Source organism: Oreochromis aureus, linkage group 9 (assembly GCF_013358895.1).
Source record: "Oreochromis aureus strain Israel breed Guangdong linkage group 9, ZZ_aureus, whole genome shotgun sequence".
Taxonomy (NCBI): domain Eukaryota; kingdom Metazoa; phylum Chordata; class Actinopteri; order Cichliformes; family Cichlidae; genus Oreochromis; species Oreochromis aureus.
In genome coordinates this window covers 35,404,060-35,476,148 of record NC_052950.1, presented here as the reverse complement: position 1 = coordinate 35,476,148, position 72,089 = coordinate 35,404,060, and the positions used below count along the sequence as shown (strand labels likewise).

Here is a 72,089-nt window from a genome sequence, read left to right as displayed (position 1 = left end):
TCCACAGTCACCACATACAAATTGTTTAGCACCACTGTGGATGAGCTGATGTCTTTTTAAGTGACTAACGTAAGCAAAAGACTTTCCACACTGATCGCAGCTGAAAGATTTCTCTCCACTGTGGATGAGCTGATGTGTTTTTAAATTGCCCATCTGAGTAAAAGACTTTCCACACTGATCACAGCTGAATGGTTTCTCTCCACTGTGGATGAGCTGATGTCTTTTTAACCTATCAATCCCGATAAAAGAATTTCCACACTGATCACAGGTAAAAGGTTTAACTTCACTGTGGACGCCCTGATGTTTCTCTAAGTGATATCTATCCTGAAAAGACTTTCCACACTGATCACAGACAAATGATTTACCTCCAACATGGATCATATAATGTCTCTTTAAGTGACCTTTCTGAGTAAAAGACTTTCCACACTGATCACAGTTGAAAGCTTTAAATTTCGTGTGGACGACCTGATGTGTTTTTAAGCTGAATCTCTGAGTAAAGGTCTTCCCACACTGATCACAGCTCAAGCTTCTGTCCTCCCTGTTGGCGCGCTTGCGTCTTCTGGGCTGCTTCATAGCAGGAAAAGTCTTTTCCACAGGGATCGCCGCTGGCTCATCTTTACTTGCTGGTGCTGGATGTTTTTGGCTGATATTATCCATGTGCTGAGGTTTCGGCCTGCTTTCACTTCTTTCTCCTATAATGACAAAGAACCCAAACAGTGACATCAGGTCTATACCTTCAGCTCATCCACAAGTTCCCCCTCTTACCTCACAAAGATAAACAGTTTCACCATCTGCCAAACGTCTCAGGTGCCTGGGGACGCTATGCTGTGGTAAATATTTGAAGTGAGCTCATTTTGGGGATAAAAGTAGTAAAAGTTCAACTTGTGAATAAAATATTGGCTTGTGTGACTTCAAAGGTTTTTAGTTTTAACTTTGTTCAAATTTGAAGAACATCAAACTTACAATGTGCAGTTCAGGTTGTATGTGTGAGAGCTGTACAACCAAATCCACACTGACTCAGATTTCCCTCTGATTAACCACGAGGGTGTCACACAGTTATCAAAGTCTGCAGACACTGTCAGCTGCAATCAACACCTTTTATTATAATGCACAGGTGAGTTATAATGCATCTCCACTAGAAGATGGTCCCCTGTTATCTACTTTTTCACAGGCAAGCGTGGGCGAGAGTCTACAGCATTCTACCCCCCAAGGACACGTAGTCTAATGCCTTCATTTTTCAGGGCCATGTCCACTTAATACTACACTATACGGTTATATGGCATTTTAGTTAATATAAAGCATAGAATTGAGGCACTTCGAATAATTTCACCTCAACACCTCCTCCCTGGAGATAAGGAGAAGGAGTCTCACTATCTGCCTAATGTCTCATGGTGCCTGGAAGTGTCAGTCCAACTCACTCACAATACCCATCTGTGTGTGTGGAATAACCTGTGAAATACATATTTGATGTTTTCCTGTATGTAGAACAAAGTTGCACAAAATGGTAAATGTATTTATATAGCGCTTTATTAGCCCCTAAGGACCCCAAAGAGCTTTAGATATCCAGTCATTCACCCATTCACACACACATTCACACACTGGTAATGGCAAGCTACGTTGTAGCCACAGCCACCCTGGGGCGCACCGACAGAGGCAAGGCTGCCGAACACTGGTGCCACCGGGCCCTCCGACCACCACCAGTAGGCAACGGATGAAGTGTCTTGCCCAAAGACACAACGACCGAGACTGTCCAAGCCAGGGCTCGAACCGGCAACCTTCCGATTAAAAGGCGAACTCCCAACTCTTGAGCCCCACGATCGCCCCCAAAATGTACTATAGATATTACTAAAATGATATTGTCAAAACATATGATCAACACATAAAATAAAGAAATCTCCATCACAACAGTTAACAGCTTACACAAGAAAAGACGTCAGAAAGAAAATGAAAGAAGAGAAGTGGAAAAGGAAAACAGAGCATTTTTAATGAGGTCATGCTGAGCCTCTTGTCCCGATTGTTTTATGTTGGGCTGAGAACAAACAACCGATACTCACATCAGGTCCAGTCAACAACAATTATGTATTAAGCACATATGTGGGAGACGTACACGATACCACCCTCAGTGTAGTCCAGTAGATCTCAAAGAGGAAGGACGAGAACGTCTTTATTTAAAGGGTTGTACACGCCCAAGATGCGTGAGCAAGTTACATATCATGCATCAGCGACAGTTAGCTGCATCTCATTTTTACAACACTTAGAATGCTGTTTCGAGACCCTTTCACCCCCAGCTGTTTCCTGTTGTTCGTTATGAGGCCCGTGATCATGTACGCCACATCCTGAGTACATCCTGTTCTAACCGCCCCTGTGCAGGCACGTATGCAGTTACAAGCAAAACACTTCTTTTAATGTGTTTTAGTTTAAATATTCTTTTGCTTCTTGACTGACTGACACTTATTGAAATACTGCTACATGTATATTTCCCACAATCTCCACATAGATCACTCCACAGACATCACCTTCATATGAAGGGAAACAGAGAGTTTATCTCAAATGATAAAACATTGACGTACTGAGGCAGACAAACAGAGAGGCTAAACAGAAGGCAGAAATCAAACCAAAATGAGCTAAGACAGAGAGAGACCCTGTAGAAAATGATAAAGTTAAGCAACCAATGTAGTTATAACTGACTTACTCTGGATCTCCTCTCAGACTCAGGAGGGGCGAGCGGGCCGGCTTTGTAGTTGAGTCGGACCAGCAGAGACAATGGGCTCACTGACCTCCACTCCCCAAGTCAGTCACCACGAGGACAAGTTCTTTGTTTAGAGATGATTTAATCCAAGCTCACGAACAACATCACTCAGTTGTCCTCGTCAGAACTAATAAAATAAAAGCAGTTACATTTAGAGACGTCAGTTTACTAAACATAAAAATATTGCTCTTTTAGCCTCGCTCACATATTCTGTAAAGATTAAATGACTTAAATCATCACGTGGTTTACAAAAACACATTGTTACCAAACTCAGCAAACAATTGCGCATCCAGAAATAACTGTTTTATCTCGTTTGACATGGAAAATTAAAATTACAAAGACACACTGAACGCACCTTCCTACCAGCTGTAACCTAACAGGAGAACGTACGTTCGTCTTCGCAGCTGCAATACATACCTGACAAAAAGCAACGACCATGCCATGCACCTACTGCTTCATAAATTGGATTTAACACAATACTTTGATGTGGGTTCTTCAAAAAGTGCCAATTTTTAAAACTGCGATAAGACACAGAAAAGTCCAAGGTACTAAGACATTCTTCTTCTTCTTCTTTTTAAGTTTTATTGGTGGTTTGCAAAAAGTAAAATGGTGCGTTACCGCCACCAACTGGTATGGAGTGTCGATCCTCAAGCCCTCCCCAAATGTTTACTCTGTTTTAAAAACTGGAATAGGGCCTGATAAGACTCACGTCTTGAGTCCTTTTGCAGTAAATCAATAAGATCCAGTTTCATTTTTATGTTACTGAGGTTTTGGATCAGTTACCTTCTCTCCACCTGATATTTCTGACAGTGTAATCTAACATGTTCTATAGTTCACCCTTCTCTGCAGTAATCATGTTTCCCTGTCATGAATAGTTTTGTGTTCAAACCAGTATGTCCAAACCTTATTCTAGACATGACCACCTCCTCGCTCCTACTCCAAACTGTGCTTCTCATTTCTCCTGCTCTCCTTTGAATGTTATTACAAGCATGGTCCCCTCCTTTCTTTATCCATTGTATTCCTCCCTCTTCTGAAACCACTTTAATGTTTAGATATTTATCCTTTATTTTCCATGTAATACATTAATTTGTCATTTATTATTCGCTCTGTGATTTTAAAGATGTCAGATGTTAAAGCTATGAGTCTGTAATTTCCTGGATTTGTATCATCCTTTCCTGGTTCATGTATGGGCACAACCACAACCTCAGTTTTAAGGTGATTTGATAAATCATCCGTATCTTCTATCTGTTTCAGTAAATCCCTATTCTCTATGATGGCATTTCTCTTCCTCTTCGCCCTGCTTCTCTAATATTGCCTGAACTGTGGATTTTAACAAACGTTTTGCCAACACATTTGCCTTCTCCTTATTTTTCACTGCTCTTGCCTCTCCGTTCCTCAAGATTGGATATCCATACTCCTCTTTCATTCCATCCATCCTAAACTGTGATTCCTCTTTAATATTTTAAAAGCTTTATTTCCAATACTTAATTAGTTTATCACATTCCTTTGTCCACAAAGGTAGGACCTTCTTTTTTTTTTTACCTTCACTTTTCTTTATACCATACCATACCATACCATACCAGCTTTATTTATAAATCACTTTAACATAAAACCAGGGGTTACAAGTGCTGTATATATACAAATAGATTTTAAAAAACTAAATAAATAAAATAAAATAAAACATGTTTGAAAGAAAGTTGAGTCAACCCCTTAAAAGAGTCTCAAAGGCTTCAGCAGATAAATATGTTTTCAGATAGTTTTTAAACTCAGAAAGAAAAAAGATCTGCGTTACGTGTTACTGCCCATGGCATTACTGTGTTATTAAAACCGTGACTTTTTTTTTTGAGAGTGTGACGTTCTTGGCAACAACTATGTGCAGATCAACAGTGGATAATATATCGAGCGTGGGAGAGTGTACGACCATGCAGCGTTAAAAGCGTGGAAGTATTTACTTTACTTTGAGTTTGATTACGTAAAAAGTGACAAAAACATTAGCGTCCGCTGTTCAAAGAAAACTTATTTTAACAGCGAAAAATCCCCCTAAGCTTCTGCACAAGCACTGATTAGGCTACACTGCCATGGGAATGTGAAATTCACAGAGAAACTCAGGATTCCTCCACTGACATGACGGCTGCAGCACACCTGCACCAGGGCAAACCTCCGCCTACCCCACTCCCGCTGAACAGGTGAAAATAGAGCAACAGGACCACTGATTCTTTGATTTTATTTAATTTCTGCTGTGTTTTACTTGCATCTATTGGAAAGAGTGAGTGTAAACAAAACTAACAATTTTATTTTATATGCTGGAGTTGTACAGAAAATTTGTTTAAATGTTAAACAAATTTCTTCCAGTCAGAGTGTCACGCCGGGGTGCGCCGGTGTGTGGAAAGAGGTAGACCCAGATGCAGACACGGTGGAGACAAAAACGTAGTTTCAAAAAATAAGCGAGCCTTTATTGGCAGATGGCAAAAGAAAGACCAGCCACTCGGGAAACTAAGGTGGCTATTGAAGTCTGTATCTAAACGGCTGAGATACTCAGTGAAAAACTATGACAAACTATGAACACTGAGTAAACTAGAAAACACAGAGAAACAATAAAGCAAACCTAAGTAAACTGTGGTGAGGTTAACAGACGATCCGACACTGACTGAGGGGAAACACACAGACTAAATACACATGAGGAATAATCAAGGGGAGTCGGATCACATGGGAAACACGGCTGACAACAATTAACATAATGACAGGACACGTGAAACTAAATACAATAAACACAACACACCAAGCTCTTTCAAAATAAAACAGGAAACATAAGAAGACACGGCCATGACTTGAATCTTACAACCAAGGAAAACTTGGACACAAAACATGGCAGAATGAAACTAAATAAGCTGAAATGAAAACTAGACTAAAAAGAATAACAAAACACCAGAAAACTCAACATACTGGGTCACATGACCCAGGGCCGTGACACAGAGAATGTTGCATATAATTTAATTTGTGCTTGATGCATAAAGTTAAAAGATTAAAACTAATAAAACAAGTTTTGAAAAGAGACTTTTTCATTTGATGACATTTTATATGATGGATTATGCAGAAATAGTTGAATTAGGATTGAAGCGACTGAAGATCTATCGTTCATTACCTGTTCAGGGTGTAAATCGTGTTTTTAAAAAGTAACTAAGTAACTAATTACTTTCAAAAATAAGCAATCAGTAAAGTAACTGTATTACTGTTTGGGGGAAGTAATTGGTAATTAGTTACTGGTAATTGGTAATTAACATGCTCCACCTCCACCCTCCGACCCAGGTTGCTCATCTGCTCGGGCAGCCGGTAGATTCACAGCCTGGCAAGTCAGAATCATCGTCTATACGCGCCACTCCTCACCTCACCCGGATTACCAGACATCTCAAAAGCCCGGTGTGGTGAGTAATAAGGACAAATTTTCTTTACCCACTCTGTCTGTTTGTTTGATAACAGTGGACAGTGAGACTGCAAATGCTGAGGTGGCGCAGCCTGTAGCTAGTTGTCTGCGTGCTGGAGGGGCCCGCTCGGCCTGAGCTGGAGGTTTGCGCACCAGGGGGTCTGGATGCTGGAGCGGCCCACTCAGCCTTAGCTGGAGCTTTAAGCGCTGGATAGGTCAGCTCAGCCTAAATCGGAGGTTTGAGCACCAGGGGTCTGCGAGCTGTCCATATCTACTACGCCTGCTCGCCTGCGTCCTCATCCAGCACGGCCTGCACCCCTGCTTCCAGGTCCAGCAGCGAAACACCAGCCATCAGCCAAGGAAAAGGATAAAACAATCCAGCTCTTAGAAAGGAGAGTGGAGGATTTAGAACAGCATGCATGACTGGAGGACGTGATTATTCCGTGATTATGAGTTTTTTGCGACTTCCCCTGCATAGCAACAACATCACGGCATGTTATACCCTCCCCAGAAAGAATGCCAGGGCACCTCCAGCAATAGTAGTAAAATGTGTGAATCGAAAACACAAAATTGAGCTACTGAGGCAGTCTAGACAACTGAAAGGGAGTGGAGTATATGTGAATGAACATCTCACAAAAAAGAACGCTGATATTACCAGACAAGCCCGTATCATGCGTAAAGAAAAAAAAATCCAAGCAACATAGACAAGAAATTGCAAAGTGATGATAAAGCTCAATGGAACACCAGAAGAGGCCAAGGTTGTAATGATCAGGGATCTTCATGATTTGGACAACTACGGGGGATGATTACACTGTTGTGGTCGGACGGCAGAAGGTCTGTTATGATTTGTTTGCTAACAACTAGCCGAACTTATTCAATGAAAGACACTATTTCCGACTGTTGGAGGGGGAAATGGCAAGTTATGAGTCAGTAGACTGGAAGAGTATTAGTGTGAAGCTGCAGGTGGATATGGAACTGGGATCGACGGTGTCACTGTTAGCAGAGACGGGTCTTCCAGCTGCATGAATATTGAAGATACTTATTATTTAGACGGAGGAATTATCACACGTGGGGCATCGGCTTTTACCGGAACATTCACACCAAAAGTTGTCCTTGTTTATTGAACTCTCGGTATACTCCGCAGCATAACAGGAAGCATCCTTTCAAAATAAAAATCACAATAGATGACAACGAGGGCATACTTAATAACCAGCTCAACACCCCACTTGCACTCACGTTGTCAGCTTTACACGCATTCCAAAAAAACAGTTTTTCTTTACTATTTGTTTACGCTTCAAAAATATATTTCTCAAACTTCAGTAACTTCCCTTTGTTGCTGGGTTTGTCATAACATCGCCACCATCAGACCTGTCGAACAATATTCCAATATCAAATTTCCAGCATTAACTGTTGATCTTACAAAATGATACTTGATATCGATATGCTTACACCTCTGTCTGTTAACAGGATTCTTTGCCAATGCGATAGTCCCTTGATTGTCCTCAAAAATCTTTGGTGGTCCCTTTTGATGCTCATACATGCTTTGCAACAGTTGTGTCAAGTACAAACATTCTTGTGTTGTTGCTGCCAAAGCTATGTACTCTGCTTCACAAGTTGACAAGGCAACAGTTGGCTGCTTCTTTGTTCGCCATGACACCAAAGTACCTTCTTCATTCAGGCTTATGCAGTAACCTGTAGTACTCCTCCGGTCAGTCACATCTGCAGCCCAGTCTGAGTCACTGTGACCTTGTACTCTCAAATCTTTGTCACTTTTCCTGTAGCACAATGTCTTGTCTTTTGATTGTTTCAAATACCTTAGAACGTTTCACAGTAGTCCAATGTTCCACAGCTGGTTCTTTAAAGTGCTGTGACAGCTTACTTACAACAAAACTCAAATCTGGTCGTGTGCAAGAGGTCAAGTTAATGAGGCTACCTACTGCCTCTCTGTACATTCTGACATTGTTCATTTTCTCAGCATCATCATTGTAGTTCAACTTTTGTTCACAAGGTGTTGATCTTGGTTTACAGTCTTGCATTTGAAATCTTTCCAGTATGTTTTCTACATATCTCTCTTGTGACATTTTACACAATCTCTGGTTTGCTCAAAATCAATACCAAGAAAATGTTTGAGTTTCCCCATATCTTTCATTTTGAACCTTGCAGTTAGCATTCCCTTCACAGATTTCAAAACACTTTCATCACTGGCTGCAATAATAATATCATCAACCCATATGATCATGATCACTTTGTCTTTTCTTGTGTTCCTTGTGTAAACACAATGATCTACAGGACTCTGCATGAAACCGTTCTCTATCAAATAGTCATGTAATGTCCTGTTCCAGTTTCGCCTGACTGTTTAAGCCCATTAAGTGACTTTTCCAGCTTATAGACCAGTTTCTCATCTGTTTTCCTTTTACTTCATAGCCTTCTGGCTGCTCAACATAAACTTCAAAATCTATTGGTGCATGCAAGTATGCAGTTTTACATCCATCTGATGCAAAATCAGGTTTTCTTGTATCGCACACTGCATCAATACTCTTATACTAGTCAGGTTAGCAGTCGGAGAAAAGTTTCATCATAGTCTATCCCAAAACACTGGTTGTAACCTTTAGCAACGCACCGTGCTTTATATTTTTCTGATCCATCACCACCATTGTTTTTCTTCACATATACCATCTACCCCCCACTGCTTAACAGGTAAGCTTGTTAGAGTAAAGGTGTTGTTCTCTTTTAAGGATTGCATTTCATCATCCATAGCTGCTTTCCACTCTTTAGAGTTGGGTGACTTTACAGCTTCACTGAATGTCACGGGTGAGTTACTTATCAGTCTGTAACAGTCTATGTTAGTCAGCATTTGATCAACAATGTTGAAGATATGCGTAGCTTATTTGTGATTTTAAAAATGTGTAGGTAGAATGTAGAATTATTGTAGAGACACTGACACTGCCCTGGATATAAATAAAGGCCTGACTGTGTCATGAACTTAGGAGTAGATTTTAGGAGACCCTCCCCAGTTTGAACTGTGAAAGTAAGACAAAGAGGAGTTAATGCTGAGTGGAAATTCCCCAGAGGATACCTGGGTGGGGGTCTCAACATTTGTAACTGGATAACTGTGGTTTGGAAGGGAGATGGACCCGCAGGAAGGCACGTACATAGAGATATTCGCACATAGTGCTTTAACTGTTACGCACACACATCCACACGCACACTCACTCACGTGCACTCACACATAAACACAGGTATGCGCACACACAGGCACTCATGTGCTCGTGCACATAGACACAGACACACAGAGTTTGCAGCACACCATAGGGGATTTATGCTGGGGTCGCTTCTATAAAGCTGGCTGTAACTAACAAAGGGGTGAAGATTTTTGCAGAGGGACACTGGCCTCGTCTTCCCTTCTAGAAGAATGTACGCTTAAATAAAGATGAATAAAGTTTTTGTAAAAATGACTACTGGGTCCGGTGCCATCTCTGGATGCCCGATGAATAAAAAAGAACCGGGGTAAAACTGATTTCCCAACAATATCGTCTCCTGACTCATATTCATTTATATAATCTGGTTTCTTTCTTGTTCTAGAAGGATACCTACTGGAGTTTTCAGTCTCATCACTAAGTGGCATCTGACTGTTCGCTTCTGGTTGGTTGTCAGTACCTGGTTCCTGTGAACTGGTACTGGGGCTTTCCCTGTTCATGTTTGGTCTCTCCCTCACCTGTATGTCCTCATCCTCAGATGTCGTATCAGTTTGTGTTTGCTTTTCCTCATTGTGTTTGGTTACAAACTTAACCAGCCTAAACTTTTGCACTTTAGCACTGTCTGGGAAATAAACCTTGTATGCTGGACTGTTTTTGTCATAGCCTACAAAAATCCCTTTTGTACACCTAGAATCCAGCTTACCCTTGTCTTGCTTGTAAACATAACACTCACACCCAAACTTGAGCATTCTGGATAGATTGGGCTTCCGCCCAGTCAGCAAAAAGTAAGGCGTCTGTCCTGTCCGGTTGTTAAAGCACCTGTTTCTGTCAATAGCCGCTGTTTGAACTGCATACGTCCATAATTCCTTTGGTACGGAACTCTCAATAAGCATGCACCTTCCCATATCAAAAAGTGTTCTCCAGCCACGTTCTGCTGTACCATTCTGGTGAGGGGAATATGGGGCTGAAGTTTCATATCTTATTCCATGTTTGTTTAACAATGCCTGGTAACGCTTTGCCATGAACTCTGTGCCGTTGTCTGACCTGATACACTTTACCTTCCAGTGTGGGGCTGTATCGGCCAAAAAGATTTCAGTTGCGTGCATTGTTTCACTTTTGTTTTTGAGAAAATATACAAATACTGCACCGGAAAAGTCATCGGTAAACAATAATGCATATCTGTGTCCATCTCGTGATTCTGGATCTATCGGCCCTGCTAGATCCGTATGTACCAGCTCAAGAGGTTTCTCAGCTCTTCTGTCAGGGTTTCTATTCCTAGTCTGGACAAATTTTCCCTGGATACACACCTCACAGTTCAAACTTTGGTTGTCTGTTTTCCCCTTGATTTTCATACCTTCAACCACATTTTGTAACTTCAGAATGTCACTATGATTGCAATGTCCCAAAATTTCGTGCCATGTCTGCACATCAAAACAATTATTACACTTATCATCATAGTCACTTACAGTTTCAAGGTAATAAAGTCTGTTGTGCTCATGGATGTAGAACTTTGTACCGTCTCTGTGTTGAAGGCCGTTCCTTCCTTTCTTAAAGATGATAGTAGCTCCATTCGCGGTGGCCGCGCTCTCACAGAGAAGATATTCTATGGAAATGAGGGAATGTACAGAGCGTCTTTCAGTGTTGTTTTACACTGTCTCCCTCTGCTGTCAATCAAGCACACCTCTGCATCTCCTCTGCCTTCGGCCACTCCTTTACACCTGGTGCCATCAGCTAATTCCACACAGTGTGTTCCCGGCTGGAAGTCGTCATTAAATTTTTTGAACGCTGTTTTATCATTCAGGATGTGTGATGTTGCGCCAGTATCCACCATCAGGCCTTTGGTCCTGATGTCCTGCCGCTGTTGAGGTTCCGCGTAGTCATCGCTCATCCGGAAGACATAGGTGTCGTCGCGCTCTGCGTTGCCGCCCTCCTCCGAGGCTGTGCGCGCTTCATCATTCCGTTGTCGTCTCCTGCAAGTCGACTCTCTCGATGTGGTGTTGCTTCTACAGTGACCGCACCACTGTTTGTAGCGGCATGCTCTGGCCTTGTGTCCCCGCTGGCCACACTTAAAACAGACTATGTCTGAACATGTCTGTCCTGTGGTCACTAGCAGCTGCTGCGGGTCTCGCGCTAGGTTGCACTCTCGCCTTCATGATGTTATCCTCTTGTTCCACTAAGCGCATTTTCTCAGTGTCCTCATAGCTGCGCAGTTTTGTTTTAAATTCCGCAAACTTGATTTCTGATTCACTTTGCGTAATGTGAACAGAAAAAGTTTTAAATGCTTCTGGTAAACTTTTTAACACCATCGCTACAAGCAGACCATCACTAAGTGTCTCTCCAGCATTTCTCAGGGCTGTAATAAATGTCTCTGCGCGTATGATGTACTCCGTGACACTCTCACTGCTTGCCTTCTTCAGAGAAGTCAGTTCAGTATAAAGGCTGATAATTCTTGGTTTACCTTTTCCCGCATAATAGTCTCTTAAAATTTTCAGTGCCGCGCGTCCATCATCGGCAGCTTCTCTCATCACGAGCGATAAACTCTTATCATCCAGGAACTGTATTAACTCTGCATAGGCCTGGGCATTCTTATCTTCGTCATCCACATCTTTGTCATCACCTTTCAATATTGTGTCTTTTAGACCTTGTAATCTAAGATGTCCCAAAATTTTGTCTCCCACAGTTCATAATTCTTCTCATCTCCATCAAAAACCAACCTTGCCCATCGGCCACTGGGTTCACCAGCACGCTTACTCATGGTGCTAACTTAGCATGCTAGTCCTCACCGAACACGCTGTACTTTGCGACTTTTCTGGTGGTAAACTTTCCCCTGGCGTAGCTTCAATATTTTCCTGGGCCCATAACCTGTTAGCAGAGACGGGTCTTAAAGCAGAATCTGCATGAATATTGAAGATACTTATTATTTAGACGGAGGAATAATCACACGTGGGGCATCGGCTTTTACCGGAACATTCACACCAAAAGGTGTCCTTGTTTATTGAACTCTCGGGTATACTCCGCAGCATAACAGGAAGCATCCTTTCAAAATAAAATCACAATAGATGACAATTAGGGCATACTTAATAACTAGCTCAACAGTCACCATTATGCTGGAGACAAGATATAGATCTTAGCCTCAGTTATTTATGGATCAGAAAGAACTATAGGTATGAGTGGTTTCTCCAAATATGTTGTGTAATACTTGTACGGATGTTAATGGGTATGTCATAAGGATAACAGACATTTAAAGAATACTCAATCACAATGACTGAAGATTCGGATTACAGATTACCTGTTTTTGAAAATATAATCGATCCAGAACGGAATGTGCGTATTGCAATGAATGTTACATGCGAGTATTATACTGAGAATCAATTTAGGGATAATGTTGACTTAGGCAATATATTTTCATTAATTCATTTCAACTGTAGAAGCCTCTATAAAAATTTTGTTCTGATCAATGATTTTTGAATAATCTGAAAGGCAATTTTAAAGTGATAGCACTATCAGAAACATGGGTAGATGAGGAAAGGGGTTGGGACTTTCACATTGATGGGTATGAATTATATCATTTAAATAGATCTAATAAGAAGGCAGGATGTGTGGCACTTTTGGTTGATAGTGATTTGAAATGTAAACAGGTTGAATATATGTCTGTGGCTATTGATGATTTAATGGAGTGTGTGACAGCAGAAATAGAAATGGAAAGAAAGAGTAATATTATTGTTACTTGTATGTATAGGGAGGCCTGGGACACTGATAGAAGCATTCACAGATGTAGTAGAAGATTTATTGAGCAAGGTAAAGGGAAATAAGACATTCTGTATTTGCAGTGATTATAATATTGATTTTTTAAAATGTCCAATCATAAGGCATCATCAGATTTTTTTGAGTTATTATTTGGAAGAGGGTTCTACCCTCTGATTACTAAACCTAGTAGAATAACTGAAAAGTCAGCTACTTCAATTGATCACATTTTCAATAATTGCTTGGAAAGCAACATTATAAGTGGTCGTCATAAATGACAAGTGATCATTTACCTGTTTTTGTTACTTTAGATTATAAAATGACACGAAAGGAGGAAGTGTGTGTGGACAGATATAAGATAAGTTTATAAAAATAAGTTAGTATTAATTATCAGAAAGGGTAAGAAAGAGTATTATAATAAATTATTTTACAAACACAAAAATAATGTTAAGGGTACGTGGAATATCTTAAAAAAACTTATTGGTTAATAAATATACATCTTTAAATTTACCTACTTACTTTAATAAGAAAAATAAGGTCGTAAGTGATATGAATGAAGTGGTAAATTACTTTAATTCTTTTTTCTTTTTTTTTTGTAAATATTGGGCCTAACCTGGCAAAACTTAAACAGGATGATTCAGAATGGAATGATGAATGGAAAGGAGATAGCAGAGTGGTAAAGTCTATGTTTTTAGGGGAAATCACTGAAAAAGAAATCATAGATATTGTAGCAAAATCTAAAAATAAGACATCCACTGATTGTGATGGGCAGCACGGTGGCACGGTGGTTAGCACTGTTGCCGCACAGCAAGAAGGTCCTGAGTTCAATTCCACCATCAGGCCGGGGTCTTTCTGTGTGGAGTTTGCATGTTCTCCCCGTGTTTGCGTGGGTTCTCTCCGGGTACTCTGGCTTCCTCCCACCATCCAAAGACATGCAGCTTGTGGGGATAGGTTAATTGGATAATCCAAATTGCCACTAGGTGTAAATGTGCGAGTGAGTGCGAATGGTTGTCTGTCCCTGTATGTTAGCCCTGCGACAGACTGGCGACCTGTCCAGGGTGTACCCCGCCTCTCGCCCTATGACAGCTGGGATAGGCTCCAGTGCCCCCCGCGACCCTGAAAAGGATAAGCGGAAGCGAATGGATGGATGGATGGATGGATAGATATGGTCATCGTTAAAAAGACTTTGGATTGTATAATCAAACCTCTCTGTTATATTTTTAATCTCTCATTTTATACGGGTGTATTTCCTGACCGAATGAAAGTGGCAAAAGTTTATAAATCTTTATAAATCAGGAGACAGACATAGTTTTAATAATTATAGACCAGTATAAGTGCTATCACAGTTTTCTAAAGTGCTTGAAAAACTCTTAGCACAAAGATTTGATAGTTTCATTGAAAAAGACCAACTGTTAAGTGAAAGTCAGTACGGATTTAGATGGAACAGATCAACAGCAATAGCATTAATGAATACTATTGAAGACATTTCATCAGCAACACATAATAATAAATATACTATAGGGGTCTTCATTGATTTAAAAAAAAAAAGCTTTTGACACTCTGCAACACTCCATCTTGATTTCTAAGTTAAGTACTTATGGTGTGAGAGGAATAGTATTGAACTGGTTAAGCAGTTATTTAGATAATAGGTTTCAGTATGTGCAGTATTTAGGCAGTTTATCTGATAGAATGGAAATATAATGTGAGGTCCCTCAAGGTTCTGTTTTAGGACCAAAACTTTTTAATTTATATATAAACGACATTTTTGATCATTAGGAGTTGGTGGCGTTTCTCTGGTGTGGTGTCATGGGGTTTGCTTCTGTTTTCAGCACAGGTAGGCGGGGCCGTGTGTCACGGGATGTTGGCACACCGGGGTACATCAGACGTCATTTGATGGAGTGTTATTTAGGAGCAGCACGACAGACGTCTGGTGTCGGAGTATTGCCACCTCCCCGAGTGGTAACGTGTAATTTTCCGCGGTGTGCATTACGGCCAACCTATGTCTTGGATTTTGTTTGCTTACCTGTTGTCCTGTATCCTCAGCCGGATCCATCACCCGCTTGCCTGTCAGCTGTTCGTGAAGCCGCATTTCTGGAATCACTACAGAGATCAATCTCAGCTTTTCTCTCACATCCCGTGAGCTCTCCAACTCTCCCCATATTTATTGCCGTTTCTTACCGGTTGTTTGGTATCTTTCCCTAAAGTTTTTTTTTCCTTTTTCTCATAGATCCACCCTGCGTGTGCGGGTTACCCCTTTCCCTCTGAATGCATGTCAGCCCCCTTCCCTGGTTTCCCTCTGTTTATTTATCAGCGTACATATCCCATCCTGTTTAAATAAGTTTGACACTGTAAATAAAGAGCACTTCCTGCATTTTCTGCACTTCTGTGTGTTCTGACATAGAGTGTGTGTGTGTGTGTGGGGGGGGAGTTGATTCAGGTATCTTTGCTTTTTCAGCGTTCTCCCCATGCATTTGCCGACAACGCCTCTAAAATTCATAGTTCAATGGGTCAGGGGGCCGACCACTTGGAAGGTGGCAGTGGTGAAGCAGGTATGGCTGCCCACACTTGGGCCGCTTGGCTGGCGGCCGGCGGCGACGTGGACGAGACCCGTCGGGCGGCTTGGCAGGCGGTCGATGGTAGTGTGGATGTGGACGTGACCCCTCAAGTGGTTTGGTGGGTCTCCGTAGACAGGCTGTTTTGACAGGCCCCGGAAACAGCCATGCTGGACGTGGACGTGGCTTGGCAGGCAAGACGAGCAGAGGCGTGGCGTTGACCTCTGGCTGCATCATGGCAGGCGAGACGAGCAGAGGCGTGGCGTCGACCTCTGGCTGGGTCGTGGCAGGCGAGACGAGCAGAGGCGTGGCGGTGACCTCTGGCTGGGTCAAACCGGGACCAGGCGTGGTGGCGACCTCTGGCTGGGCCGAGCCGGGACCAGGCGTGGCGGCGACCTCTGGCTGGGCCGAGCCGGGACCAGGCGAGGCCCTCCAGCTGACGTGGCATGGTGCTAGACGGGCTCCTCAGGCCCTCCAGCTGACGTGGCATGGTGCTGGACGTGCTCCTCGGGCCCTCTAGCTGACGTGGCATGAGGCTGGACAGGCTTCTTGGGCTCTCCAGCAATGAAAGAAAACTGCTCCGCTGCTCGGGATCGCTGACGGCGTGAACGCCGTTTTCTCCGGGAAGGAGGAGGAGACGTGACAGCCCGCGAATCCTCCAGCGGACCGGGCTGAACCTCCTCCAGTCTTCATACTGTAGAGGCAGATCCGGGCGGACGTAAGGTGGAAACGAGGAAGTCCTGGATGAGAGGGTTTAGCGCGCCAAATAGCCAGGGAAGTCCAGAAACCATCCTCTGCAGACGGATGGCTAACTCCTCCTGGTATTCTTCAAATGGCAGCGCAAACTATTCCTGGCATAGAAACTCCACCGCATAGATCATGTCCTCCCGGAGCTCAGCGGAGGGATTATGAGCTGCTGGGTCCATTGTCTGGTCAGGTCGTTCTGTCACAGTCTGGCGAGGGCAGACTGCATGAATTCACGAGAGGACCCAAAACGCAGACTCCAAGGAACAGGGAACAGAACTTGAATGTTAACAAAAAGCGAGCTGTTTAATAAGGCTGGTAAAAGGTGCAAAGAAAAGGCAAGGCAAACTGACGTAAACTAACATCAACCTAAACTGGGGAATCTAAAACAACAATATGAAAAACCTGGACAAGGGAAGTGAAACTAAATACAATGAACAAAAGAACACACGACTCCTTCAAAATAAAACAGGAAACATGAGACAGACATGATTATACAAACTTGATAACATAAGACAGGCAGCATATAAAGGGTGAGGGAACTTAAATACAGGGGTAGAAAAACACAAAGAGAAACTAATAAACAAATAAACTTAGATACCCTAATGAACTTAAAACATCTAAATAAACTAAAACTCAAAACACTGGGTCAATAGACCCAGGAACATGACAGAGAGAGAGAGGGAGAAGGAGGCCAGGGTCGCACGACCTCGGGGGAAGGTGCCTCGACGCGTACGGTCACTCAACCTTCATTCCCTCCCGCTCCAGTCCAAGCGTTTTCAATAATACTGAGGAACCGATGCAGCCCCGCGCACAAGACTTACCCCGGAAGAGCATCAGAAGCGTTTTTAAGGCGGCTGTGTTTGTATTGTGGTCAGTCAGGCCACTTTATATCTACTTGCCAGCTTCGGTTAGTGGGGGGCCCACCAGTAACTGCGAGGGTACTGGTGGGTGGCACCTTTCTCGGTCTCAGGTTCCCCGCATGCAGCTCTCCGCTGTCTTATCTAATAACACCAAGACCTACCCTACTCAAGCTCTTCTAGATTCTGGGGCTGAACAGAATTTAATTGACAGCGATCTGGTACATCTCCTCGGTATTAAAACACGCCTTCTAGAGGTCCCTGTTTTAGTTGTTGCCCTCAATGGTCAGCCCTTGCCCTCGGTCACCCATGACACGGAACCTATCTTATTAATTCTTTCGGGCTTCATCGCAAGTTTCTCAGGTTCTTTGTTTTTGCATCCCCTCATTCCCCCATAATTTTGGGTTATCCTTGGTTCGAGCGCCACAATCCCCATATTAACTGGGCCACCCATCGTATAGAGAGTTGGAGTAGTCACTGTTTGTCACACTGTCTGCGGTCTGCTTTACCACCTCCTCCACCTCCTGCTTTACCACCTCCTGCTCCCGAATCAACACCAGAAGATTTGGACCTGTCATCTGTGCCGGAGGTCTATCATGATTTGAGGTCAGTTTTCAGCAAACGTCGCGCTCTGTCTCTGCCTCCTCACCGGCCATATGACTTTTCTATTGACTTGTTGCCTGATGTTTTGCTGCCTACTAGTTGGCTGTATAACCTGTCTGGGCCGGAGAGGGCTGCCATGGAAACCTACATCACAGAGTCCCTGGAGGCAGGCTTGATTTGGCCATCCTCTTCGCCCGTGGCTGCAGGGGGTTTTTGTGGGAAGAAGGACGACTCTCTCAGACCATTTGTTGACTATCGTGGACTTAATGCCATCACTGTGAGGAATAAATATCCCCTTCCACTGCTTTCTTCCACCTTTTCTCCGTTACAGGAGGCAGTTGTTTTCACTAAGTTGGACCTTCGTAATGCTTATCACTTGGTACGCATATGTCGGGGGGACGAGTGGAAGACGGCGTTCAACACTCTACTGGGACATTATGAGTATATGGTGACCAATGTGCCAGCGATGTTTCAGGCTCTGATCAATGATGTGTTGCGGGATTTTTTGTTTCATCTTTGTGTATCTGGACGATTCTCATTTTTTCCCGTTCACTGGAAGACGACGTCCAGCAGGTGCACTGTGTGTTACAGCGGCTGTTGAAAAATAAACTGGTCATGAAAGCGGAGAATTGTGTCTTCCATGCGGGGTCGGTGTCCTTTATGGGTTACGTGCTAGAAAAGGGACAGCTCAGAGCTGACCCCTGTAAGATCGAGGCCATTGTTAGTTGGCTGACCCCTTCCACACGCAAGCAGTTGCAGAGGTTTTTGGGGTTTGCTAATTTCTATCGGCGGTTCATTAAGAATTTCAGTCGGGTTGTGCTCCCGCTTACTAGTTTAACGTTCCCTGATCGTATTTTTCAGTGGACGCCGGATGCTGAATGGGCTTTTTCGCGGCTTAAGGAGCTGTTTTGCTCCGCTTCCCACCTTTTCCTGTGCACAGTTTCCCCGGACCCATGACCAACCCGATGTGTGAACCTTTTGTGAAGAGAGGAGCGAGAGTGAATGTGATTCCCTTCTCAGACTTTCCTTTATGACCTTGGACCCCGCTATTCCCCACTGTATATTTCTTTACTTGGTGACTTTGTAAATAAACGGTGTTCTTTGCATTGAACTGTGCTCTGCGCCTGAGTCCTACTACAGTCCGTGACAGTAGAGGGTCTTTTTGCTATCTGCTTACACATCACATCAACATAACAGTCAGGAGGATATTTTCTGGGCCAAAAAGAGTCTGAACACAATGAACCAGAAGTAGATAAATAAGAATCAGTAGTAGAATAAAATCAAATAATCAAGGCAGGCAGGTGTCTTTGTCTCTGCCATTCCTGGAAAAGGAGCAGATAACGATAGTCGTGAGCGGAGAAGGCAACTCAAAGGGAGACGACAGGACTGTCACGTCGGTTCCTGAAGAAGATCATAATAATGATGTGTTATTGTTGGGGTATAAAGCTTTCTGCTAAGTCAGATGGCTGTTTTCATAGAGGTCCACTGCTGGTAAAGGTAACTCAGGTGTGGCACCACGCCTGAGTTACCTTCACCATCAAGCGTCATGCCAGAAGAGTGACAGGTGTATTGTCTGTACTGCTCCAGTTGTGAGCATCTGAAACAACTTCAGAAGTACATGTGTGAAGGTTTATAAGAACTGCTGGCGCTGTGGCCATGCCTGCTAGGCTGCAAAGTGTGATCGTAAGACTACTTGCAAGCAATTTATAAGCACCCACCTGGATGCCCTCCATGCAGTAAATATAAAGCATGTTCCAGACAACGAACCTGCTCCCAGAGAAAATTATTTATTCAATCTGGATCAATGGTCAGGCTGCTGCCTAGTACTGCTGTTAATATTTAATCATGGAAAGTACCATTTATATTGTCAGATAGACCCTATAAAATATCCTTGCTCTTATTAACAGACTTTACCATTTCTGGTTCGGGACCACTGTCTTCTAAAGGCTGGTAAATCTTCTGGTACAAAATGTGGAGAAGTAAATGTGATGCATTTAGCTAGAAATGGACCAGACAATGTACACTCCAATAGTGGATTTAGTTTACATGGAATATGGCAGTGCAGTTACAGGTGTGTGTGTGTGTGTGTGGTCCCGTGACAATCAATTGTCAGTTGATCAGTGTTCATGACACTTTGCATATTAATGATCAAGGAACTGGCCTCACAGCCTATCCGGTCGTAAAGTCTGACGTCACTGGCCGTGTCTGGGCCTAAACTCCGCTGCAGGTCCATATATCAAATGATCACAATGGCATTACTGAGAGCTGAAAAACTGTCTAAAGTCTTTGATCTTTAATAAAATGATCAGCGTTCTGCTCTACCAGGTGTAACAATGGACTACTTGCACAATCACTTCTGCGTTCTATGTAGTGATGCCCCAGTGCTTCCGGTATGGTTAAACCATGGCGACTTTCTACACTCGCTGCCTACAAGAGCTCCCAAAATTGAACATCATTGATGTTCATCGGATTTGCAGAGTGACGACTACCCCAGCCAGCAAATTAGATAAAGGATTTAAGTTATATGCTGCATCATATATACACAACTACGAAGGTAAGAAAACGTAAATTTACCGACAAAGAAACGTTAGCTAACGTCAAATGCAAACACTACGTTACTCTGCTATGTCCTTCATTTGATGTCAATTCTCTACATTACATGTTTTTTTTAAACGGTGTTTTATGTCGTCCGAAACTATAGTTGAGGTTTTTTAACTAATGTCACTTTTGTTGTTAGACACTGTTATAATAGCGTTAGGTAGTTGGCTAACTAAGGAGGTAGTTAACTACTTGCAGATATGTCCAATGCAGACGGCTCAGGGACTGAGCAGTAGTCATGATCTCTTGTAAGACTGTGGTCTTCTTGATCGTCAGGAGGAACTAGTTCAGGGCATCGCTCCGTTCTCTCCCAAACACTATGCCGCGGATGTTGAACTTTATAGCCATTCCACTCAAAAAGTGTTGGTACAGCCCCTTTAATAAGCCTCCTTCCACCATCAAGGGTTGTTGGCTCTATGAGTTGATCACTGGCAAAGTTTCTGCTGCAGACCCTGGTGTGAGAGGTAATCGTGAAATGATCCCGCGTATGTTTACCAGCCATTGTCTTCTCAAGTCGGAATGGGTCGGAAAGCCATGAAAACTTAGTATGCCATTAAATTTGGCTGAAGCCGAACAAAGTGGGACACAGCAATGCTCGGAGTATTTCTTCTCCTGTTTTTGAAAATATTCTGTTTTAAATACTTTCCTTTTATACTCATTCTGAAGTGACATTAGCGTAGCTACCGATAGATAAACAAACATACCGAAACGCCCAAGCGGTAGTATTTGGAAACGGAAATACGTCACATACCTTAGTGCAAGTAGTCCATTGAGTTTAACATCCAGGCATCCATGAAAACGGAATTTATGACATTTAATGGAGTTAGAAGTTAGCAGGAAGTTAGCTCGCTAGCTTCTATATAAATACAATATAGCATGTCCTGACTGCAGGGTTCTGAAACAAATTAAAACGTACAGCTCTGTTATCACTTCCAACATAAATGAAGACAGAAAACTAAACAGCAGTGACGTTTGTAGGATTACTGAAGTTTGGCTAGCTGGTATGTAATGATGTGCTACGTGACTGCTAGCAACACAGCTATGTTAGCATGATATAAACAAGCTAACTTTTTTCCACTCGATAAAAGTTAACGTGAGTGTTCTCGGTGGTCAGGAACAAATGTAATCGCATGGCAGGATGCTGTAAAAGGACCAAACTTCAGCCAGGAGAACAACTGAGATACTCCATCCACAATACGAGGTTAGTCATTCATATACTGCTGCATGGGCTGGGCTGTAGTTACATCGTAAGGTTTTAAAAACTGAGCTTAAATAAATGATTAGCGGTAATAAAAGCCGAGGGAGGTCAACAGTGATCAATGACTGTTTTAGGAGCTTTTTGAGATTAAATAGAAGAGAATACAAAACATTAAACATGCTAACAACACAAAAGCCATATTAAACTACTTTAGGCCCGGAAGTAGGATTCGTCAAGTCATCACTTAACGAGCGGATTGTTCATTCATTATGCAAATGTACTTTTTATAAGATTGGAGAAACCTGCAGTCAGCTGAGACTGAAGAAGTCACTTGGATGAGTGATGAAACGTTTGTCCCACTGAAAACGCCACGTCCAGATGAACAGAATCAACTTCTGGGATTTCCTAACTTGGATGATTGAGCATGCATCAAGATGTTACCCACAATTACTTAGGTACACGAGAACAAAGGGACAGCAAGTCAGTTTCTTACAGAGGAAGAAATAAATAAATAATTATACTGCAATTAATTTTAAGCAGTGTGTAATTATTCAGAAAAACGGAAAGATACATCACATCTTTCTACATTTTATTTTTCATAGGATTCAGTTAATCTTTAACATACTGCCTGGATGAAAACGACTGAAATTTATGACTTAAAATAAAAGTATTTTTACTGCAATGTAGAAAAAATGTAGGTTTGTCTCTTCATGAAGCAAAACACACTCACATCCTGGAAGAAAACAAAGATCACTGAAAACTTTACACATGTGTAAGAATATATTTAATTTTCTAAATACTGCCTGTTTAAAAATGACACAAATTTATGAATTTACTTTTTATTTTTTACTGTAACATTAAACATTGCAGGAGGGGTTGTGTCTTTGTTGAGCAAAACAGACTCACACAATATTGTAAGACAATAGAGCCAATTTAAAACACATTTCATGTGAGTTACAATAGAAGTGGCACAGCACTGACACTGATAATTACCTCACGATGAACAACCAAATAAACAGTAACAGGTCTGACAGTTTGACCCAGAAGGTGAACTGTTCTGACATTTTGCTTTTCTTGTGATCAGATGATGGAGTAATGTTTGCTCTGTATGCTGTTTGTGGACACAGCCAGTGAAGTGTAACTTGCTAAACTTGTATTGGGATAACTAACTCCATAAGCTAAGATTTTGTGATCGCTGGCTCGATCGCTTAACAACAATTGATGATCTTCTCTTAAACTCTTTTTCTTTCCATCCTGTCTTGCAGCTCTATTGTCATCATCCTTTCCTGAGTATTGCCCTCGCTTTGAAAAAGAAAGAAGGGCTCAGAATTGATGTAATCCTCCCCACCTTCAACCCTGTCTGTGTGGTAGTCACTGCTACCACACATACATGTCCTGAACCACGCTCACATACTTCTCTGTCACTTCTGACTTCATCATGCAGTACCACAGTGCCTCTTTTTGCACCCTTTCATGTTTTCACTAGATCTACAAAGACATAGTGAAGCTCTGACTTTCTCAGGAAATTAAAGCTGAATTCTGTGAAGCCTGATCTCAAGCTTTTTAAGTTTGACGCAGCATCCAGAAGAACTTTTGTTCAGATCCCTGTTTCTCCCACTGTGTTCAAATGAACCCTGTCAGGGTAATGTCCCATTGGTCTGCCCCTTTTCTCACAGGAGGACACTTTGTGGGTCTTTTGATGCCTCAATAGATCTTTGTTAAAGAAGAAAGACTTTCCACAGTCACCACATACAAATGATTTAACTCCAGAGTGGGTGCGCTGATGTGATTTTAAGCTAGTCATCTGAGTAAAAGCCTTTCCACAGTCACCACATACAAATGATTTAACTCCAGAGTGGATGAGCTGATGTGATTTTAAGATAGTCAAACGAGTAAAAGATTTTCCACACTGCTCACAGCTGAAAGTTTCTCTCCACTGTGGATGAGCTGATGTCTTTTAAGCTGCTCTTATTACGAAAAGACTTTCCACACTGACCACATACAAATGATTTAACTCCAGAGTGGGTGCGCTGATGTATTTTTAAGAGTTTCATCTGAGTAAAAGCCTTTCCACACTGACCACATACAAATTGTTTAGTACCAGAGTGGATGAGCTGATGTGATTTTAACCTATCAATCTCAAAAAAGCCTTTCCACAGTCACCACATACAAATGATTTAACTCCAGAGTGGATGAGCTGATGTGAGTTCAAGATACTCATCTGAGTAAAAGATTTTCCACACTGCTCACAGCTGAAAGGTTTCTCCACTGTGGATGAGCTGATGTCTTTTAAGTAATTACCGTAAGGAAAAGCCTTTCCACACTGACCACAGCTGAATGGTTTGTCTCCACTGTGGATGCGCTGATGTATTTTTAAGTTGCTCTTATTACGAAAAGCCTTTCCACACTGACCACAGCTGAATGGTTTCTCTCCACTGTGGATGAGCTGATGTGTTTTAAGTTGTACTTGTGAGTAAAAGACTTTCCACACTGATCACAGCTGAAAGGTTTAACTTCACTGTGGACCCCCTGATGTTTCTCTAAGTGATATCTATCCTGAAAAGACTTTCCACACTGATCACAGACAAATGATTTACCTCCAACATGGATCATATGATGTCTCTTTAAGTGACCTTTCTGAGTAAAAGACTTTCCACACTGATCACAGTTGAAAGCTTTAAATTTCGTGTGGACGACCTGATGTTGTTTTAACATGCATCTCCGAGTAAAAGACTTTCCACACTGATCACAGCTGAATGGTTTCACACCGTGTGGATCAGCTGATGTATTTTTAAGCTGCATCTCTGAGTAAAGTTCTTTCCACACTGATCACAGCTGAATGGTTTCACACCTGTATGGATCAGCTGATGTGTTTTTAAGTTGCTACTCAGAGTAAAAGACTTTCCACACTGATCACAGCTGAATTGTTTCACACCGCTGTGGATCAGCTGATGTGTTTTCAAGCTACCAATCTGAGTAAAAGACTTTCCACACCGATCACAGCTGAATGGTTTCACACCGGTGTGGATCAGCTGATGTATTTTTAAGCTGCATCTCTGAGTAAAGTTCTTTCCACACTGATCACAGCTGAATTGTTTCACACCGGTGTGGATTAGCTGATGTGATTTTAAGTTACCAATCTGAGTAAAAGACTTCCCACACTGATCACAGCTCAAGCTTCTGTCCTCACTGTTGGCGCGCTTGCGTCTTCTGGGCTGCTTCATAGCGGGAAAAGTCTTTTCCACAGGGATCGCCGCTGGCTCATCTTTACTTGCTGGTGCTGGATGTTTTTGGCCGATATCATCCATGTGCTGAGGTTTCGGCCTGCTTTCACTTCTTTCTCCTGTAATGACAAAGAACCCCAACAGTGACATCAGGTCTATACCTTCAGCTCATCCCCTTTTTTGCACCACGGACCGGTTTATGCCTCACAAAGCCGGTATGTGAAAATATTGTCGGGCATAAACCGGTCCGTGGTGCAAAAAAGGTTGGGGACCGCTGGTCTACAGCTTTCTACCCCCCAAGGACACGTAGTCTAATGCCTTTATTTTTTAGGGCTATGTCCACTTAACCCTTTAAGACCTACCACAGAAGCAAGTCCGCCAGAGCTTATATTATATTTTTACATGCTGTAGTGCCGTTTTTGGGAGCATTTTAAGTTGCTATACATCAATACCACCATTATAGCCCAAATTTTAATAATATGTATGCAGTAAGTGCATAGTAATTACATAAATTGCAAAAAGTGCAATAAAGTACAAAAAAAATTGAAAATCGTTTTTGTTTTTTTTTAACATATATTTCTAGTTAGAGAAATTTAATAGGCTCATCCTCAAAACTGTAAATACAAAAAGTTGCACAAAATAGTTTCCCACCACAGGAAATTTATTTTGAGTGTCTTCATGGTTTTATTTTTAAAATACACCAATTTTTATATACTACAGGAAAAAACAAAAATAAATATTATAATGCAAATTTGCAAAAAAAGCAGCATGTACATCAAAATAAACTATTTCCAGCAGTGCAATATGAGTCCTAAGCATCCCAGAAACGACACAGAAAGTCATAAAATCAAACATAACTTTTAAAAACACCAGTATAGGCTCATAAGGCCCTGATGGTAAAAAAAAAAAAAAAAAAAAACTATTTCGCCGAAAATGACGTCACTTACGGTTTCGGGCAGGTAATTGCGGACATGCGAAGGTTCGCACTGACGTCTAGTCCCACGTGGGACTGACGTCTAGTCCCACGTGTGGGACTGACGTCTAGTCCCACGTGTGGGACTAATAAAGGTTATCTTATCTTATCTTATCTTATCTTAGTCCAACCTAGGAAGTGTTATGAACAGCTGATCGGATCAGCAAGGCGTGTTTCTGGAATATTATGTTTTTGTTGCTGCAAGCGCTTTTTATGCAGTTTTTGCAAAGCTATACATGGAAGGAAACCGTGACCTAGGACAAGCTGATAGCATAAGATGTAAGTACAACTCCTCTGGTTTCATATAAAAAAAATTATTGCGGTTGCAGTGCTACCAGGATTTTAAAATGGTTACATAAAACAGAGCGTGCCCACTCCGACCGGTTTTAAAGGGTTAAATACTACACTATATGGTTATATGGAATTTTAGTTAATATAAGGCATAGAATTGAGGCACTTCAAATAATTTCACCTCAACACCGCCTCCCTGGAGATAAGTAGGAGTCTCACTATCTGCCTAATGTCTAATGGTGCCTGGGAGTGTCAGTCCAACTCACTCACAATACTCATCTCTGTGTGTGGAATAACCTGTGAAATACATATTTGATGTTTTCCTGTATGTAGAACAAAGTCGGACAAAATGTGATTATGTGATATTGTCAAAACATATAATCAACACATAAAATAAAGAAATCTCCATCACAAGAGTTAGCAGCTTACACAAGAAAATACCTCAGAAAGAATATGAAAGAAGAAAAGTGGAAAAGGAAAACAGAGCATTTTTAATGAGGTCATGCTGAGCCTCTTGTCCCGATTGTTTTATGTTGGGCTGAGAACAAACAACCAATACTCACATCAGGTCCAGTCGACAACAATTATGTGTTAAGCACATATGTGGAGAGGCATACGATACCACCCTCAGCGTAGTCCAGTAGATCTCAAAGAGATTTATTTAAAGGGTTGTACACGCCCAAGATGCGTGAGCAAGTTACATATCATGCATCAGCGACAGTTAGCTGCATCTCCTTTTTACAACACTTAGAATGCTGTTTCGAGACCCTTTCACCCCCAGCTGTCTCCTGTTGTTTGTCATGAGGCCCGTGATCGTGTACGCCACATCCTGAGTACATCCTCTTCTAACCGCCCCTGTGCAGGAACGTATGCAGTTACAAGAAAAGCATCTGGACTTCTTTAAGTTGCTTTAAGACGTTTCACCTCTCATCCGAGAAGCTTCTTCAGTTCTAAGGTCAAATGGTGGGGAGTCCCAGATTTAAACCTAGTAGGAGTATCCCCCCAAAGAGGGACAAAAAGACCCCCTGATGATCCTCTACCTAATCACATGAGCCAAGGTGTGAAAATGGGTGTGGGTCCCAATCAGCCAGGGTTTCGGGTGAGCTCATTGTGAAACCTGGCCCCACCCTATCATGTGATTTCCTGAGGTCAGATGGCCCAGGATGTGAGTGGGCATTAAAGCGTCTGTGAAGGGATCTCAAAACTGGATTATAGATGGCAGACAGTTGGTGTCGTAAACCACCGCCTCTGTTCAAACATGGTCGCTCACAGTGGACATAGATGGCCTCTTTCACTCCTCTTTCAAACCATCTGTCCTCTCTGTCCACTTCTCGGATGAGAGGTGAAACGTCTTCAAGCAACTTAAAGAAGTCCAGACCCTTTTCTTTGCAAGGTCCTTTGACTACGATGACCTAGATGACTGAGAACCTTCACAGACATGCAGTTACAAGTAAAACACTTCTTTTAATGCCTTTTAGTTTAAATATTATTTTGCTTCTTGACTGACTGACACTTACTGAAATACTGCTACATGTATATTTCCCACAGTCTCCACATAGATCACTCCACAGACATCACCTTCATATGAAGGGAAACAGAGAGTTTATCTCAAATGATAAAACATTGACGTACTGAGGCAGACAAACAGAGAGGCTAAACAGAAGGCAGAAATCAAACCAAAATGAGCTAAGAGAGAGAGACCCTGTAGAAAATGATAAAGTTAAGCAACCAATGTAGTTATAACTGACTTACTCTGGATCTCCTCTCAGACTCAGGAGGGGGCGAGCTGGTCTGGAGTCGGACCAGCAGAGACAATGGGCTCACTGACCTCCACTCCCCAAGTCAGTCACCACGAGGACAAGTTCTTTGTTTAGAGATGATTTAATCCAAGCTCACCAACAACATCACTCAGTTGTCCTCGTCAGAACTAATAAAATAAAAGCAGTTACATTCAGAGACGTCAGTTTAATAAACATAAAAATATTGCTCTTTTAGCCTCGCTCACATATTCTGTAAAGATTAAAGGACTTAAATCATCACGTGGTTTACAAAAACACATTGTTACCAAACTCAGCAAACAATTGCACATCCAGAAATAACTGTTTTTTCTCGTTTGACATGGAAACTTAAAATTACAAAGACACACTGAACGCACCTTCCTACCAGCTGTAACCTAAAGCTGGGCTCACACTGTGCGATTTTTTTTTTAGTCGCGGTATTCAGCTTCTGCTTGAACTGCACGATTGACTCGCAGCAGGGGCGGATCTAGAACGGTGGCATGGGGTGGCAAGTGCCACCCTAAAATGATCCCTTGCCACCCCAAGTGCCACCCCAGTTTTGCATATGACAGTGTTGTTTATTAAAATAAGATAGCATTAACAGTTCGAGCGTAGTTACAGTCAACAGTGAATATAAATGCTAAAACTGAATATATTGGATAGTGTCCCCCCCTGCACCAATAAGAAATGGTTCAGTCCATAGCAGGACAGCTTTTTTTTCTTGTTTTCAGTAGCAAGCGATGTTTATGATTGTGCCAGAGCACATTTTGAACAACAAATTGGGAATTTCAGATTTTACACAGGTAGTTGGATGTTTCACTCTGGAAATGAAAGGAAGGTGAGTGTTATTAACCCTCTGTGGTCCACGGACAGGCTGCACCTCCAAATCACATGACTGATTTAAGCTGACATAGCAACAAGCTGCAGCCACGCTGAGTCTCTATTTCAGCCATTATTGAAAGTTCGGACTTCAAAGTTTTTAAATTTTAATTACAGGCCAGTAAATCCAGAGTAATGATAATATATATAAGCCACGCTTTTTTCTAAATACTGTCGTCACGTTTTTGTGTGTGTGTGTGTGTTTTAAGCGTTTTCTAAGGACAGTGCGAAAACAGTAAAGAAAGGAGAAAAAGCCACCTCTTTCCTATGGAAAAATGCACTATGTTGACCAATTAAAAAAAAGTAAATGTGGGATTTAGTTGTTTAGGAAGAGGGGAGAGTTTTGGGAGTGACGGTAACGGCAGCGAGAGAGAGAGAGAGAGAGAGAGAGAGATTTTTAGATGTGGGAGATTTGTGACGTTCAGTGTGGAGTGTATACTTAAGTGTGTTGTGTTGTCTTGTGTAGTTGTTCTGTTGTGTAGTCGTTGTTTTGTTTTGTGTGTCAGTGAGGGCACTAATGAATGTCACAAAGGCACATTTGCAACGTAAACACTGTCACTAAGTAGAAAACCAGCGGAGTGATACACCTGCTGTTGTCAGGCCTGCAGGTTTGTCCCTGTGCTGTTCTGTCTTTTTTACAGTAAAAAAAATACTACTAGGATTTTAAGTTCTTTGTGTGATTTCAGTTCAGTAATAGTACTATTAATAGTAATAGTAGTAATAATGCAGTATGTCAGTGAACAAAAATAAATAAATTCAGTTGAGCTGAAAAGATACCAAACAAGCCAAGGGGAGAAAATAAAATGAAACAATCTGAGGGGGAAATACAAACATAAACTCAAAAGGAGTCAAAATGTCCGGTTGTATTTCAGACCTCAGTGGTTTAATCCAACAAATCATGAAAAATTAGGTTTAAATTTTTGTTCATGACAGTGCAGATTTCTGACATTTTGTGTAATGTCAGCTGTAACAATGTGATTGTTTTCTAACAAAAAACAGTGTAAAACTGAAGTTAGACTTGTGTTTGTAAATGAACCGCCTCAAGTTGTGTAGCTTTCTGGATTTTATACTTATTGGGCTACATATTTATTTATTATACAGGCTATACAGTACATAAGATCAAAACTCACATATTTTATGTAACTAAAGTGTGTAATTATGTGGGCTACAGACAATAATTAAGTTCTAGACTACATTTATATGAAAAACATGTATACTTACTGCATTTGAATCATTTTAACCACCTGCATATGTGTTTGGGGGGCAAAAAAAGACTTTGATTTTGCCACCCCTTTTGACTTCTTTGCCACCCTCATGCCACCCTAACAAAATTTCTCTAATCCGCCCCTGGCTCGAGGGGTTAGAGTTCGTGAGGTCACGATGCAGGGTCTCCCGCCCGATGCTCTGATGCGACCCGAGTACTCACACTGGGCGTCCATAAAATGAAGGTTATAACAGAAAATCTGTCGCTCTCTGTCTTTCACTCACACAGACACACACCACCATCAACTTTGCTAAATTGCTAATGAAAAACATTGATCAGGCAGCTGTGATTGAGCAGCAATGTAGATCCAACTATTTTCACGGTTGTTGAGGTCGTGATAATTTTGTGAGGCCACATCGAAAAGACTCGGGTGAGCTTGCCATAGTTCTACAAGTTGTGCCTCCATCGCTTGTGTCCAGATCACACGCTGCACTGCCGTGATGCGCCGTCTTTTCACTGAAACTTGTGTTTGCGCGTGCGCAGTGTGAAGCTGCTCCCGACCAAGCGATTGGTGATCGGGAGCTGGTCGGGAGCTGTTAATCGCTTCCCGTTACCCCACGTATACTACACGGTGCACGACGCACGATGAAGGCCAAAACCGGGCCGATCGCCAAAACGGTCGCACGACTCAAAAATCGCACAGTGTAATGCCGGGCTCACACTGTGCGATTTTTGACCCATTTTGAGCCGATTTTTGAGTCGTGTGACCGTTTTGGCAATCGGCCCGAGTTTGTCCTTCATCGTGCCTCGTGCATCGTGTAGTGTACGTGGGGTAACGAGAAGCGATTAACACCTCACGACCAGCTCCCGATCATCAATCGCTTGGTCGGGAGGATTTCAAACCTGTTTGAAATCCTCGCGACCGTCGTGAGGGTGTCACTGCAGCTTCTCACACTGCGCACGCGCAAACACAAATGACAGCGAAAATGACGGCGCAGCACGGCAGTGCAGCGTGTGATGTGGACACAAGCGATGGAGGCACAACTTGTAGAACTTTGGAAAGCTCACCCGAGCCTTTTCGATGTGGCCTCACAAAATTATCACGACCACAACAACCGTGAAAATAGTTGGATCTACACTGCTGCTCAATCACAGCTGCCTGATCAATGTTTTTCATAAAGTTGATGGTGGTGGTGTGCGTGTCTGTGTGAGTGAAAGACAGAGAGGCAGAGCGAGCGGCAGAATTTCTGTTATAACCTTCATTTTATGAACGCACAGTTTGAGCACTCAGGTCGCATCAGAGCATCGGGCCGTATAGTGTGAGACCCTGCATCGTGACCTATGAACTTCTAACCCCTGCGAGTCAATCGTACAGTTTGAGCAGTAGCTGAATCGCGCGACTGAAAAAATCGCACAGTGTAAGCCCAGCATAACAGGAGAACGTACGCTCGCCTTCACAGCTGCAATACATACCTCACAACAAGCCGTTCATCAATTAGATTTAACACGACGCTTCTCCACAATACTTTGATACGGGTTCTTCAAAAAGTGCCCATTTTTAAAACTGCAGCAAGACACAGCACGTACACCCCTTCTTCTTCGTCTTCTTAAGTTTCATTGGCGGTTTGCAAACAATAAAATGGTGCGTTACCGCCACCAACTGGTATGGAGTGTCGACCCTCAAGCCCTCCCCAAATGTTTACTCTCTTTTAAAAACTGGAATAGGGCCTGATAAGACTCACATCTTGAGTCCTTTTGCAGTAAATCAATAAGATCCAGTTTCATTTTTATGTTACTGAGGTTTTGGATCAGTTACCTTCTCTCCACCTGATATTTCTGACAGTGTAATCTAACATGTTCTATAGTTCACCCTTCTCTGCAGTAATCACGTTTCCCTGCATCATGTTTCCCTGTCATGAATAGTTTTGTGTTCAAACCAGTATGTCCAAACCTTATTCTAGACATGACCACCTCCTCCAAACTGTGCTTCTCATTCCTCCTGCTCTCCTTTGAATGTTATTACAAGCATCGTCCCCTCCTTTCTTTATCCATTGTATTCCTCCCTCTTCTGAAACCACTTTGATGTTTAGATATGTATCCTTTATTTTCTGTATAATACATTAATTTGTCATTTATTATTCGCTCCGTGATTTTAAAGATGTCAGATGTTAAAGCTATGAGTCTGTAATTTCCTGGATTTGTATCATCCTTTCCTGGTTCATGTATGGACACAACCACAACCTCATTTTTAAGGTGATTTGATAAATCATCCGTATCTTCTATCTGTTTCAGTAAATCCCTATTCTCTATGATGGCATTTCTCTTCCTCTTCGCCCTGCTTCTCTAATATTGCCTGAACTGTGGATTTTAACAAAAGTTTTTGCCAACACATTTGCCTTCTCCTTATTTTTCACTGCTCTTGCCTCTCCGTTCCTCAAGATTGGATATCCATACTCCTCTTTCATTCCATCCATCCGACCGTACCAGCTTTATTTTTAGGGTTTTATGTTAAAGTTTATACAGCACTTTACAAAGTACTGTATATATACAGGTAGATTTGAAAAATAAACAAATAAGTAAAATAAAATAATTTAATTAAAAATGTTTTTAAAGAAAGTTGGGTCAGCCCCTTAAAATAGTGCCAAAGGCTTCAGCAAATCAATATGTTTTCAGATAAGTTTTAAACTCAGAAAGAACCTGCCTAACGTGCAAGTACAGATTATTCCACAACAACGGATGCATCACTAACCCCACAATAAAGTGTGTTACAATATTCCAGCCTAGATGTAACAAAGGCATGTATTACTGTCTCATAACACTCCTTTGATAAGATGGGCTTTATTTTGGCTAATTGCCCTCAAATGAAAAAAAAAACTTGATCTTAAGATCTTATTGCCCGGTTTGCCACCTCTAAGACTGCATTACAAGTAGAAAAATTTAATCAGCAACATCAACATTTATATCAATCTTTTGTATTTCCTGGTCACCGACTAATCTAAATGTTTAGCAATCAGCAGTACTGAAACACCACTTCTAAACACCCCTTTGTCATGTTTCTCTACACTCAGCTCTATCTCAGTCATAGGATAGCGGTCTTTACCTACGGTCGGTACCTGCCACGAACAAATACCTTCCAATGAGTCTGACACTATTGTGAGGTCAGTTGCTGATTCTGAACTTGTTCTAACATTCACTCTTGGACCACTTCCATCATTTAGACACGCATAATGAATGTTTTATTATCTCTATCGTTGCTTCAATCACTGCTCCATTCTGGCTGTTACAGTTAGCCCCATAATGTGCTGTGTGCATTAAAACCCACACACCAAATGACTTTTCTCCCAAAATGTATGTCAAGTTTGTATAACGGTTTGTTACAAGGGTTTTACAAACTGACCACTCTGATGCTGCCATTATTCTAACTCCTAACTGTGTTCCTATAGTTACAACTCTATATTGAGTTTCTTGCCTTACAAATGTTACACATCCTCCTCCATTACCCTCCTTTCTATCTCTGCAGACACCATCTGTCAGGGACGGATAAAGTTAATAGACCCTGCGACCTAAGACTGGAGATGCCCAGGAAAGAGCTTTGTTGCGTGGTGAGAAAGCAGCGTAGAGACTTTGTGTTGTTTTCCTGGGTATTGGATACGCTCTACCCGATACCCGTGGACAGAGATGGGCAGTAATGCGTTACAAGTAACGCGTTACTGTAATCCGATTACTTTTTTTCAAGTAATGAGTAAAGTAAGGTGTTACTATTGCAAAAAGGTAATTAGATTACTGTTACTTTCCTGTGAGCACGCTGCATTACTGTGTTACTAAAACTGTGATTTTTGTTTTGCGAGTGTCTCATGAGCAGTGTTGGGTAAGTTACTTTAAAATAGTAATTAATTACTAATTACTTAGTCAATATTGTATTTAAAATACTTATCTAATTACTGTGTCAGAAAAGTAACTTAATTACTACATAAGTATTTAACTAAATACTTCTTAAAATCCATATAAACCTTTAGTGGACAAACAATAGAAATTAAACTCTTTAAATAATAAATAAATTTTTTAAAGATGGACACTCTACAGTACGCAGCGGTAGCATCTGTTCCACAATGTAGCCTGGCCGGGATGGACTGGGACAAAAAAATCGGCCCGGCATTTTGACTACAGACCGCCCACCAGGTATTATAGGAAAACCATAAAGCCTTTGAATGAAAACAACGCTGTGGTCACAGTGATGTACACTGTCTTGTTGGTATATATGTATCAGTCTAATAAACGTAAACCTACACCATCCTCCCTATTCTGGTATTCTAAACAGTACCCGAAAGTAGACTGCTTGGTCGAGTTATCCTCCTGAACTAGAGGTGAGACATGATCATTACTGATTACTGATGACAGATTAAGATATATTTTTATAAACCATTCATTTGACACATCAATAAACACCATGGCAAGGCAAAATATTTTTTCTAACATGGCAACCTTTAAAAAGTGAGAGGAGATAGAAAGACAGGTGAGAAAGAAAAACTTAATTGACTTTTTGATGGCATTTTACACACAGTACTGGTACAGAATCTAGAAAATGTGGGAAAATGCTGGCATCATATACAGTACTTAGCTACTTCTGAAGAAATTAGGATGGGACCCTAAAAAAAATACTATGTAAAATAATGGATTTCTATACATTTTACATCAGATGAAAACATTTGTTGTAAAATTCAGAGCGATAAACAAATAAGAGAGAAAAGCCGATCAGCTGATCACTGATCAGTTTCATGATTGAAGTAGAAACAGGAGAGGGAGGGAGAGAGAATGAGAGAAGAAGAGGCAGCCGTGCAGCAAAGACACAGAATAACTCCAGCTTTGTGTCTTTTTCATTGTAGCTGAACTCCGGGACAAACTGTGTTCCTTTTCACCTCAATACGAAACGTGCAATTTTTTCTCTGAATACGAGACGATTCCGTTTTTTACGGGACAGTTGGAAACTCTAATAACTAACCTTATAAATAAAATAAAAGAAGTTCAACATCAATAATATCATAGCACCCGCCCAGCAGTATAGAAACGAGTTATTGTAACTGACTGTAAAAAGTCAGCATAACGAAAATAAACTCCACCTAAACTTGGTTTGTATCTGAACCAGATGGACTGCAGGTCATAACTTCTTACCTGAAGTTCAGTTCACCGCCTCGGGTCTCTGCTCCTCCTGCCTTTCCGTCATCCACCTGCCAGCGTGTTGCATGTGCTGGCCAATCCACCACTTGCTAATGTTACTGAATCTGTAGAAGCTCCACAATAGCCACCACCAAACAATTGAGTTATTTTTACACATCTCCCTTCATCTGGCCAATCCACCGCCTTTCAGTGTTTATACCGTTACGGAAACAAACGAAGAAAAAAAACCCCATCGGCCCATAAAAACGAAAAATCATTTGCCCGGTATGTCCGATGGCCAGTCCAGCTATGTAGCCTGCAGTCATTTTTTAAGCTCACCTTCAGACACTTTCTGTGCTGCTGAAGTAAAATCACGTTTGCTGCTTAGCAGGAGTTGCGCGGTGTTATCCATGGATGATGAACACGAATCGGTCAGAAGTGTTTGTCTATGCTCTGTGTCAGGCGCTTCAGTAGATTACCATCCATTTGATGACATTTTATATGATGGATTGGAGAAAAAGTTGAATTGGGATTGAAGTGAGTGAAGATCTATCGCTTGCATACCTGTTCAGGGTGTAAATCATGTTTTAAAAAGTAACTAAGTACTTTCAAAAATAAGTAATCAGTAAAGTAACTGGATTATTTTTGGGGGCAAGTAATCAGTAATTAGTTACTGATTACTTAATTAACATACTCCGCCTCCACCCTCCGACCCAGGCAGCTAATCTGCTCGGGCAGCCGGTAGATTCACAGCCTGGCAAGTCAGAGTCATCGTCTACTTGGGCAGCAATATTCGTGCTGCCGCCACTCCTCACCTCACACGGATTTCCAGACATCTCAAAAGCTGGGTGTGGTGAGTAATAATGACAAATTTTCTTTACCCACTCTGTCTGTTTTTTCGTTAATAGTGGACAGTGAGACTGCAAATAGTAAGGTAGCGCAGCCTGTAGCTTATTGTTTTAGCGCCGACGGGGCCAGCTCAGACCAAGCTGGGGGTTTAAGCACCAGGGGCCTGCGTGCCGGAGGGACCGCTCAGCCCAAGCAAAACGTTTTAGCACCAGGGGTCTGTGTACAGGAAGGGCCCGCTCAGCCTGAGGTGGAGGTTTGAGCTCCAGGGGTCTGCATACTGGAGGGGCCCGCTCAGCCTGAGGTGGAAGTTTGAGCGCAGAGGATCTGCGCACCGAATGGTCCCACTCAGCCCAAGCTGGAGGTCTGTGCGCTGGAAGGGCCTGCTCTGCCTGAGTCAGCGGTGGTCTGTTAGCTGTCCATACCTGCCACACCTGCACGCCCTCATCCAGCACGGGCTGCACCGCTTCCAAGTCCATCAGTGAAACACCAGCCATCAGCCAAGACCAATAATCACTGGCCACTTTCCAGGCCAACAGCTAAGGAGCTGTTGAGAGCCACCGGAGCCGTTATGTCATCACTGCCACAGGACCCGGGGCAGGCCGGTTGATCTAACACCACTGTCACTGGACCCATGGCAGGCTGCCTGAGCCACAATGCTGCCTCCACTGGTCACATGGCACGCCCCCTAGACTGTTTTGCTGCCACTGGACCTGCGGGAGGCCACCTAAACGGTCTTGCCGGTGTTGCCACCAACCAAGTCGGCCACCAGAACCCTGCTAGGGGGATGGCCATACCTGAGGACCATGCCATGCACCTGCTGCTGATGAGGCTCATCGGGGAGATATTTAAGAGTATGAGGAAGCTCCCACCTTTGATTGTTGTATAAGACTCCATGGCTGTATCCCAATTCAGGGTCTGCAGCCTCAAAGCACGCAGCCTCAACGATCCTCAAGGGGCACAGACTCAAAGACCGCTAAGGCCGGAAGTGCGAGGCTTGTGAAATGGGGACGGTCTCCGTCGCGCTGCCCAGGTTGTCTAGCAACCATGATACTGACAGCTGAAACGTGTCAAACGGCTTTGTTTGACAGAAATGAAGGAGAACACATTTAGTTCATTTGTTTCTACATGAGCTCTGTGTGATTTAATAGGTATCTGCACTGTTAGCCTTTGCAGTAATTTCCATAGCTTAGTACTGCAAAATCAACAGTAAAAAACTCTAAAGGATGTTAGCAGTTTAGTACCGTAATTTGCAAGTAATTGTGGGAAAATTCCATGAGATTACATTATTTTTACAGTAACTCACCGTACTCATGGAAACAGCTGTAAAATACAGCAAATGTAACAATTGGTGATGTTACTGAGATTATACTATTACACCATCTGGATTTCTGTTGTTTTCTACTGTAGATCTAAGAGTAACTACTTAAATCCTCATTCAGAGTGTATTACTATAAAATGCAATTCACTGTGAGAGCAGTATAACATATAAACTACAATATACAGCATCATTTGTAACTTAAGGAGTAAGTTGCAGCCACACTAAAATTGAATTCCTTGAACTGAATGGAACCTCAGATATTAATAAATGTATTGTGAAACATTATTACAGCCCACTTTGTATCAAACAAACAGTCTCACTCTTACAAAAAAGAATATTCAAGTATAAGTATACTTTAAAAACTAGAAAACAAGCAAGTATACCTTTAGTTTACTTTGTATGTATTTTCTTCCTTTTTTAGACCAAATTACATTTAAGCATACTTTAAGTACAGTTAGAAGTATACAGAAAAGTATAAGTACATTTAGTCTATACTTGTAGTATAGTAGTGCTTGTAGTATACTATGTAGTATGTAATTTATTTGAAGTATACCTGAGGTTTACTAAGAAGTACAAAGAAATACCCAGCATGCATTGCAGGGCTTTAACTGTGAAATTAAAACAACTATGAAACAAATGATTGATGTTTTAAAACAAGAATCTGTCAAAAATTCTTGTGCAATGTCTTTTACCTTTTGAACAGAGTAAGTGGGGTAAATCATTAATTTAAAAAATGAAATTGTTGAAACCGTGAGTGAAAAGGGTCAGTAGTAAATAAACCTCAACTCTCAAAAGACTTTCTAGCCTATGTACAATATAATTCTGGTACTTGAACTATGGGTGCAGTTCTCTACAAATGAAGCTTTCTGATAGTTAAAACTGATATCTGGGGAATGAAGAGCTTTGTTACATGTGAAAAATATGTTTCAATTGCATTTTAATTACTGTTTTTCTATCAGAAATACCCCAAATATAAACTAAAAAGTAAATTAATAGTATACTTGTAAGGTTAGTATTGTGATAGAGTCGAGTATATTTTAATGATACTCTTGTAGACATTATGACATTATGCTAGTACATTTATGGTGAACAAAAAGTACATCTAAAAGTTAATTTCAAGAATACTGTTATGTACTAAAATGGGGGCCAATATAGTCCCAAGAAGCATTATTAGTATACGTACTAGGTAAGGTATACTTGGGAAATATACTTGAAGTATACTTATTTTTGTATGGCCAGCAACAAAAACTAATGGCCACATTTAAAGCAATGTTTAAAAATGACTTCATTTAGCAGGGTGTTCCTTTTTTCTCTTCTTATTCTTTCTTATACTGGACCTTCATTTGTTTTGTATAAGGTGGTACTTTTTAAGACACCTCTGCCTAACTACAGTGAACTAACCTAATAATATGCTCTGATCATCATTTTACACAAGTTAAGGTGTCACATCCATGAAACCTACACCACTAACCAGAATCAGTCCTGCGTCACTCTCAAAATTAATAAATTCTGGGACAAGCAGAAACTGTATTTTAAGCGGTGCATTTTGTGGCTGGCCAGACTGCTATTAAATGCACTCTCCTAAAGAAATAATTCCTTTGTAGCGCCACTTCGTCTTGGTTCAGAAGAGATGTCCTGGATATACGTGTTAATGTAGCACGGGTGTTTATGTTTGTTCATGCTTAGCGCGTTGGGTTGTGTTTTTAAAGCGATTGTTACATTTTTAAAGCTTTTTAATGCGATAGCCGACACCACACCTTCACCTGACGTACAACGTGACGTATGACGCACACGTCGGGTATTCACTTTCAAAACAACAATGGGGATTGAAAATATTGCTCGAGGTGGTTAATGCTCCTTTCGCTGTTTGCCAACGACCATTAAATAACAACAAGAAGAAAATATTGATCTGCTTTTCTTAGTTTTGCACATTTAAGACGCAATTCAGACTCAAACAAAGCTGCAAAGCAGGAGAACAACACGGCCATCAACTATTCTGTGCCACAGATCCAGTTCGCTGCAGCACAGAGATATGATGAGACTGTTAACATGTGCAACTTCGAAGTAGTCAGAGGTAACTGGATGTTCAGTCGGATTAAATGCAAGGTTGATTGGATTATATCTGAAGATCATATGCTATTCCTGACAACTATGCTAGATTCCAAATTGCTTGTCCATGCGGGATTATCTCAAATTAAATTGAACTACTTAACACTTTTCCCCCAAAACGGACTGACATGGGAAACATTAAAGTTGGATTGACACCAGCTAATCAGTCTGAAGGTAAGTGTTTTTTCACTTATTCGAGAGAAGTCCGAAATGTGTTATTACTGTTTGTTTTGACTTTTAAGCTACCCTACCAGGATATTTTCATTCACATGCTAAGACAAAATCTCAATATCTATGAATGTGGAGACTCAAAAGACTAGTTAGTTAATAGTTGCCGATGGATTTATGAGACTTGATAGAAACTTGGACGTTTGCAACAGGTGAATCGGTGAACTACCGAGGTTGCCCCCAAATGCTTAAAGCTGTAAGCTGGTCAGTGTTTTTAGGTGTGCTTGTACCTGTACGGTGCGGAGTGCTGACTTAGTCAGGCTAAACCCATTAAAGCATCGAGCTCAAATATCTTTTCATTTTTGTGCACTGTTCTCTTGTCGGCACACATTTTCTGTTTATTAAAGTCGGAATTGGTCCCTATTGACAATACTCTTATTTTTTTTTATTTTTTGCATTGCACATGTCATTTAGGAAAGGTAATTGGTCACTGAACTTTTTGCAACTATGTGTATTTGTAAATTTTGTGGCTTCCGTGCACACAAATTTATATTGTTCAGTTTGTATGTTAAAAGCCACAAACATATAGGCTGTCTTGTGGAACTGACAACTGTCCTGCCACTTTCAGAACATTTTCTGCCGTTCATATACATATGCATAGGAATCACAGAACAAGAAGGGAGACCACTGAGGAGAAGTTCCGTAAGTTCACTGGTGGCCTCAGCTGTCAAGTTCCTGGATGTGGGTATGCTGCACAAAACTTCACAACTCTTTGTGCCCATCTCAGATTTCATATCAAAGATGGGGGGGGGGAGTGTTATGTCCATTTGAAGGTTGTTCTAATACTTCAGTGTCCGAACATCATTTTTCAGCCATATTTCTCAAAAACATAAGTAGACAGTTCAGCAGTCAAGGCAACAAGAAATTGTGGAATTTGCCATAATACAAGGACAGGACACAGTTAATCTATTAGAAGACAGTTGACTTTGTGTCATTTAAAAATGCAGGCTAAAATGTTCTTGCCAACCAGCACTATACAGAGCATCATAGAGGAATTTCAGGATCTTTGCAGCTGTGCAATGCACGAAACAGAAGAAGACTCTGAATCTAACACCATTAACCTTTCATTGGTAATGGCAGGACTAAGGGTGGAAATTGTGACAAACTGTAAAATATATTGTATTTTTCAATGTATTTTTCAACTTTTCAATGCAAGACCTTGAGTTTGTAGTTCTTTTGCAGTCCTGGGATTGATTTTCATCTTCAGACATGGTCCCCAAAACTGCCTTTCTGTTAGTACTCAATCCTAATTGCAGGGTTCATCTTTTAGTGAGGACATATTTGTTGAAATAGCCATATAAAGTTGCTTTTCCAATGATCTCTCTCTCTTATTTTTAGATGGCAACAGACCAAAGAACCTGAATGTCACCATTACTCTGGAGCTTGGGAAAGATTTCCACTCAGACTGTTGCATGCAATCACAAGAGGAGACAGAGCTCATCCAGAGGACAGTTGTGGAGGCCATGCAAGTTCACTGCAGAAACCCTAAACGTGCATCTTGTGAAGACGTTGCTAAGATCATTGTAAACAGATACCCTCAAAAATTTGCAGATTTTACTGAAAAGGGAGAAAGACTGGGTTGTGGACATTATTCACTACTAAGAAGCATCAAATCTAGAGTTGAACATGTTAATCGAGATAACATGTTCAGTGAAACTTAGTGAAACAAAGAGAACCAGGAATGAGGGAGATTGCAGTCCCAACAGTAATGCAACCTCCCCTAAAAAAGTTAGATGCCTTGTTGATAGCTATGGTTGTATAAATTGGCAGCCAGTTGAACTTCCTTAGGGGGAAACGCAAGCTTCTTTAGAGGAAAAGAAACACATCCTGTTAACAATTTTTAATTCAGAAGGACCTGGAGCTGTGGAGAGACCTGATGTGGATGACTACATGTGCCTCACATATATTTCTCAGTGGCAGCTTATCAACAGTTGTCGCTCACTTTCAGTAGCTGAAATTCAGGAGCAGTGGCCATTCTTGTTTACTCGGAAAGGTCTTTCGAACCACTTTCACAAACTCACAGGTATTGATATCAGTGAGCGCTTAGGTCAGGCTCTCATAACCAAAGGCAGAAGGATTGTTAACTATTTCTCCAGCCAGAAGCTTAAATGGAAACTTAGTATAAGGACACTCATCCAGCAGAACATTCCTACAAATGCTACCTAAAGCTTTTATAGCCTCTGTTGACCCCCACCTAGTCGTAAAAAGCCTAAACTTACATACCCTCTAACTCTCAGAGAGCCTGTGTTATGACCTTGGCTCCCTGTCTTTCTGACATAGAGAAAGGTGGGGGTAGAACTTCTGTGGAATGTGGTGTCTCCTCCACTATCAGAAAACAAGGCCTTCTGCACACAATATTCTCATCTTAACTCAACAGTATGAAATGCAATGAAACAGTGTAAATCATTCACATTAAATCAACAGTATAGGATATTATAGACCTATCTAATAAATCTAATGATTTTAACATTCTTTTTGATTCAGAAGTATAATGCAAACTAAAACTACATACTGATCATACTCTCTAGAATGAGTATGATGTGGCTTGCAGCAGTATAATGATTCACGCAGTTCGATTATAGGGATATGATAACATATGATAAAATAAGAATCTTACAGACCTAAGACTGGAGATGCCCAGGGAAGAGATTTGTCGGTGGTGAAAAAGCAGTGGCGAGAGACTTTGTGTTGTTTTCCTGGGTATTGGATATGCTCTACCCGATACCCGTGTACAGAGATGGGCAGTAATGCACTATAAGTAACGCTTTTTCTTTTTCTTTTTCTTTTTTTTTTTAACCTGTCCCATTTGGTTCTTTTGCCATCAGAATTATTGTCTAAAGGCGAAGAAAGATGCCCAACGGATTTATTTTTACCAAATGGACCATCCCAGCCTTGCCGTAATGGTCCATCTGATTCACCTTTTATTGTTTATTTTATTTTCACTTGCTGAATACGGGACAGACTTGACTGGTGGAAAGAAAGGGGAAAGAAAGAGGAAAAAAAAAAAAAAACCTGAGAAGAGGGACGGGAAAAAGGGCAAAAACAAAACCAACAGAATAAGCAGACAAAAAAATACATATCGATCACCTGGATCACCTGTTGAGAAAGAAAAAAGAAAGCAAGCAGAAGAAGACGAGAGTAATAAACAAGATCACAATGATATATGGGAATATGACAGTAAATACTAAATATTAAACATTATGGTGCAGCACGTGAGATTGACAGCGCACAGTGTGTTTGAGGTAGGAGCCCAAAAGGGTGTAGTTTGTGTGTGTGATCACCTGTGTGTACACCTGTGAGCATGAACGCGCTTGTTTTTAAAAGGTTCCTTCATGTAATGATCTGCTAGAGGGTGTGGGGGGCCACTGCCCCATCCTCCACGGCATGAAGCAGGTATGGAGGAGATCAAAACTCCAGACATCCAGAGGCCCCCAGAACACAAGAGACCAAGGAAGACCAACAGAGGGGCAGCCGCGCTACTATCCCAGAAAGAGCTGAGGAGAGTCCCAGATGAGGGGTTACTCAGCAGCCGCGGAGCAGAAGCCGGGGGGGTTGCAGTGACGTGCCCGTGAGCTCCGCCGGCAGCCAGCTGTGCCTGAGTGACCGAGCCCTGGGCCGAGAGGCCGAGGGCACCCCATCCCCGAAGTGGCCCAAGCGAGCCCCAGGCTCCAGGCCTCGATAAGCAGCCGCCAAGGAGTGAGCCGGTGGGTACCCGGGCGCCCACCCCCGGACACAAAGAACCACCAACGCACCGATGTCTGAGGGCGTCTGCCACCGGCAGGGGAAGCGGTGGGGGGAGATAGGCCTACACACAATCACACTCCCCAAGCGTACTCTAGGCCCCCGGGTCTAGGTACCCTTGCCCCTGGAGGGGGAAACTGCGCCCAGACCCAGGTGGTGTTACCCTTTTCCCTGCGGTGGGGAGAAGCAGACCGCCCCGACTCCGCAGCATCAGGGAGGCCCCACATTCCAGACCCCAGTCGGACGGCCAACTCCTCCTCCTAGCCCCCCCACTCCAGCAGGCCGCAGAGAACGGGGGTGTGTGAAGACTCCAAACCCTCCCTCCACCCGCTCATATGTAGTGTTGATGTATGTGTGTTCTAAGGTGCATTTAAAACCCAGGAGGGCATGGAGCTACCTGCCAGAGCAGCAGGTAAGCGTATAGCCCCTCCTGCTAGCCCTCAATGTCTACGTGTATTTAAAATTGAGAGGTGGGCAGCGACGCCAGGGGTAAGGTGTACACCCTGGTGGTGATTGGAATCCGTGTAGCGTGCCCACCCCCAAGACCCTATATGTATGTGTAATGAGAGTGTGAGTAATGTGAATGTCTAAGTTGTGGGATAAAATTGAGGCAGAGGCAGCCAGAAGGGGACAGAGGGGGGGGATGTCTCCTCTGCACCCTGGTGACACACCCCTACCCCAAGGCCCTGCATGTGTGGGTGATTGTGGTGGAGCGGGAAGAGGGAGGCAGCTGGAGATGGGGAGGGAAGGAAGGGAGGGGCAAGTGACCCCTCCCTGGGGTCAGCTCCCCCGCTGACCCCAGTAGGCACCCCATACTCTGCAACCCGCCAGGAAAGGGGGCCCAGGCCCATCCAGACCGGGGCCCAGTGCAGCAGCGCCGCCCGCCCCACGGAGCCCGGGACAGTCCACCTGACCCCACCACAGAGAAAACTGCACCCACCCCATCATCCACTCATCTTCCAGACTACACAAGACAATAGGCGCCCAGGCTGAGATCTTCCTCCACCTCTCCTGTATCTCCCCTCCTGCAGAGAGAGTTCCTGAAGAGAGGAAGGCTCCTGCAGGATGTGACAACCTCCCCACCAGTCGAAGAGCCCCCAGGTGGTTCGATGCACAGGCGGCACCCTGCGCCAGGACTGGGCCCCATACACCCACCCGCCCACAACCCCGGGCGACACACCAACCAGGACCCAAGCCCCTGAGGCTGGCCAGGGCCCCAGCCCAGAGGCGGAGCGCCCCAGAACCTCACGCCCATCCCGGACCCACCCAGGGGCAGCCAGGCTACCAGGTCAGTAACCCGCGTCCGTCAGCACAGACCCTCCCTAGCCCTGCTGCACGCAGCCACGAGGAAACCGTCACCTAAGAGCCAACAGAGCCCCTAATTGGCCATGACCGCTACCCGGTTGAGCCCCCAAGGAAGATGCTCCCGGGGAACCCCCGATGCCCTAAGCCTGTCCCTACCCCCACACCAATCACAACAGTGAAGGTGGGACCAAACTAAGACCCCCACCCCACTAGGTGATGGAGCTGATCAAAGGAGCCCAGAGCAATTGATCTGATGTGGTGGCAGAGGCTGTATCAAGACTAATGTGAGCTAATAGATAATTTCTATATTGGTTAGAATTAAGATTATTTTTATTTTCCAGTTCATGAGGACTGTTTTCTTGGCTATGCATAGGGCAGTGAAAACCATATGGGCTATATTCTTTTCGGAGTGACATTATCTAAGCTGCCCAACAAACATACTAAAGGGAAGTTGGAATGTTACATTTCAGACACTTTGATAAGTCTTCACATATCTCGCGCCAAAACTTCTGAACTGGTGGACAGAACCAAAGTGCGTGGATATAATTGTCCGTGAATTGGTTTGGCAGTGTGAGCAGTTGTTGGTAGACTTAAAGCCCATCTTGAACATCCGATGACCTGTATAGTGTACTCTATGTAGTATTTTGTATTGAATTAATTGAAGACTGGGATTTCTAATTAGATGAAAAGTTTTAAGCAAATCTGAGACCAGAAGTTTTGGTCAAAGTTAACTGATAAATCCACTTCCCATTTTGCAATAGGAAGTGATATTGATTCATCTGTTTTAGAAAGCATTCTGTATATTTTGGATAGTAATTTGGGGTTTTAAGAGTAAGAAATTGAACCACACTTGGTGGTGTTTGTAGTTCAACTTGACCCGGTTTAAATCTCTTTTTACTATGGATTTAATTTGCTGATATTCTAAAAATCTTTTCTTGTTGATCCCATATTGTATAACTAGTCTGTCAAATGAAATAAATTCTGTTCCTTCTAGTATATGTTCTAAATATTTGATTCCTTTACTACTCCAATCTGAAAAGTTTATCATATTATTGTTTTGTAATATGTCAGGGTTGTTCCAGATAGGTGTACGTTTGCATGGGATTAATGAAGACTCAGTCAACTTCAGAAACTCCCACCATGCTGTCAGAGAGGAGCTGATGTTGATGCTTTTGAAGCATTCATGTCGTTGGATGTTTGAGCTGATAAATGGTAGATCTGAAATCTCTAGATTATTGCAAAGTGCTTGTTCTACATCTAGCCAAGGTTCATCTAAGAGGGTATGTTTTTGCCATCCTGAGATAAACTGAAGCCTGTTGGCTAAGAAGTAGTGCTGAAAGTTAGGTACTTCTAATCCTCCTTTATCCTTGGTCTTTTGTAGTGTTTTTAAGCTTATACGTGGGGGCTTATTTTTCCAAAGGAATTTGGACATATATGAATCTAGAGATCTGAACAATCTTGCGGCGGTTTAGTTGGGATCATTGAGAATAAATAATTTATTTTTGGTAATACCATCATTTTTATAGCGGCAACCCTTCCCATGAGTGATATGGGTAGACATTTCCACCTAGTCAGATCACCTTCTACTTTCTTTAAAAGTGGGATATGGTTTAATTTAGTTAGATCTGCAAGCTTGGGAGAAACATTAATACCTAAATATTTTATATTTCCCGACTGCAGTGGAGTAGAAGAGGAATTATGGAAGGAGCAATTAATCGGAAGGACTGTGGATTTTGACCAGTTAATCGAGTAATCTGATATTCTTGCAAAAGAGTTTATCAGTTCAATCACCCCAGAGATATTGGTTTGTGAATTTTGGAGAAAGAGTAACAGTAACATTCAGTAATCCGATTACTTTTTTCAAGTAACAAGAGATGGACCGATCCGATATTATGTATCGGTATCGGTCCGATACTGATGTAAATACTGGATCGGATATTGAGGAAATAAAAATGTAATCTGATCCATTAAATATCAAAAAGCACTTCACAAAACACGGCACGCACGACACGGCGTAACTCGGCTCATAACCGTAGCACGTCGGAGCAGTGTGCATCACGTGATGGAGCGGCTGTGTGTATTTTGTAGCCTCGCTAGCAAACGAGCATTTCATCTCCGAGGAAGTTATCTCAGAGAGAAGTAAAGCAAGTGTGTAAGTTCATCTCTGAATGTTTGTAAAGCATTCCCATGTTAAGAATAACAACCGATATATGGAGCGACTGCCTCTGTCCCTCCCTCTCCTGCTGCTATTTCAATCATCAAACTGATCAATGATCAGCTGATCGGCTTTTCTGTCGCGAGTCCGTCTCTCTTCTTTGTTTTGGCCCACCGCACCAGAAAGAGGAAACCAGCGGCTGAACAACAGCAGAACGTTTAACCCTGATACGCTGTTGTTAGAATGTATTTAATATCACTTTCTACACCAGGATCCTTTTCACGTAGCTGACGGCTGGTAACTGTGCAGGGGCGGATCTAGCAAAGTTTAGCAAGGGGCCGATGGGGCATGAACAGGGAAAAGGGGCACAAAGACATACTTTTCTTTCTTATTCTCATTTAAAATGTCTAGTTTTAATAAATAATTATCTGAATCTTACACCCAAAGTTTTAATCTGATGTAAAATGTATAGAAGTCCATTACTGTATATAGTAACTGTTAAGTCTAATATACCCTAGTAAGCTATAGTACTTTTTCCTTTGGGAAGGTACCATCTGTGCAGTCTGCAATTCTGTTGAAGAAAGATGTTGAATCTATTTAATTATTCTTGAAAAATAATTCATTTCATTGCAATTTTTCCACACTGCATCAAATTAAAGTTGATTACGCCGATTAAGCATCATGAGGTGGAGGGTGGGGGTGGTTGCCTTTTTTTTTTTTTTTTGCTGTCAGTTTGCAACCCTATTAGTTAGGTTGCTTAATATTTCTGTTAAGTACTCTTTAAAATACCAGAACTTCCGACCGGTGGCACTGACATCACAGTTTATGAAGACTCTAGAGCGGCTCAACCTCCTCCTCCGACCACAGGTACAACATGCCCAGGACCCACTAGAGTTCGCATACAAGGCGGATGTCGGAGTGGAGGATGCCATCCTGTACCTCCTGCATAGAGCCCACTCACACCTGGATGGGGAAAAGGCACGGTCAGGATCCTGTTTCTTGACTTTTTCCAGTGCCTTTAATACCATCCGGCCCTGTATGCTTCAGGTAAAACTGAACAGGATGGAGGTGGGCCCTTGCCTGGTGGCTTGGATCTCCGACTACCACACTGACAGACCACAGTACGTCAGGCTGAAGGACATCACGTCTGTGGTCAGCAGCACAGGAGCACCACAGGGAACTGTGCCGTCCCCTCTTCTCTTCACCTTGTACACCTCTGACTTCTGCTACAACTCTGAATTATGCCACATTCAGAAGTTTGCAGATGACACAGCCATCATGAGGTGTATCTGGGATGACCAGGAAGAGGAGTAAAGAAGTCTGGTGAGGACCTTTGTCACATGGATTATAAGATTGGAGAAACCTGCAGTCAGCTGAGACTGAAGAAGTCTCTTGGATGAGTGATGAAACGTTTGTCCCACTGAAAACGCTACGTCCAGATGAACAGAATCAACTTCTGGGATTTCCTTACCTGGATGATTGAGCATGCATCAAGATATTACCCACAATTACTTAGGTACACGAGAACAAAGGGACAGCAAGTCAGTTTCTTACAGAGGAATAAATAAATAAATAATTATACTGCAATTAATTTGAAGCAGTGTGTAAATATTCAGAAAAACATGGAAAGATACATCACATCTTTCTACATTTTATTTTTCATAGGATTCAGTTAATCTTTTACATACTGCCTGGATGAAAATGAGTAAAATTTATGACTTACAATAAAAATATTTTTACTGCAACATAAAAAAATGTAGGTTTGTCTCTTCATGGAGCAAAACACACTCACATCCTGTAAGAAAACACAGACCACTGAAAACTTTACACATGGGTAAGAATATATTTAATTTTCTAAATACTGCCTGTTTAAAAATGACACAAATTTATCAATTTACCTTTTTTTACTGTAACATTAAACATTGCAGGAGGGGTTGTGTCTTTGTTGAGCAAAACAGACTCACACAATATTGTAAGACAATAGAGCCAATTTAAAACACATTTCATGTGAGTTACAATAGAAGTGGCACAGCACTGACACTGATAATTACCTCACGATGAACAGCCAAATAAACAGTAACAGGTCTGACAGTTTGACCCAGAAGGTGAACTCTTCTGACATTTTGCTTTTCTTGTGATCAGATGATGGAGTAATGTTTGCTCTGTATGCTGTTTGTGGACACAGCCAGTGAAGTGTAACTTGCTAAACTTGTATTGGGATAACTAACTCCATAAGCTAAGATTTTGTGATCGCGGCTCAATTGCTTCACAATATTCATGATCTTCTCTTAAACTCTTTTTCTTTCCATCCTGTCTTGCAGCTCTATTGTCATCATCCTTTCCTGAGTATTGCCCTCGCTTTGAAAAAGAAAGAAGGGGCTCAGAATTGATGTAATCCTCCCCCCACCTTCAACCCTGTCTGTGTGGTAGTCACTGCTACCACACATACATGTCCTGAACCACGCTCACATACTTCTCTGTCACTTCTGACTTCATCATGCAGTACCACAGTGCCTCTTTTTGCACCCTTTCATGTTTTCACTAGATCTACAAAGACATAGTGAAGCTCTGACTTTCTCAGGAAATTAAAGCTGAATTCTGTGAAGCCTGATCTCAAGCTTTTTAAGTTTGACGCAGCATCCAGAAGAACTTTTGTTCAGATCCCCTGTTTCTCCCACTGTGTTTAAATGAACCCTGTCAGGGTAATGTCCCATTGGTCTGCCCCTTTTCTCACAGGAGGACACTTTGTGGGTCTTTTGATGCCTCAATAGACGTTTGTTATGGAAGAAAGACTTTCCACACTGACCACACACAAATGTTTTAACTCCAGAGTGGGTGAGCTGATGTGATTTTAAGCTTTCAATCTCAATAAAAGCCTTTCCACAGTCACCACATACAAATTGTTTAGCACCAGAGTGGATGAGCTGATGTGAGTTTAAGCCAGTCTTTTGAGTAAAAGCCTTTCCACAGTCACCACATACAAATTGTTTAGCACCAGAGTGGATGAGCTGATGTCTTTTAAGTGACTAACGTAAGCAAAAGACTTTCCACACTGATCACAGCTGAAAGATTTCTCCACTGTGGATGAGCTGATGTGTTTTAAGTTGCTCTTATAATGAAAAGCCTTTCCACACTGATCACAGCTGAAAGGTTTCTCTCCACTGTGGATGAGCTGATGTCTTTTTAACCTATCAATCCCGATAAAAGAATTTCCACACTGATCACAGGTGAAAGGTTTAACTTCACTGTGGACGCCCTGATGTTTCTCTAAGTGATCTCTATCCTGAAAAGACTTTCCACACTGATCACAGACAAATGATTTACCTCCAACATGGATCATATGATGTCTCTTTAAGTGACCTTTCTGAGTAAAAGACTTTCCACACTGATCACAGTTGAAAGCTTTAAATTCAGTGTGAGGCGCTGATGTGTTTTAAGCTGCATCTCTGAGTAAAGGTCTTTCCACATTGATCACAGCTGAATGGTTTAACTTCACTGTGGACGAGCTGATGTGCTTTTAAGCGGTGACTCTGAATAAAAGACTTTCCGCACTCACCACAGCTGAATGGTTTCACACCGCTGTGGATCAGCTGATGTACCTTTAAATGATATTTCTGAGTAAAGGTCTTCCCACACTGATCACAGCTGAATGGTTTCACACCGGCGTGGATCAGCTGATGTGATTTCAAGTTACAAATCTGAGTAAAAGACTTCCCACACTGATCACAGCTCAAGCTTCTGCCCTCCCTGTTGGCGCGCTTGCGTCTTCTGGGCTGCTTCATAGCGGGAAAAGTCTTTTCCACAGGGATCGCCGCTGGCTCATCTTTACTTGCTGGTGCTGGATGTTTTTGGTTGATATCATCCATGTGCTGAGGTTTCGGCCTGCTTTCACTTCTTTCTCCTGTAATGACAAAGAACCCAAACAGTGACATCAGGTCTATACCTTCAGCTCATCCGCAAGTTCCCCCTCTTACCTCACAAAGAAAAACAGTTTCACCATCTGCCAAACGTCTCAGGTGCCTGGGGACGCTATGCTGTGGTAAATATTTGAAGTGAGTTCATTTTGGAGATAAAAGTAGTAAAAGTTCAACTTGTGAATAAAATATTGGCTTGTGTGACTTCAAAGTTTTTTAGTTTTTACTTTGTTCAAATTTGAAGAACATCACACGTACAATGTGCAGTTCAGGTTGTATGTGTGAGAGCTGTACAACCAAATCCACACTGACTCACATTTCCCTCTGATTAACCACGAGGGTGTCACACAGTTATCAAAGTCTGCAGACACTGTCAGCTGCAATCAACACCTTTTATTATAATTCACAGATGAGTTATAATGCATCTCCACTAGAAGATGGTCCCCTGTTATCTACTTTTTCACAGGTAAGCGTGGGCGAGAGTCTACAGCATTCTACCCCCCAAGGACACGTAGTCTAATGCCTTCATTTTGCAGGGCCATGTCCACTTAATACTACACTATACGGTTATATGGCATTTAGTTAATATAAAGCATAGAATTGAGGCACTTTGAATAATTTCACCTCAACACCTCCTCCCTGGAGATAAGGAGAAGGAGTCTCACTATCTGCCTAATGTCTCATGGTGCCTGGGAGTGTCAGTCCAACTCACTCACAATACCCATCTGTGTGTGTGGAATAACCTGTGAAATACATATTTGATGTTTTCCTGTATGTAGAACAAAGCCACACAAAATGGTAAATGTATTTATTAGTATTTATTATTATTGCTTTATTAGTCCCTAAGGACCTCAAAGAGCTTTACATATCCAGTCATCCACCCATTCACACACACATTCACACACTGGTGATGGCAGCTACATTGTAGCCACAGCCACCCTGGGGCGCACTGACAGAGGCGAGGCTGCCGAACACTGGCGCCACCGGGCCCTCCGACCACCACCAGTAGGCAACGGATGAAGTGTCTTGCCCAAGGACACAACGACCGAGACTGTCCAAGCCAGGGCTCGAACCGGCAACCTTCCGATTAAAAGGCGAACTCCCAACTCTTGAGCCTCATGATCACCCCCAAAATGTACTATAGATATTACTAAAGTGATATTGTCAAAACATATGATTAACACATAAAATAAAGAAATCTCCATCACAAGAGTTAACAGCTTACACAAGAAAAGACGTCAGAAAGAAAATGAAAGAAGAAAAGTGGAAAAGGAAAACAGAGCATTTTTAATGATGTCATGCTGAGCCTCTTGTCCCGATTGTTTTATGTTTGGCTGAGAACAAACAACCAATACTCAGATCAGGTCCAGTCAACAACAATTATGTATTAAGCACATATGTGGGAGACGTACACGATACCACCCTCAGTGTAGTCCAGTAGATCTCAAAGAGGAAGGACGAGAACGTCTTTATTTAAAGGGTTGTACACGCCCAAGATTCATGAGCAAGTTAGATATCATGCATCAGCGACAGTTAGCTGCATCTCCTTTTTACAACACTTAGAATGCTGTTTCGAGACCCTTTCACCCCCAGCTGTTTCCTGTTGTTCGTTATGAGGCCCGTGATCGTGTACGCCACATCCTGAGTACATCCTGTTCTAACCGCCCCTGTGCAGACACGTATGCAGTTACAAGCAAAACACTTCTTTTAATGTGTTTTAGTTTAAATATTCTTTTGCTTCTTGACTGACTGACACTTACTGAAATACTGCTACATGTATATTTCCCACAGTCTCCACATAGATCACTCCACAGACATCACCTTCATATGAAGGGAAACAGAGAGTTTAACTCAAATGATAAAACATTGACGTACTGAGGCAGACAAACAGAGAGGCTAAACAGAAGGCAGAAATCAAACCAAAATGAGCTAAGACAGAGAGACCCTGTAGAAAATGATAAAGTTAAGCAACCAATGTAGTTATAACTGACTTACTCTGGATCTCCTCTCAGACTCAGGAGGGGGCGAGCGGGCCGGCTTTGTAGTTGAGTCGGACCAGCAGAGACAATGGGCTCACTGACCTCCACTCCCAAGTCAGTCACCACGAGGACAAGTTCTTTGTTTAGAGATGATTTAATCCAAGCTCACCAACAACATCACTCAGCTGTCCTCGTCAGAACTAATAAAATAAAAGCAGTTACATTTAGAGACGTCAGTTTACTAAACATAAAAATATTGCTCTTTTAGTCTCGCTCACATATTCTGTGAAAATTAAATGACTTAAATCATCACGTGGTTTACAAAAACACATTGTTACCAAACTCAGCAAACAATTGCGCGTCCAGAAATAACTGTTTTATCTCGTTTGACATGGAAACTTAAAATTACAAAGACACACTGAACGCACCTTCCTACCAGCTGTAACCTAACAGGAGAACGTACGTTCGTCTTCGCAGCTGCAATACATACCTGACAAAAAGCCGTTCATCGATTAGATTTAACACGACGCTTCTCCACAATACTTTGATACGGGTTCTTCAAAAAGTGCCCATTTTTTAAAACGGCGGAAAGACACAGCAAAGAGCACAGTACGCACACCCCTTCTTCTTCGTCTCCTCCCCCTGCTTCTTCTTCTTCTCTTTTTTTTAAACAAACCTTTATTTAAACATCAGTACAATACAAACTAGAATTAAACAGTACTATATTAAAGGTGTTATACTTACAAAAAATTGTATACAATAAACAAACAAATAAACATTATTCAGAACCTACAGGGGGAACCTGCTAGGGGGAAAAGTTTAACTGATTAAAACAAAGAGTAAAGTGATTGAAGGATCTTCATTTCTTTTACACACAACCATAGTTTTTATAACTTTTGGATTAGTAGAGTTCTTAATTGAATTAAGATATTGCACAAACTCATAGGAAAATACATAAAAAGAGGGATGTCCTCCTAAACATTTGCATTTGTGAACATGACATTTAGCCATTAAGATTAACAAATTAATCACATATCTGTTGTAAATGTTGAAATGTGTTTGGTGTTGGTGTAGACCAAATAATAAATAGTTCCAAAACAGTACAAATCCTTTAAATAGATTTTCTGAGATAAAAACACATAATCTCTGCCAAAAGTCTTGCACAAGGTTACAAAACCAAACACGCTGAATAGTAGATTCCTTGCACTTTTAACAAAAGCTACAGTTTGCATCAATGTGTAATTTGAATTTGCTTTGAAGGTCATCTTTAGATGGGTAAATTCTGTGTATTAATTTATAATAAATGTCTTTAACTTTGTTGTTAATTAAAAACTGATTAGTTAGTCTCCAAACTTCATTCCACATAATATCATCAGACAACCGGTTCCAGAAAAAAATTACATACGGTTCTGTGGTTATACTATCCTGAAATAAAGATCTGATAGATTTGTTGTTGTTTTTAGAATGCTTAGAAAAGCATATCTGCCAACGAAAGTTTGTATTAAAGATGCCAACGGCCTGTGGAATGAAGTGATGTTAGGTTTATTCTTAAAAAGCATACAAACCTGTGATGGTACTGAGCCAAATACTTTTGTATAATCATCACGATTTATAGCTAAATTGAAAACCCACCAACTAAAACCAACTCCCTAAGAAGAGAGATTTTCTTTTAATTAAGATATCCTTGTTATTTGTTGGGATTTAAATATATCTTCTTAGTGCTTATTGTCTGATTAAATTGTTTTCTGTATGCCAGACTCACACGAGAACTATGTTAAGGGTGACAGGTTGCCCTGGCAACAGACTTTAGAAAGAGGAAGTGCAAAGCTGAATTTGAAAATTTGATACAAAGAAAAGAGGAACTTGTACAATATAAGGAGTTGTTTGTATCGAAACTGTGTGTGACGTGCTGCAAAAATATATAGCGAGACGGGCTGCTGATGCCCCAGACTTGGGCTGGCGTGTCTGTGTGTCTGCTCAGTCTCCATATTCCAGAATATTTAAAATTAAAGATCATTTTTGAGTTAAACCACTTTGAGCCGTTTCTTTCTTTACTGTTGAAGAATACAAAGAACTGGATTTAATATATTCCAGATATGATAACTGTGTGGACTAAAGCTATGTTTGTAAATAAGAGTCCATGTTAAAAAAGCTTGGCGATGAAATGCAGAGATATTTATAGGGATTTTATCAATATTAAAATTACAAGTAAGGAAAAAATCAGCACCATCTTCCTTAGCAAACATGTACATAGGTATAGTATTCCAAATGGATGTAGGATTAGTAATTAGATTCTTGAACCAATTTATTTTGAATGTGTTATTTAGAGTGTTAAAATCTAACACATTAAGTTCTCCATTGACACAGGAGTTCATAAGAACTGTTTTTTTCAATTAGTGTGTCCTATTTTTCCAAATAAAGTTGAAAAGTAACTTATCAACCTCTTTTATGAGTTTATTATCAAGGTGCAATGCCAATGCAGCATATGTAAGATGAAGCCTTCTGCTTTAGTTATTAATACTCTGCCTTTTAATGATAAATCTCTTAAGAGCCACTGAGTAAATCTGTGTTTGAGTTTCTCTCGAATAAGATAGAAATTTTGATCAATTCTTCTTTCCTGGTTTTTGGTTATTACAATACCTAAATAACAAACTTCTTGTTTTATTGGAAGGTTACACAAAGCTGTTTTTAAACATTCTTTTATCGCCATAAGTTCACATTTAGGAATATTCAAGTACAATCCATAAACTTTGGGGAATGTGGAGATTGTTTCAATAGTATAGAAATTTGATACTCATCTTTTAGGAATAATGTGGTGTCATCAGCTACAAGTGTTATAATAATAATGGATTGGATTTCATATAGCGCTTTTCAAGGCACCCAAAGCGCTTTACAATGCCACTATTCATTCACTCTCACATTCACACACTGGTGGAGGCAAGCTACTGTTGTAGCTACAGCAGACTGACAGAGGCGAGGCTGCCATGTCGCACCATCGGCCCCTCTGGCCAACACCAGTAGGCGGTAGGGTAAAGTGTCTTGCCCAAGGATACAACGACCAGGACAGAGAGCCCGGGGATGGAACCGGCGACCTTCTGGTTGAAGATACGTTCCCAACCCCCTGAGCCACGGTCGCCCCGAACTCAGATTTAACAGATTTATGTGTAAATCTTTGCCAATTAGCGATATACCTTTTACATTGCTTGACTTCATTTGGTTAAACAATAGTTGGGCAATTAGCAAAAACAGGTACAGGGACCTGTTTTGGGACAGCCTCGTCTTTTCCCTCTTTGTATGTTAAATCTGGGTGAAGTACCGTCTGTTAATTTGATACTGCTGTTACTGCTATTGTATAATGTTTTAATCGCTGTAGAAAGTAAGTACCAAAACCATATCTATCGAGAGCTTGAAATATAAATTCATGCCCTACCGTATCGAAGGCCTTGTAGAAGTCTAAAAATAATATGAAACCACTGCTATTTATTAGGTCAGAATAATCCAGAATATCTAAAACCAATCTGATATTGTTGTATGTCTTTTGGGCATCAAGCCAGATTGTGTTTCATCAATAACCGAGTCAACAACCATCTTAGGTCTGTTAGGTAAAATAAGAGCAAATATTTTATAATCATTATTGAATAAACTAATTGGTCTGCAATTATCAATCATTAATAGGTCCTTATTAGGCTTCGGAATCAACGTGGTCAAACCTTGATTCATCGTAGTGGGAAGTTGTTGGTTTCCTATGCTTGGAATGAGGATATCTGAATCTCCAAATGTCTATGAGTTTAAGGCGTACCATAACAGCTTTCAGTGTAGTATTAATTCTGTTCGAATGTCCTGGAGGAAACCTATCTAATTCAGCATCCATAATACAGTCTCCACCTAGTAATAATTTGGCATTTGGAAATTTATTGAACCAGCTAGATATTTTTTTCATCATCTTCAAAACTAAATGATCATTTTCTAGCTTTGTGTAAACCCATATATGTTAGTTACAATTAAAACTAAATCATTATATTGTATGACTTTACATATGTAATGACCTGGAGAATCACATTCTGTATGTAAAACATCCTCATTATATCTTGATGCATTCTCAATCATCCAGGAAAGTAAATCTCCAAAAGTTGAATCTGTTCATCTGGACGTAGCGTTTTGTGGGAGAAACGTTTCGTCACTCATCCAAGTGACTTCTTCAGTCTCAGCTGACTGCAGGTTTCCCCAAACCTTATAAACAGTACATTTGCATAATGACTGAAACCAGCCCACTGAAGGAACAATGGGACTGAAGAAGTCACTTGGATGAGTGACGAAACGTTTCTCCCACAAAACGCTACGTCCAGATGAACAGATTCAACTTTTGGAGATCCTCATTATATCTGTTTTTTTAGGATTGATTGTTCAGTTCGATGAGATAACCATATGGAATTTCCCCATTGAGATTGCCAAAAACTAACATAATTGAGAGTAGAGTGAGATTCCTGTAAAAACACAAAGTCAGATTTAAGGTGCTTTGCATAAAGAAAAATGGCTTTATGTTTTAAATTGTTACAAAGACCCCTAGCATTAATAAGAACAACAACAACAAAAAAGAAAGTACACAAATTGACAAAGAAATGAAAAAATATGTAATTGGAATGTAAATTGATGTTAAACTTTTTAACCTAACACTGAGTTTAGCATTAGAATATGAAAATGTTCACAGTATTGTTACGGGTTCAAAATATTGGGGATGGATACAGGAGGAAAACCAAAATAACAACACTGGTCCGGCCGGGTCAAGTGAAACGATGATTTTAATGCACACGTGTGGGAGATGAACACTGCACGCAGACAGCATCGATCTCTCACCGAAAACCACACAACAATAGTTTTTATGAACATCAGGGTATTGGAACGCCCCCTCATGCGTAAAGTAGGTACAATACAATCAATGTTGACAACTTTTAACACATTGAAAGAACATCTTCTTCTTCCCGAGGCCAGATCCTTCCCAGTAATCTTCTAACTCTGCTTATCCCCTGGAACAAACAGTCTCTCCTGCAAGCATAATCAAACAGCTACAAGGCTTTGCAAACTATTATTTGAATATTTGAACTCTCCCCTACACATGAGTTTAACTGCTGCTTGTGTGTGTACGTGTGTGCCTCAACCTCAGCCTTCACTCTGTCTATAAGGACAGAGGCCAACTCTGCATGTGTGCAATAACCTAACTGAAACCATATATGTGATATGTTGAATAAATGTTCTAATCAAATGCCACTACTCAAAGCTTAATAAAAGAATATAAATGAATAAAGGATAATGATGAATAACATGGTATATGTGTTTTGTAAGTGTGTTCTTTCTATAGCTCAAGATCCTTAACACAATAGATTGTTCGGTCCTCGCGCCGAACAAAGTTTCCGACCCTCCACTAGTTGACCGAGCCCCCCTCATTGGCAAGCACAAAAATACAATGCATGTGTATACAAAAGGATTATCACTGCACCTGTAATAGAAAATGCTAGTATGGGACTATGACGATACCTGTAATAGAAGTTGTAACATAAGGCCAACAGCCTAAAGAAATTCTCTAATGCAATAACAATTAATGATGATAAGTAAATGAAGTAATGAGTAATTATTGCCAATACACAATACTTAAAGGTTAACAAAAGATATATCTAAATAAAAGATCATAAAATAACATGATGTAAGTGTCTTGTAAGCATGTGCGGCCTTCTACGCTCTGCGTTGCTTCACACAATAGATCAACCAGACATCCCGCTGACTGTAGCTTTTAACCCTTACTGACGTGAGCACAACTCCATAATAAGCACCAAGCGGCAATATGTATAAAGATGATCATGGTTACACCTGCAATGAAAGATTATATGATTATACTGACACCTGTAAATAGAAGATTAACATGAGGTTATAACAATCACTGTCATTCAAACTTTAATGTAATGTCAATAGCTTCAATAAATGCTTTAATGCAATGCTTATTATATGATTCTGATGCAATGATAAAATAACAGTAAAATATCTCTTCTCATCCCCTCTCATGACCTCTGGATAACTCCAGAGGTCACCACACTTAGTGTTGTGTCACTCCTCGACCTACACAGCCACTTCCATGTCCATTAATGGCATCACAGGCCCCGGAACCACCGTTCCCAGGTCCACTGCCCTCGCTCTGACCCTCTCAAGCCGTCCTCTGGCTCAGGAATGAGTCAACAACCTCAGGTGTTCTAAGAGGCGTTCTCACCCCCTTACCCCGGTGAAATTACACCCTTACACTCGTCAGACCCGTCGTCCGGTGTCCGTTCCTTTCTCTGTAAGAGACAGAAAACCAAAACACCGCCCTGCCTAATCTTCATAATCTAACTTTATTGTAGAGATGGACCGATCCGATATTACGTATCGGTATCGGTCCGATACTGACCTAAATTACTGGATCGGATATCGGTGAGAAATTAAAAATATAATCCGATACATTAAATATATATATAAAAAAACCACCTCACAAAACTTGCGACACGGCGTAACTCTGCTCATAACCGTAGCATGTCGGAGCAGTGCGCTCACGTGATAGAGCGGCTGTGTGTATTTGTAGCCTCACTACCAAACCAGCATTTCATCTCCGAGGAAGTTATCCCAGAGAGAAGTAAAGCAAGTGTGTAAGTTCATCTCTGAATGTTTGTAAAGCGTTCCCACGTTAAGCTTAACAACCGATATATGGATTGTTATATGGATTGTCATGTGATCATATATGGATATCCTTTTAATAAATAATTATCTGAATCTTACACCCAAAGTTTTAATCTGATGTAAAATGTATAGAAGTCCATTACTGTATATAGTAACTGTTAAGTCTAATATACCCTAGTAAGCTACAGTACTTTTTCCTTTGGGAAAGTACCATTTGTGAATTCTGCAATTCTGTTGAAGAAAGATGTTGAATCTATTTAATTATTCTTGAAAAATAATTTAATTCTGTGCATTTTTTTTTCACCCTGCATCAAATTAAAGTTGATTACATCGATTAAGCATCATCAGGTGGAGGGTGGGGGGTGGTTCCCTATTTTATTTTTGCTGGGAGTTTGCAACCCTATTAGTTAGGTTGCTTAATATTTCTGCTAAGGACTCTTTAAAATACCAGAATAGGGAGGATGGAGTAGGTTTAAGTTTATTAGATTGATCAGTGTTGCTGAACTATAAAATATTTTGGGCGCAGTGTATTTTTTACACACAGGTATAACAGAATAGCTTTAGTGTTGTTGTTTACTTAAACTTGAGTATGAACTTATGCAAAATGCAGCAAGATATTAAAAAAACAGTTTTATTGATTAAAAAACACACTATATCGGATTCATATCGGTATCGGCAGATATCCAAATTTATGATATCGGTATCGGTATCGGACATAAAAAAGTGGTATCGTGCCATCTCTACTTTATTGTTCATTGTTCTTCCAGTACTGCAAATTTGGTTTAGAATATCATGTTCATGACTTCCTGACCAGTGACTTATTCTAATCATAATCTATGTGTGTGTAAGCGTGTTTGCATTTAGCCCTCTGCACTCAAAGCCAATACCTACAATATATCAGTCCGGACAATCACGCCGAACGAAGCTTATGACCTTCAAAAAAAAGCCTGAGTGCCAACTCATCATGAGCACATTTGCAATGTGTGTATGAAAATTATTAACCACTTATTTTAATCAAAGACAGCAAAAACAAATTAACCATTCTTAATTCCAACATTCCCCCCCCCCCCCTTTTCACAAAAAATCATGTCTTTCATTCAACCTACCGTCCCACACTTTCCACTCCAGCGTGGTACTCAGCTTCTTGTGAACACAGGCATTTTACCTTCTAAACCCTATTCAGTTTATTTCAATCATTAACGCTTAAACATGGAAATATTGATATATGCTTCTCAGTTGTTCCCTAAAAATTCTGGGAACATTAAGTTCATTATAAGCTTAAGTTTTACCATACCGACATTATTAAACACACAAGTAAAGTCATAAAAATGTTCATAAAACCATTGTTTGATGTTAAAACTCAACTTCCCCCCTTTTGACACACTCCCTTGTGTCAGTAGAACATGGAAACTAAACTGGAGAAAGTATCAGAATTCTCCTCTCTCGTGTCGTTGCTCCAGCCTTGTCTTCCTGTGCTAGGGAATGAAATCAAATTAGTTATCATGATAGATCCGTTACACTCCGGGCTCCGCCCAGAGCCTGCATCCGCAGAATTGCCTAGAAACAAAACCTGTATTAATATGAACTTCACATATAAAAACGCCTTTCTAAATTTTATTTCCCCCTGGTTTTCCCTCGCTGACCACAGCAGGGGAATCTATTTCTTGATTCAGCCATGAATCCAGCTCAGCACCTTATTCATCACTGAGCCCAACTGTCACTGGCATCTGATAGTGTGGCACTGCATCATCTCTTAGTGTCACTATTTTCAATCTGTTAATTACAATTCTTGAACATGAAGTAGACTGTGTTTATAACCAGTCAGTACAGCTGTAAGCGTGGCCAATTATCAATCAATTAACATTCAATACTAAAATGATAGCTTTTGATTTATGCATGCTTAAATCAGCCACTTACCCAGAGGATCCTCAATCCCAGAAAAATTCTTCTCCACCTTTAATAATGTCTGTCATCCCTCCATGCCCTGGTAACTGGGCTATCCAGAGCTGTATCATTTTGAAATATACATACAACAAGCCAAACCATACCTTGGTCACACCAACCCTTCTCCACCCTGAGGATGTCTAACGCCATCCTTCTGTGGTTCGCTAAATTATGTTTATCCAGAACTCCGTTCTGTCTCTAAATTTTGGAGAATTTTATGCTTGTTGTCAAGATTTGAAGAATCTTGAGTTGTTAAATTCTCCCGATTCTTTCGGTCTTTGGGCTGAAGGAAGGACAATGCTTGGTGTGTAAATGCTCAATCAACAATTACTTTATTCCATACAATTCAACGCTTTTAAGCATAAACCATCGTAAAAGCCTAAACATGCACATTCTTTCTCTCACACGGCGCCTAAGTAGCGGCCTCGGCTCCCGTTTTATCTCCTCCTGATGAGATGAGGCAGAAAACCTCTCCGGTATATTCTGCTCTCTTCTAATCAGACAAATAAGGTCATGACTCTCTGAAAACAGTATTTCTTATAACTCCGCAGTATAATGCATCATAAAACAATATCATTCATTCACAATAACTCAGCAGTCTAATGTAATACAAATCAGTTTAACAAGTGTAATAGTTATCACCTTCTTCTAATTCAGGAAAATAATGCAAACTAAAACTACATAATATTTTCACCATCTAGTTTCACAATATAATAATCTTACAATTCCCCCTTTGTGATGTCTTTTTTAAAGAGATCACCTACACCTCATAATCCAGTTTTGCGAGGTCCATTGCTTCTTCCTAGTCCTAAGGCCCTCTGTCCCCCTTTAACGAGTGGAGCCCATGTATAATGACTTCTATGTTAGTGCATATCAGATGCAACACAAACTAAATTTACAACAACAACACAGTTTTTAAGAAATTTTTATGTTTGGTGTCAAATTATAAGAATTCAATTCAAATCTATGGATTTATCACCCCCATCAGGGCTTACCTTTCTCACTTTTCATAATATTTCTCCCTCGAATATTCACAATTACCCTCCTTTTGGTGGCGAAAAGCTGTTGGTGTGGTCAAGCGGGTGCTATAGGAAACAAAAGCTCAGGACAGAACAGTCATCAGTCATGTACTTCATACAGACTTTGCATATATTTTGATTTCATATTGATCCTCTGAGTGTAATGGTACATTTTACTTCGAATTTATCAAAACTAAACACAATAGTTTTCTCTTTCTTTAGCTTGCTCTTGTTCCTATGCAGTACCACATCCTATCACATGCTCCTGTCAGTTATATTCTACTTTTTAAATTTCTGACTATTTCAAGGGTGAACCTAATTCACATGGACCAGTGTTTGTTATTACATATCTCTATTTTGAATGTTAAGTCTTCAATTTCCCTGTTATTCATAGATATTGTTAAAGTTTTTTGCTTTTTCACTATAAAAGTTAATTGACTTTTTACAGTTGCCTGCTATGGTTAATAATAGCATGTTCAGTCATTAGTAAAATCAAACCTTTTCTTCACTTTAGCATTTGACATTCCCCAACAATATAATGTAATGCCTTTAATCGAAACACAGCTAATGCAACACAATTTTCTTAATGCAAACATCAGTAACTCAAAATTAGCCACCAAAGGGTTAAGTCTGCAGCTCCACACTCTCATGTGAGGCTACATTCTCCCCCTCCAGTCTCTGTTATCTTCCTACAAAACAAAGCAAGACAAAACATCCACCCTTCTCTCACAGGCTGGGTGACTTGTCTGTGGAATTTATTAATCCTAAAGTTGGTGCAGTCTTTATCTCAGTCTCAGGTCAGTTAAAACTTTTAGTCGTCAGTCTATCACAGTCCAGTTACATGCATACATTCACACACATTCATACCAGATGTTGCTGATAATGGAGTCTCATGCGCAACCTATTCGAGTATCCATCACCAGCAAGATGACGTCATCATTTTAAAGGAAACAATTCCTTGTTTTTTGGACTGGATTGACTTGCTGCAATTCTTTTAGACTCAGGACTTCTCATGTGATCAGTGTCCCATATAAGTGAATTTCTCCAACGCCCATTATAATCATGGAGAAGCACACTGCAACTGTTTTCAGTAAAAATGTTTCATAGCGCTTTAAAGTTCAATCTCTCAGGCCTGGATTAAAGAGCTGATTTGTTAAATCAGGAACTCTCAAAATACCAAAATATCACCACCGGTGGATCACACCTCTCAGATTGTCTTATTTCAGTGCACTGTAACAAAAACAAAAACAAACGTAACCAATAAAATACTAATAAAATAACTCTTACTAGGGCCCGTTGCAGACATGTTCTAGCATAAAACAATCTCTCTAGCTCTTAGAGAAAGAAAACAATCCAAACCTCACTGATAAAACCAACCTAGTGCTAAGCAAAACCCAAAAATCAACCAAAACTTCACCAGAAAGTTCTCCTCCCTCCCAGGACAATATTGTGTAGGAATGCAGGTACCATAACTCCTTTTGCACTGAAAAAAAAAATGTTGGATTTACTTGATTCAATAGTGGACACTGGTTGCACACAAATATTTTGCATTGGCAGAAACTTAAACGACTGAGTTAAATCAACACAACTTTTCCATATTCAGTAAACCTGTGCCTTTTGTGTTCATAAAACACAAGTGAAAGATGTTCAGATGAAGTAAGTTGAGCTCTTGGAATATTTTAATCCTTCACAATTCTGTCATTTTATTTCAACACTATTCAATAACTCTTATCCAAATACTACTTGGTCACTTAAATACTACATGTCTTCATATTACATACTGTTCAACAAAGTCTAGGTCCTGGTTACCATAAAAATTGAATGGGCCTACAACAACTACCATCCTCCTATCTTTATCCTGGTTACAGGAGGGCTGGGAAATAACCCTGAAGAGATAGGTTACTAGGCGGGGACAGCTCGCCAGTTTATCACATAAAAACAAAAAACCATTTACACTTACATTCACTGGTAATTTAGAATCATCAATTAACCTAGCTCTAATAACTGCATGACTTTTAACTGTGGCAGGAAACCAGAATACCCAAAGAGAAACCACTGCAAACTAGCCAGACTGTGGACTTGAACCCAGGACCTTCTTTTTTCTTCCAGTGTGTTCCTCCTTCAATTAAGTCTCCATCACCAACATGTGGTGCTCCGAAATAAAACTCACACCATTAATTCATCATTTTCACTCTGTACCACACAGGCTGTGTGAAGCACAGTAAACAATTCAGTCGAGGCCCTGAGCCATAAACAGACATTGTTTTCATAACCACACTGCTTTAGACCTTGTCCCTTAAATCTGCACAAATGCCCTCTGGGTGACATGAAACGCATTTAACCAATAAACAATCAATGGCTTCTTGTTGTTGTAACAGATTCTGTGTTTGGATGTTTGTGTGCAGCATTTTGCATATCAGCATAAGCATTTGTTAGCAAAGCATTCTTCATTGCACAAGCGTGTGCATGTGTATGTGTGTGGATCACTTCTCAGTGAATCAGCATTTCGATTTGTGTGTGTGTCATTTCTCACTCAATCAACGAGTGCACATGTGTTCATGTGTGTGTTTCTCTTCCTTCTGAGTCAGTGTGTGTGTGTGTGTGTGTGTGTGTGTTCATCACTTTCCTGTTCTGATGTTTTGGGTAAACCACGGCCTGAAGCGTGCCCTGGGGTCCTGCCCTCCTCCATCTCAGTCTGTTTGCCACCCTTGCTGCTGTTCAAAGTTCAGTCTGTCCTGGTTCTGGCCCCAAATCAGGCAGTGCTTTTCTCCAGTGTCCATGTTCACCACAGGTGAAACCTGCATCTTCTCCTTGTCCAGCTCCTCCTGAGCCATGCTCAGTTTCTGCTCTGATGCCTTGAGCTCTTACTGAGGGCAGAAACCTCAGTCTTTTCCGTACACGTCATATTGAAGCTTATTGATGTTTTCCTTACTTTGCTCCAAGGCCTTCTGCAGCTCTGCTGTCCGGCTCTTCTCAGAAGTCAGCTCCTGGCCGAGCCCCGACACCTGTGCCTTCAGCTTATTTTTCTTCTTGTGCTTTTGTCCATTCTGAGGTGCCTCCTGACCTCAGTTACTCCTCCTGTCTCTGGCACGCCTTTTTGCTGCCCGATCATCCGTGTTGGTCCATCACTGTCCTGCACAGTGTGAAATGCAGAGTTATTAAGGTCAGCATTCTGTTGCTTGGCCTCACTTTTCATCTGGGCTTAATGGGCGTCTCGTCACAGCTCTGTCAGCTGAAGCTGTCTGGAAATTTCCCCCGTGTAGTGAAACGAGCCTTGGATTTAACGCTCTCTGTCTCTGCTGCATGAGATCGCTTTCTTGCAGCACTGTTGACATTTTCAGGTTGTTGTTGAGGGTCCAGCTGCTGCAGCGTTTGGTCAGGGTCACGTCAAAGATGGTAGAGGGGAGAGCAGGAGTCCAGGTCAGCCTCGGCTTCCAGGGCTGGCAAAGCAGCCTGTAATTAAACATAAAGAGAAAAAAAACAAAAACAAAAAAACAAACAAACAAACGAACAGGAAAATGATGTTGTGTTGGCTGTGTTATTCAGAGAGGGGAGAAACATATAAATACTTGCCAACAGGGCAGCTGTGGCTACAATGTAGCTTGCCATTGCCAGTGTGTGAATGTGTGTGTGAATGGGTGAATGACTGAATGTAGTGTAATGCGCTTTGGGGTCCTTAGGGACTTAGTAAAGCGCTATACAAATGCAGGCCATTTACCATTTACCAAACAAATGTTCGACGAGCGTAATTAAAAAATAGTGTTTTATCTATTTAACAGCAAACCTTTTGTGCTAAAGCAATTTAGACAACCAAACTAGACATCCAACAGATATCAGGCACATCAATATAAAGAACACCTCGTAAACAAACCTGAGAAGGACTGGGATTCAGGGAATATGTTTATGTGCGATTTTCAGCTTCATGTACAAAGCCTCGACCTTCAACAAAGCAGATTTCCCTTCTTCACCTGCTTTCTTTATAATGGGCCACAGCTTCAGTCTGTTTTCTTTGTCCTCTCTCGTCAGGTCTTCAGTGAACCACAGATGATTATTTTGAAGGAAAGGATTGTTCTTGGCAGCTTTCCATCCATGAACTGGATGATGATCCCTAAGGGTTTCCGGTAATTTTGTTTAGGTTTCCCCACTCGATGAGCAATGTCTAAGATCTTGGGAAGCTTTTCCTTTTCTGCTGGCAGAATCATTTGGCATATGTCAATCGCCTTTGAGCACACATCTTCTTTCTCCAACTCCGGTTCACCATACAGTCTCATTTTCCAATGGCGGTTGTAGCGTTCAACTTCAGAAATGTGTTCGTCACATTTCTGTGTAAGCATGTCGTTATTCTCAACCCACTCAACCCTCAACTCCTCTTTTATACCATTCATCCTTCTAATCAGTGCCCGAACATTATGTATTTGTGTCTCCACTCCTACTGAATTGGGAAAAAAAACCCCTCCAGAAGTCCCTCTTTACATTTTATTGGTTCTTCTAACCTTAGCCGGTAATCTTTTATATTCAACGAAATTCTGAAAACTGTGATTCCTCTTTAATATTTTAAAAGCTTTATTCCAATACTTAATCAGTTTATCACACTCTTTTGTCCACAAACATACAACCTTCTTTTTCTCTTTTACCTTCCTTTTTCTTTATACCATACCATACCAGCTTTATTTATATGGTTTTGTGTTAAAGTTTAACATAAAACCAGAGTTTACAAAGTGCTGTATATATAGATAGATTTAAAAAAATAACTAAATAAATAAAATAAAATAATTAAGTTGAGTCAACCCCTTAAAAGAGGGCCAAAGGCTTCAGCAAATCAATATGTTTTCAGATAAGTTTTAAACTGAGAAATAAAACAGACCTGCCTCACGTGCAAGGACAGATTATTCCACAATAACAGATGCATCACTAACCCCACAATAAAGTGTGTTACAATATTCCAGCCTAGATGTAACAAAGGCATGTATTACTGTCTCATAACACTCCTTTGATAAGATGGGCTTTATTTTGGCTAATTGCCTAAAATGAAAAAAGCTTGATCTTAAGATCTTATTGGCCGGTTTGCCACCTCTAAGACTGCATTACAAGTAGAAGAATTTAATCAGCAACATCAACATTTATATCAATCTTTTGTATTTCCTGGTCACTGACTAATCTAAATGTTTACCAATCAGCAGTACTGAAACACCACTTCTAAACACCCCCTTTATCATGTTTCTCTACACTCAGCTCTATCTCAGTCATAGGATAGCGGTCTTTACCTACGGTCGGTACCTGCCATGAACAAATACCTTCCAATGAGTCTGACACTATTGTGAGGTCAGTTGCTGATTCTGAACTTGTTCTAACATTCACTCTTGTTTCCTGTTGCCCGTCCCCTGGGGTGGAGTTGGCCAGGTCATCACCTGCTTCCAATTTCCGGGGCTCCATCTGGAGGGTTTTTAAGCCAGTGCTGCCTGCCACTGCTCGCCAGTTCGTCCTGCTACCACTAGTGTTAAACTTGGCCTCCGCTGTGTTTGGACTCCGTTTGCCTGGATTGTGGGTTAATGTGTTCTCCGTCTGTGTTCTCCAGATACATCACCTGGTGTGCTCATCAGCAGCGCTGGTTCTGTTTCTACTCCGTTCTCCAGTCTGCCTAGAACCCTAGGACTACACACTCACCATCTGCTCGGCCTGCCCTACAGCCCATACTTCACTGGTGGATACCTGCCCCCTGGACACCCTGGAACCTAGACCAGCTTCCCCACATTCTCAGCCATCCCTGGGATGCTCCCACAGCAACCCCTTCTCTGCCTAATAGCACATAACTCTCAACTAGTACCACTCACCTCAGTCCTTTAATTGTTTTCCAGGTCTCCCTCAGTTCCTGCGTATAGTTTCTGTTAGACCCAGCCTTGTTTAAGTACTTTTTTCCTTCAAATAAATTGCACATAGTTCGAGCAATTGAGTCTGCTCTTGAGTCCACAGCATCCTTGTTTGTGACACTGACATGTCGGACTCATAAACAGCAGCAACATTCGTGCTGCCGCAAATCCTCACCTGACGCGGAGGTTGTGGTGAGTAATGAGGACAAATTTTCTTTGCCCACTCCGTCTGTTTGTTTGTTAACAGTGGACTGTGAGACTGCAAATGCTGAGGTGGTGCAGCCTGTAGCTTAGTTGTCTGCACGCGGAGGGGTCGCTCAGCCCAAGCTAGAGGTTTGAGCGCCAGGGGGTCTGCGCACCAGAGGAGCCCCCTCAGCCCGAGATGGAGGTTTAAGGGCCGAGGGACTGCGTGCCACACCATTCAGCCCAAGCTGGGGGTTTGAGCTACAGGGGTCTGCGCGCCGGAGGGGCCTGCTTAGCCAGAGCTGGAGGTTTGTGTGCCAGGGGTCTCAGCCTGTTGCTTCAATATTACCTCAGCCTTTAGCTTCATCGTCAGTACAGCCTGCCTGAGTCATTTCTTCAGCCACCAGTTACCACCACGTTGCCATCATCAGTTTAACAGCTTGAGGCTGCCACACCACCAACAATGCAGACGCCCACCACCATCACCTAACCTGCCTGCAGATGCGACACCACCATCTTCTCCACCCTCTGCAAGGTCAATGTCAAGGTCAAATTTATTTATATAGCACATTTCCAGACAAACAATGCTGCACAAAGTGCTTAACAATATAAAAATGCCATAAGAAACTATGTAAAACAATAATAATAATGTAAAACAATGAAATAACAATAAAAAATTAAAACAATAACTAAGACTATTAAATAAGACCAAAATGCTTGGATCATAGTGTGTTAAAAGTCAGGGCATAAAACTGTTTCTTTAGTAGTGATTTAAATTCATCAAGTGTTTGTGAAGATCTAATATCTAAGAGAAGACTATTCTAAAGTCTGGGACCTGCCACAGAGAAGGCAGAGATTTGAGATTAGTCTGTGGGATGTGCAGCATTAACCTTGAGTGATACCACATGTTTTTTCCTGCAGCATAAACAGAAAGGAGCTCAGAGAGGTAAGAGGGGACTTGGGCACTGAGTGACTTAAAAACACAAAGTAAAAGTTTAAATTGGATCCTGTAGGAGACAAGAAGCCAGTGTAGAGATGCTAAAAGTGGGGTTATAGTAGGGCTGCACGATTTTGCATAAAATGAGAATCACGATTTTTTTGCTTAGAATTGAGATCACGATTCTCTCACAATTTTCTTTTCCAATACAAATATTTATTGCACTTATTAACTACACATCAACTTAGTAACAGTTGAAACTGAACATAAAAACAATAAATAAACATAAAAACAATAAATGCCTCACATTTTGTGGTTGCCGCAAAATGTTGTACTGCTTGAAATTCCGTCTCCACCGTTGCTCCACGCTGGGTGTATACAGCAGGTAGTGCAACAATAGAAAAATAGTTGCGGGACGGCACTGTGTAGCGTTTGTCTAGGGTGTTGATCATTTTCCTAAATCCCTCGTTTTGCACAGTGTTGATATATCTTTGGTCAGGTGATAAGTAATAGCCTCCGTAATTTCTTTGTGCCTGCAGGAGTTCGACGTGTATAGGGAAGCGCTGTATAAGGTTCCCGTTATTGATGTTTGGGTGGGACGGATTTTCTCCTGTCACTTTCTCGTCATCCCTGACGTGTTCTCCGTTGTTTTTTCCCTGCCAATTTGAGCATCACGGCACAGCTTCTGTATCACGTGGTATAAGGCTCCGCCCTTGTCATTTCTTGAGCAGGAAGAGGGAGAGCTTGTTTTCATGCAGATTACGTCCCGGATCAAAATGTGGTACAATCGTCGTCGTCTTTTTTTCTTTTTTTTTAAATCGTTGTCATTTGGAAATGAGATCGCACATAAGTATGAATCGAGATCGCGATTTTCTAACGATTAATCATGCAGCCCTAGGTTATAGGCTCTCTCTGTTTGGTACCAGTTAGCAGGTGAGTACTTGCATTTTGGGCCATCTGAAGACGATGAATGGAGGCCTGGTTGAGTGTGTTTTACAGTTGGAGGAAAGGAGGCAGAGTGCTATTGATACGAGCATTGACAATGTTGCAGAAAATGATAACTTCAGTTTTGTTTTCGTTTAGCTGTAGAAAATTTATAGATATCCACTGTTTGATGTCATCAAGGCAGCGTAATAAAAGGAAAAAAAAAATTAATCCTTTTAATCTCCTGTACTTCCTTCAAAGAAATTATGTCTTCAGCAAATCCACATGTCCTGAGGATGCAGGAATCTGTGTTTGAAATCCTTGGAGATAGTGTTAAAGTGAATAGGGACCCACAAAACGACAGGACACAAGAATCAAAAGGTCAAAACGGTCCACAAACATTCTCCATGGTGTTGCCAGGAGGTGGCGCCACACCTTAGTTACAGTCAGCTGGGACCGCAGTCTGCAATTTTTCAGACAATAAGAAAGATGCGTTACATCTTAATACATTTTATTATTCATAGGATAAAGTAAATGTTTTTACATATTGCCTGGTTAAATGACACACATTTACGACTTACAGTAATAATATTTTCAGTGCAACATAAAAAAAATGAGGTTTGTCTCTTCATGAAGCAAAACAGACTCACATCCTGTAAGACAACAGGGACCATTGAAAACACATTGCACATTAGTAAGTTGCAACAGAAGTGGCACAGCACTGACACTGATAATTACCTCACGATGAACGTCCAAATAAACAGTAACGGGTCTGATAGTTTGACCCAGAAGGTGAACTCTTCTGACATTTTGCTTTTTCTTGTTATCAGAAGATGGGAGTAATGTTAAGTCTGTATGCTGTTTGTGGACACAGCCAGTGAAGTTTAACTTTAACTTTATCTCAAGCTTTTCAAGTTTGACGCAGCATCCAGAAGAACTTTTGTTCAGACCCCTGTTTCTCCCACTGTGTTTAAATGAACCCTGTCAGGGTAATGTCCCATTGGTCTGCCCCTTTTCTCACAGGAGGACACTTTGTGGATTTTCTGATACCTCAATAGACTTTTGTTATGGATGAAAGACTTTCCACACTACTCACATTTCAGTGGTTTAACTCCAGAGTGGATGACATTGTGCTTTCTTAGATAATAATACGTAGCAAAAGCCTTTCCACAGTGACCACATGAAAATTGTTTAATACCAGAGTCTGATGTGATTTTAAGCCAGCAATGTGAGTAAAAGACTTTCCACACTGCTCACAGCTGAATGGTTTCACACCGGTGTGGATCAGCTGATGTGATTTCAAGTTACAAATCTGAGTAAAAGACTTCCCACACTGATCACAGCTCAAGCTTCTGTCCACCCTGTTTGCGCGCTTGCGTCTTCTGGGCTGCTTCATAGTAGGAAAAGATCGTGGCCCAAGAGTTGGGAGTTCGCCATGTAATTGGAAGGTTGCCGGTTCGAGCCCAGGCTCGGACAGTCTCGGTCGTTGTGTCCTTGGGCAAGACACTTCACCTACCGCCTACTGGTGTTGGCCAGAAGGACCAGTCTGCCCCAGGGCAGCTGTGGCTACAACTGTAGCCTCCACCAGTGTGTGAATCCATTATCATTATTATTATTATTATTATTATTAAATGGAAGAAAGCAGTCTTACATATTTCTTTAATATGTGCGTTGAAGGACATGTCCTGGTCAAAAATGACTCCAAGGTTCCTCACAGTGTTACTGGAGGCCAAGGTAATGCCATCCAGA

General features: G+C 41.4%; 1 protein-coding gene, 1 long non-coding RNA gene and 1 pseudogene across 4 annotated transcripts in view; all 3 read right to left on the bottom strand.

The window, feature by feature from the left end:
• The window catches only part of LOC120441671 (oocyte zinc finger protein XlCOF26-like), a 3,930-nt gene extending 579 nt beyond the window's left edge, over positions 1-3,351 (bottom strand). Inside the window, exons 1-3 of one of the 3 annotated variants that reach the window (XM_039616895.1) lie at positions 3,105-3,351; positions 2,693-2,876; positions 1-692 (exon numbers count right to left, since the gene is read on the bottom strand). The exon at positions 1-692 is cut by the window's left edge and continues 579 nt beyond it. In XM_039616895.1, the coding sequence (XP_039472829.1) occupies positions 1-657 (657 nt within the window). In that variant the 5' untranslated portion in view covers positions 658-692; positions 2,693-2,876; positions 3,105-3,351. Of the gene's footprint in view, positions 693-2,054; positions 2,625-2,692; positions 2,877-3,104 lie in introns of those variants that run through there. The other 2 variants (XM_039616894.1, XM_039616896.1) reach the window with 2 other exon arrangements.
• Positions 3,352-15,611: 12,260 nt separating this feature from the next.
• On the bottom strand, positions 15,612-30,156 carry LOC120441846 (annotated as a pseudogene).
• A 20,155-nt stretch (positions 30,157-50,311) lies between these two features.
• LOC120441672 lies at positions 50,312-53,437 on the bottom strand. Its single transcript, XR_005614173.1, has 3 exons — positions 53,258-53,437; positions 52,784-52,967; positions 50,312-50,775 (listed from the first exon to the last, which is right to left on the bottom strand). It is a non-coding gene; the product is annotated as an uncharacterized LOC120441672 (long non-coding RNA).
• Positions 53,438-72,089: the final 18,652 nt, after the last annotated feature.